A 57,176-nucleotide genomic window follows, 5' to 3' on the forward strand; every position below is an offset into this window, starting at 1 on the left:
CGAATTTCAGCTCATTTAAACCAAAAGGAGAGTTGTTCAAAAGTAGCGGGAAGAAAATATATCGATATTTGATACAGTGAAATACGGCTGACCATTAACAAAAAAGGGTAATATGACTAAAAATAATTCTTGGTTCTAAAATACTATTTTTAAACTGTAAAACAATCAAATTACTACCGATTGAATATACTTTAATACGATTGATAACTTCTATTATTTTAATATTGATTGATTTTTTTAAAATTGTACTTTAATTTGAACCCCCACCCACAGAGGAAATTCAGCAGCTCCTGCAATTTCTTATTAAATTTGCTCACCTTTCTGATCTATTAAACAGGATGAGATTACAAAATTAAAAATTATTGATTGTCAGATGCTATATTCCGTCTACTATAGTATCTACAAAACAATAAACTTATCAATGACGTAATTGTGTAATGTTGATGATTTACAGTTTTGTGAAAAGTAAATCAGATAATCATTTTCATTAAATTACTACTATTCATGTGATTTATTGGACCTATTGAAATTAATTTTTCAGATGATATCAGCTTGTACTTTGAAATTTACGACTTCTTTATTTCCTATATAAAATTGATAAGATGGGTTGCTATAGATTTTATCATAGAGCGGAAATGATTGAAAAAGCCTTTCGTTATGACCAAACAATAGCGGTAATCAGCAGAAAAATTTACATTTTACAAAGTTTTCAAGGACATCTTTTGACTCGCTGAACCAGAAACAAATCATTCTTCCTCTCTTCAAAATATAATCAAATTTTGTCTCGCCTTTACACGAAGACTAGACAAAAATTGAAAAACTAGTATTTAATGAATCCCGACTTCTGTGTAATTTTTTCGTTTCTTTCTATTTGTTCAAATAGTATTGAATACTGTCTTACACTTTTCAACTGTTCTAATTTTCCAAATAATATTTGTGTTTCATGTTTTTTGAAATTCGCGTTTCACACAGCATATTCTGACTTCTTAGAAATTCATTCGTTTCGATTCAGCTGCTTGCATGCATTTTGTCAGTTCTCGAAGGTTTTTAGTATGTGACCTGAAAAACTGAAAATAAGAAAAAAGTCTTTAGAACTTACTTCTAATAACTATTATGATTTCCTCGAAGCTAGACAGTCAAAATGTATTAGGCACAAGCCATGAGTGATTTTTACTATTGACATATACAAATAATTTCTGCAAGTGCAATTTGTATCAGTCAAGTGCAATTTGTAATATAGGCGATAAAACGTCACATCAACATTAGTTAGCTAGCAACATTTGCTCTCGTTGGTTTGATCAGTGATCTGAAATCTCAGAAAAAAATCTCAAAAATATTCCAGCATTTTAGCATCTTGTTGTATCGAAAGCAGTAAAAAACTATCAAAAATTTTTCGGTTTTTGTTTTTTTAAGCAACCAGGGTTCGTTAGGTTTTTTTTCTTACAGCTCATATTCAGCACTTTTCATTTTGCCCCTCTCTGGCTCATTGGCTAACGACACCTTTGTAAACGGTGCAAGAATTTCGTAGACCCTCATTTTGTAAATCAAATCAGAATTTTCTATGTTAAACATGCTTCATAAACCAATAAAAAAAATGTTGAATGCAGTTTAAATAATTTATGAATTAATTACATATAATCCATATAGTAAGTAATATACTTAAAAACTAGTTACCAAGTATAAATGTTCTAAGACCACAATGTAATCGCAATGTACCGTGTGTATTTCTGGTATAACATCACAAATTGTTTACGTTAAAGAGTGGCCAACGAGAGTCGAAAATTTCGTATTCACTGAAAATACACGTTTTTCATATTTTACTTTTTTTATTCAAATATTTTTGTGTACCTTTGTGGTGATGCCTGTTTTATTCTTCTCTAAATCATCCTCAGTTATAGTCTTTCCAATATTATTTCAGATTTGTAACAGAGGGGTGTCATGACTTTTAAATATTGTAAGGTCACATATTAAATCAAATTTCCAAACATAGATTTTTCAGTCACGGGCGTTAAATACTTTCATTTTGTACTAATGTTACTTTAGCAAATAATAGATGAATATAATTGTTTAAAAGAAAATTATGTTGGATTATTAAATTGTAGGGTAGGTGTAATAGTGGGACGTCACTAGGCAGGGGAAGACAGTTAATGTGAAGGATATTTTAATGTGAATGAAAAAATTTAAAATTATTTTTTCTATTACGCGCATATAACTGCAAGATAATTTAAATATATTCAACAATGAATTTGAAGAGTACCATCAAAAATGTACACTTGGTTCGAATCGCAAACCTCCAGAGTGGGTCATATAAAGTAGAATGAATTGTTTTAAGTAGATGCATGCAGTTGAAGTTGATATTGTATACACCCCAGAGACTGTTAATTGGACATTGGAATTAATGTCTGGTTTATTTATTGTTGGAAATAAAAGTTTTCTTATTTTCACATTTTCTGAATGTAATAAGTTTAATTAATTGCTATTTATCAATAATTATAATTTGACATGTACTATACCATTTGCATGTAAAGAATTGAAAATTAATCATAACAGCCACCTTTTACGCCAAAATTATCCACTGAAAATGCTGGCGTCGATTTAATTGTCCCTACCATTACTACGCACTTAACGGATAAAATTGCATATATGTAAGATACAAAAATATGTGAATGCCCCGTTTTTATGACCCTTGATCTCGAGTAAATTTTTTTCCAGGTATTAGATCGATGAGGACTTTTTAGATTTCATTTATGATGGTGTTTTTAACAGTCCTACAAGCTTTGAGCTGGATGCAAATTTTTGTACCTTAGAATGTTTAATTAAACCGGATATAATATAAAACATTGAACCAGCAGATGAACACCTTATTTAAAACACAATGGCTTTAATAATTTTATTGCCAATGCAGTAAACATATTGCCTAGTCACAAATATTAACGACATATTGAATTTTACCTTCAAAACGCTTACTAATGCATAAATACATTTTAAATTTACGCAACCTCCTAGCAATTGATTGATCATATTATAACTACTACCTATCAATATTCACGTGCATATAATAAAGTGTGTTATTTATATATTCAAGATCTTTTGAATAATTTATGTAAAATAAGAAAAAATGATATATTATAAATGAATCATATCACAGAGAATCAACTTTCTTAGCTAATTTATGGCAGCGTTAATTCATAAATCTGTCCCACAAACAGTAGACAATAAGTAATGGACATTTTTTTTAAACAGAAATAAACGGGACTATAGATACTCCATTAGGCAAAAAAATTATCGCGGACACCAAGACGCAAATTAAATATGTAAAAATAATCAAGCTATTTGATGCTGACATTTCAATGTTTTCATCACTTATTTATGTACTGCATCCAACAAACTCATCACCGAAGAGCCAGAATGAAAAAGGTACTTAAAGTAAAAGATCAAACTCCAATAGAAGCGTCAACGAGTACATTTAGCTTAGATGCTAGTTACTGAGGTCAGCTTAGTATAGCTTACCAAAAGCTAACTTAATTGCCGCGTTGTTTCCATCACTTATGTATGTGCTGCAATCAAAAAAATTATCACCGGAGAGCCAGAATTAAGAAGGTGCTTAAAGTAAAGGATGAATCGTTATAACACTCACTTATCCCCCCTTTTGTTCACAATTTTATGGATTTTAATTTTTTGGTGGGGAACTCTAACTTTTTTGAAAATGAAGTTTTGCCCATGATACTCGCTGACATTTCTATAGGTCTAATCATTAAATTAACCTGATTTTTATACTTTTTGGATCAAAATTACCCCATCCACTGAGTTTCATCCAATTCCAAAACAACATTTTTTTGCGTTTTTATCCATTTTTTCAAAGGGGTACCCCTTAAAAAAATTGCAAAAAATCGAGAAATTTTATGTATCTCCAATTTTGACAAAACTCAGTATATAAGGTAATTTTGCCCCAAAAAGTATAAAAATGGGGTACATTTTATGACTGGCCGGATAGTTTTTGAAATACGGACTAAAAGCGATCTAAATATTGTGCGTTTTTCTCGATTGAACATTCAGAAAATTCATAAATATTGTTTTTACATATGATGGCATTTAAAATTTATTATTATATTTAATTTTGACTAAAATCTGTTTTTGTTTTCAATCAATTCAAGTAAAAATTATTTTTTCAAATCTGAGAACTAAAAAAAAATAACAAGATTGATTAAATTTTTTATATAAAGGAAATAATCACTTGATAACCATTAATTAAGTGCATTTTGATTGATATTAAACTCATACCATAGATTTTATAAACACTTATAAGGAAGCATTTACACACTTGTACAATTTTGTTTACTTAATTTTTATTCCATTTCCAGTCAGACGATTTTATCACAATTATAATAAAAAAATTTTAATCATAATAGTTTATCTTTTCGTTCGTCATATTTCATAAAAATGATTCATACGAAAATTCTTTTTAAAAAACATTTTACAATCAACAAAAGTAAATATAAAAAAAAATGTTAATGAAGAAAACAAAATTATAATGGTAAACGGCAATAATAGCTTTGCTATTTTTTATGTAAATAAATTATAAAATATATTAAGAATTATCAGTTAAATTACTCACAAAGAAAATTTGAAAAGTCTTGATCAAATTACAAACAATCCAAGTAAGGATATTTTTTATGAGAATAACTTTTTACTTTTACTTTTTTTTTATTGCGTTGCTTATTGACACTGCTTGCAAAAAATTGAATATTTTTGGATTCTGATGACGTCACAAAGTTAAAAAATTCGATTTTTTTTATAACACAGTCAAATTTGATCCGATCTTATTGGAATTTTTTTTGAAACCCACTAATTTTGTGTCATATTTTTCGGCTGTGATGCCAGTTTTTCGCTAGCTATCACAAATGTGCTTAATTCCGGTACCAAGACTCCACATTCTTGAAACTTATTACAGCCAGGTTAATTTTGATCACAAATTTGAAAAATATGATCCAAATTTAGTAGGATTACATACTAGGTTTAACAAAGTTGGATAAAATTTGGATGTGATAGAGCAAAATTAATTTTTTAGGATTCTGATGACGTCACAAAGTTAACAAATTTGATTTTTTTGATAACACAGTCAAATTGAATCCGATCTTATTGGAAAATTTTTTTAAACCCACTAATTTTGGGTCATTCTTTTCATCTGTGATGACAGTTTTTCGCTAGCTATCACTAATGTGCTTAATTCCGGGACCAGGACTCCGCAAACTTAGTAGGATTATATAGGTACTTGGTTTAACAAAATTGGATAAAATTTAAATGTGATGGAGGAAAATTAAATTTTTTGAATTCCTATGGTCACAAATTCGTGTTTGGGAAAACAGTTAACCAAAGGAAAATTTATATTTTATGTGAAAATAAATTGATTAATTTAAATATTAAATTATTCTAATTGTGTATTTTTATTATTTTATAATATTTACAATTGATGGGATACCCATAACGGGGTTTCCAAAACGCTCGAACTTTGACATCATACAATGACCTTGCATTAAACTCATCACAAATACACGTGCAAAAGCTGTGGAAATTATATCAATCATCATAAATTCCGCAAAAATAACCCTTTTGTGTGTGTGTGTGTTGTGTGTGAGCATATGTGTGCAAGTGTTTGTGTCGTAGCAGAAAAAGTATTCAATGGCTCGTCATTTCTACGGTGTGTGTGTACGTTTTTTTAACAAACCAAATATCGGCTATTGTTAAATCACCTTAAGCCGGCGGAAAAGAAAAACAGACCAATTTTTTTAAAATCAGTTGCATTTATCTTGAAAAATTCTTACAAATGAATTATTCCGGGAGTCGATAATCGACGGGACGCTAAAATTAGTCTACGTTAAGTATCTTCCAGGTATCTGAATTAAATCAAAATGTGAGACCGGGCCAAGTTCACGCTTCGTATCAATCTCAATTTTCATTTATCTGTAAAGAATAGCTGTTAACTGAAAGGATCTTTTTATTGAAAAAATAATACAAGGAAAATGGCGCAACAACCGATAAAAAGATATACAATAAGTATACTGTATGCTGTATCACACTCCTTGCTAGCTATTTTATGAGACTCCCTGTAAAAGCAGGATAATAAATTTATGAAAAATAAATTTTTGATAATAATTATTTTGAGTGGTTTAAGTTTATTTGAAATTTGACAATTAATTTCATATATTTATATTTTCTGAGACTTTGTATTATTATTTATTTAAACCAATACATAACTCAATTTCTTGGACTGCCTACCTGTCCAGCATTAAAGACGGGGCTCTGCTACCTTATTTTATTAGCTTTTAAACAAAAATAAAACTATATTTTAATACTAATTTATCGAAATATTTATTTACATAATTACAAAAATATTATTAAAAAAATAGATATCTATTTTTCTTAAAATACACAGTACAAATTTAATTAACTAGTTTTAATGAAAATTTTTCATTATTATTTTTCGTATGTAACTTTATTTTAATTCCTTTCTTTGGAACTAACACCGTATTCGGCACTACAATTAAATCTTCTCGTTTGTCACGTGATTCTATATAATATTGTCGTAAAATTGTTGAAACTACTGTTTTTACTGCTAATTGTGCAAATTTTTGCCCTATACAATTTCTTGGACCAGCACTAAATGGTATGTATGAATATGGATGTCTTTTGCTAACTCTTTCCGGTAAGAAATTGTCAGGATCAAAAGCTTCTGGATTTGGGAATTGTACAGGATCTCTATGTAACACATATGGTACAATAAGTATGTCAGCACCAATGGGTAAACGATAACCATCAATATTTTCTTCATCAGTTAATTGACGTGCAATTACTGGAACACTTGGGAATAAACGCAACGCTTCTTTTATACACCGTTCAAGATACCTGTGAAAAGAATTTAAAATTAAGATATAATCAAAACATAATAACTTTTATTTCACTCACTTCATATTCTTTAAATCGTCCATTGTTGGATCTCGATCTGAGCCATCAAATATAGCGCTTAACTCTTCATGAACTTGATCTTGAATACTTGGATTCTCTCCAAGTAGATATAAACAAAAATTAATGGCTAATTGTGTTGTGTTTTGACCCTAAAAATTAGTATTATAAATTGTTATTAAATGATCATTTTAAAGTTGTGCATGTACGATGAAATGAAATCTTATGCTGGATGACTCCGTTTATCTTTCACAGCCTATTTTTCTGGATATATAAATGCTGAGATTTACAATTGGGTGGCGTATTAACGGACGTACAGCGTAAATATTCAAATTCTAATCTTGGAGGATTGATGATTTTATGTGAAAAAATTAAGTGAATTTATTTATAAGAACATACAACATTCTAAGATAAATAATTTAAAACACAACTTCTTGTTTTTGGAACGAAGTTCCTTAACACGGCTTGCTATGGTGAGCAAACTAGCAGAAATCGTCACGTAACGATGTGAGATATAAAAATCTACAATTTTCTAAACAAAATCCGCCCCTTTCGAAATTTTAAAAAACTCTTTTTTTTTTAATTCCATACAAATTTTACTCACATTCCTACGTGATAGAACGATGTGATTTTTTGCATTCAACGAGGAATACTTAAAAAGTTAGGATATATTTTTATCGAATAATAGCAGGGTTAATAATACTTACAGCAAACATAAATGTATTAACTTCTTCACGAATATCTTGATTTGTTAAAAGTTCACCATTTTCAGAACTTAATATTAACAAATCCATAAATATGGCTTTACGTTTGCCTTTATGTACTTCATCCTCATAATCAGCATTTTGTTCATCATTATTTTTTTTACTTTTTAATGCGTTACGACGCTCTTGAATAACTTCATCAGTAAATGTATGTAAAATATTTTTATATTTATTTTGTTCACGATATTTCATTGTAAAACGAAATATGAAATCAAATAACAACCATGGACGTATCATACGATATATGCCAATTTCTTCCAATCTAAAAATAAATTAAATTTCGTATTATTTTGATAGTTGGCTAATTAATCATAATAATCATAATAATCATAATAAGTGAAAACAATTGACTGAGTTAATTGTTGAAATACCATATATAGACCATATATAGGCAATCGTTTGTTTTTTACGCAATGTAAGTAAAGATATATAGTCACTCTTAGATAGTTCTTAAACAGAGTTCGTATTATATATTATATACACACACACATAGCTAATATTTCCATATAATACATACTGTATAATGTTCTAAACTAATTTGCGCTCTCACGGGTAACCAGTGATGTTTACAAAAAAAATGTTTCAAACAAAAGTTGCTCCTACCTATGTTGCTCATTTTCGAACTCAATCTCACTTTTTACGTCCTGAGCTCGCTTTAAAAATTTCGGTTTAATATCTCTTTTCGTTTTTCAGTTATCGTGTTTACGGACATACGGACAACCGGAAATGAACTAATAAGGTGATTTTATAAACTATACCAAAATTTGGTTCGTAGCATCAATATTTGTTAGCGTTACAAACTTGATACTAAATGTTATATATCCATGATATAAAAATAATTTATATTATCTATGCTACTATGAAGGAAATAAACTATCTCATACAAAATTGTGAAAATTTTACAACAATGTCATTTGCATGTTAGTTTATGCAATATACATTCACATACATGTAATGAATATTGCATAAATGCAATGTGTAATAATTTCACACTCACAAGTTTATTAGTGGTATTATTTTAAAAAGTTTAGTAAATTCATATAATTCAATTTTAAGTATGCTCAGTTATCAAATACCGATAAATTGTTTTCAAAGTTTGAAAAAATCAGACGAAACATGTCATGTTATTAAAATATTAAAATAAAATGCAAGTTTACTAAGCAAAGAAAGTTGGAAGTTTTTTCTTCAAATCCTAAATTATGGAGTTCCACAAAGTAAAGCTCTCACTACATACAATTCACTTTAGAGGCTATAAATTATTTCCTTTACCTAAATACTCTAGAAACTTTTTTTTAAATCATTTTGTATGGTCTTTATACTTTTAAATACTTACTTGTGCATAGCAGATACAATTTCAGCTTGTTTGGATCCTTCTGATTTAATTGGGGTACCCATTGCAGTTTCTACAACAACAAAAATAATACATTTATTATAGATAAAAGACTTGAGATAATTAAGAATACGATGAATAGAAATTATTAATGAAATAATTTTTTTAGTCAAAAAAATCGCCGAATTTGTTTTAAAAATTCCTTTTTTTATCAATTTTTATACCAATTTCTTTTTGGAAATTTTAGAGTAGAAAATTCTACATTTGTGGGTAGAGTAACAGCCAGCAATCCAGGCGAAATGAAATTTACTTACCGCAAATAAAATCTAACGTAAGTCTTTGAGTAAATGGACTAATGTCAACAAAATTTTCAGTTTCAGATAGTGTACGCAATTGATCCATCATACCATTTGTACGTTCAATAAAAACTTTAAGAAAACTTTCTAAGATATTGAAATGAAATGTTGGTGTGACAAGTCGTCTGTGTGTATGCCATTTTGAACCTAAACTAGTAATTAATCCTTCCCCTAAAAGTGGTTTTAGTCCTTCATAGATAAATCCTTTTTTGTTGTGCTTCATTTTGGATATAATGGCCTGAAAAAATAAAATTAAAAGAATAGTCTTAGAAATTCGTGAATTTTGATTGAATGAATTCATTATATTGTATAATGATATGAATTAGAAAAGAGTCTTAAATACCTGTACTGCTTCTGGAGACTGCATTATAATTAATGGATGAAACAATATCGAAGTCTTGTGGAAGTCTTTAAACTGTTCTCGCCATTTTGCAGAGTAATAAAAAAATTCTATAAAAATAAATATGATAAATTATAAATAATTTTTAAATATCTATTAAATTCAAGTACTTACTTTCTTTAGATAGATATTGTGCAGCATTACCGTAAAGCCAATGACCTTTAGGACCAGGAACTTGTCTCAAAATCATGAACATTTTCGACCATGCATAAATTTTAAGAATGGCTTTTCCCACTAATAATAAAACGCCTGTACAGGCTAATATTTCTATAGTTGCAATACATTGTTCAAGCTATAAAAGAATAAAATATAATAACTGACATGTTTAAAGTATTACAAAATCGTTACGGAACATTGTTTTCTGTTCTTTTTTTTTTTTAACATGGTAGTTCATTTCGGGGTGTAGAGATGTGAATACAATAATAATCTGACCAAGTTTTTTGTATTTGTGAAACAGTCCCAGAGGGTGGTGCGAATAGTGCCTTAATTGCACCAGGCGTCGCTAAAAACGTAAAGAATTTTCCAATTTTTTTTAAATTTATCTAATAGGCTTTATTATTACTCATTTTATATTGTTATACTCTTAAAATTTGTCAGGGTTGTCCCTATTTAGATCTCTATAAAATCTTAAAATTGAAAATAATTTCTTCACAACGTATTTTGCACTAGTGTTTAAATTACTCGAGACAGTGTAATAATAATACCCTATATCTATCTGTATGAATACCTTCTCAGATAAAAATAATCACAGAAACAATATGAACATTTCTGTGTTTCCGTTTCCCACTTCAGTACACTTTTATGGTTCAAATGATAATTTTAATGAAGCTTAAATAAGCCATTAGTCTTCGTATAGGGTTTTTAGTACGCCCTTAATGAATGAAATGAGAAAGTGAAGTCAATTCCTCAATTTGCAGGAGTCGGTAAATAATACAAGAGAAGCGTCACTTTTTTCGCTGTATGTACGCTAATTGAGATATTTCGTAATTTTTACAGGGAATTTTTGGATCCAAAATTACAATTGTATATTCCGTTAATTTAATCAATCTGTAGTAGTCCAATAAATGAATAGACTATTAGTCTAACGCCGACCTAATGAAGGTGGGGCCAAATACTAGTTGACAACCCTAGCTACAACATAGGTTCTCTGTTGGTGCAAAGTTTTTGCTGTAAAAAACTTATCGTCTTAACATTATTGGACCAGTTATTCTTAAATGATTTAAGAAATATAATTCATGTTTTTAACGAAATAGATATCAACGTCAAGCGTTAGAGAAACACTTATTAACATGTTGGTGTATAACTAAACACAACGTGAATTCAAACTTGAAAAAAAGTTCATGATTTAAAAAAAATAAATTTCAAAGATATATTTCAACACTTGAATAATTGAAATTAGCGATACGATAATGTAGTTGAACTTGAAATAATAAATATAATACTTTTATAATGAAAGAACCTTCTTAATATTACTGAGAATAATTTTATTCTTTAACAATATTATTTGAATACTTGTTTCACAAATATTTAAAGGTTTTCTATATCAAGGAAAAATCATTTACTTCTAAAACGGGTTACACTTATTTGGTGATACAAAAACTTTTAACTATAAAAATTTTCAATACTGATATAGATAGGTATTTGAAAAATGGTAAATGCTTTCTATTCATTAACATTCATATAATATTCCATAGCTTGAATAAAAAAGCTATGATGATGGTAAAAACATCATTATATGAATTAGAAAACTGTGGATTGCAGTTTTAAGATGGGGAAAAATAGTCATAACTCTCACTTAACTTAATCATTATTTAACTAAAACTTGTATAGCAAACGATCAAGCCGTTTCTGTGCATAATATTTTAGAGTTGCGTGTTCTGCGTTCATATGATCTGATGCTATATTTTAATTTAAGCACGATCGCTAATATGTAGAGCCATTAGATACATTACATAATTAAGAAAATCAAACCATTGTTGTAATTGAGCAGAAATAAACATTCCTATAATTAGTTCATAATGATTTCAGGCATTTCTTTGTATGCTGTAGTAAATTTAGCGTGCCTTTGTTAATTAAGGAAAGAGGCTATTACTTTCGCCACTTGAAATCGAGTATTGATGTAATAAACTGGCCATAATATACGACGTAATTTAGATGACAAAATTTATTGGAAATTATTATTTTTGACAAAAAACATATAAGTAGGAAATTGTTACAAGCAACAATAATAATACCTACTAGAGAGCATGGCAAAAATGGATTAATTGGCTTTTAGGATTTTAGAAGAAAATATTTATAGTCAAGTGGATTATACAACCAAAACTTTGATCAATCCGTAACATGACGAAGATGACGCAATAGCCCAATTTTTATAAAACAAGAAATTTGTATTAAATTTAAAAGATTTTTGAAGTCGATTATTATTAATTAAAATTACCTATAATCAACCCAAAGTATCAACCCAATTAATAAAAAAATTATAATGAAGTTATATTTAAAATGTGGTATCGACGCGAAAAGCAATAATAACCAGTTTCAATGTCAATACATCACCATCAGGTAATTCGAAATTAATCGGGGAATTTAATTCGTTTTATTTGACACCTTTGATATTCGATATTAGCGCAAGAAATGCGTTTTCAGAAGGATACACATTCCAGGCGTAACAACGTATTTAGTCAAGATGTATTTTATTCCATCTTCAAATTTCGTCTGGTATGAAATCACACCCACCACATCTTCTACACAGGGACGGCTCAAGAAAGTTCCAAGGATGGTGCTAGATTTCATTATGATCCCCTTTCTCAATATACAATGAATTAATCGAATATTAACATATATTTAAATTATTAAAAACTAAAATAATCAAAAAAGTTTTTAAATAAGTAGATATGTACTCATAAAATTCAAAAATTGGAAAATTCGTTGCCTTTTTAGCACTTATTCACCCCTCGCACCACCCTAGGGTCGCCGCTACTACTACACGATCCTATTTATTCACTCAGTTTGATACCGGTAAAAGAACTTTTTAAATGAATACTTTATAAAACTATTTTTAAGCAGATTTATTAGCCACGGTCGTTCTAATCAATATTACATTATAAAAATGAATTACAATTATAATGATTAACAATAACAATAATTGTAATCACATTCAGATTGAATAATAACTCACCATTGTTGCATCTATAATAATATAATAGCAATTTACTAAAATCCACTAAACTAGTAAAACCACTATAAAACCACTGGTTGCACAGCAAATGACTAAAACACTACCATCCACTTTTTCTACCATATATATATAGATTCTAAGTATAACATTAATGACGCTAGAAAGACTTGATTTGGTATTGCTAAATTCTATATGCGTTCCTTATTAATTGTTGCAACAGATTCATTCATTTTTATTTTATGATCATAGGCGCCAATCTTATGAAATTATTGCAGTTAGAAAAAAAAAAAACAGATTTTACTAAAAATTTCATCTACAAAATTCATCATCAAAGTTGAAAGTAAGGTACAAATAATTTCAACTACAATTTGAAACTTCCCTTGGCACTCGTACTACCTTCAATATCAGCTTATTGATATATTGATTTGAGCCTTCATGTTTGTTTCCCTCTACATCTCTGTGACTGTACCTACCAGATTTAAATTAAAATTTTTCGATATTGCAAAGAGTTCTGAAAAAAATACCCTCTTAGAAAAAAGCGTAATTTTCAATAAAATATAATTTTAAAAAGGTCAATTTTATGGGTAATTTTGATAATAAAGATACAGAAACAACAAAAAGGCGATGATTAATGCGATTAATATACAAATTTCAAGAATTTGCGACAGTGAATAATTAATATGATTTTTTTTACTTTTAAATATATAATCAATCAATCAATTGTGTGTTTAATGGAAAGGTGAAAACCATTAAAATATGTCACGACTCTGTAGTTTCCTAATGAGATTTAATTTCTTATATAAAAACATAAGCTTTGTTAGCAAATATTAAGCGCCTCGCAAAACATACTCAAATTTTAAAAATTCATTGATTCATAATTAATAGAAGAAAGAAAGAGCATGTATAGAAGAAAAAAGGTAGTTTTGCAGGTGCTTTTCCCATTTTCGAGGAGGGATTGCACCGTAGACTTTAAAATTTTTGAAAGTATTCGATACTGGATGAGAGAAGGTCTACCTATTTCTTTCTGTATATTAGACTATATACATAAGACCAGCTATCGTGATTAAAGAGCACTCTGTTAAATATCGAACAGGAAAAATACCCTATATATTTCCTTTGATATTTGATAAATTGATTTGATAAGTGTCAAATTATCATTTTTCATCAACCAAATATTGCAAAAGAAAAAAATGCATTCCTGAAGTTCTGAAAGTGTATTACTCATTCTAACAATGTCCAAATATTTCAATAAATCCTACATAATACGAAATCATATTTTATAATATTTTTATTGTGGCTTAAAATTTAAAAATCCTAAAATAGGTCGTCTAACGAACGACTTTTTTCTTAGTGCCATCATCTCCCAAACTAAAATGGTACTTTGCGCTCCACCCAATCTAATGTGCAATTAATAATTGCACAATCTACTCCGTGGGAGTTGTGGTTAGAGGTTAGAGATTAAGTATATATTGTGGTAAATTTTTTTTGAAATCAACTTTCAATGTAGCTTTCTACAAAGCGGAGATCTTGTTCTTTCGTATGATTTCATTTTATTTAGTATAATAATTTTCTTTGGGAAAACCAAAATTTGGTATACTGATCTATTTGTGTGCGTAGGTGTAATTATTATATTACATATAATTACATGATTGTCTTCGGGTTTTTTTTTGGGTGGGCTAGTTAGCCATCCTGCGATTGTCTGTTTTGCCTTATGATAGTAAGTACATTTCTAAATTACTTGTTATACATATCGTTCTTTGAGCTTAATCATAATCATTATATGTAAAAATAATGAAGTTTGTACTATTAAACGATTTGAAACAAAAAAACAATATGTTGAAAGCTATAAAACGCCATTACAGGTAAAATAAATACAGTGCAACCTCGATATAACGAATCTGAAGGGAACCAGTAAATATTCGTTATATCAAGTAATTCGTTAAACTGAGGTTTGTTATATTGAAGTTAAGTTGGTCTAAAATTCGTTATAAAGAGGAAAAAAGTGTCGGAACCTCTCGCGACATGAATTACATACTATGGAGTATACTAACTGTCATATATTGGTGGGACTTTATACGTTATATACCTAAAGGTTTTGAATTGCCGAATTTCGTTATTTAGAGGTATTTAAATTTTTTATGTAGTTGAAAATTCGTTATAAAGAGACTGTTCGCAAAAAATATTCGTAATGTAGAGGTATATTTTATATTGACTCTTATGGACAATTCAAGGGGATTGCGAAAAATTTGTTAAATCGAGGAATTCGTTATATTGAGGTTCGTTATATTAAGGTTGCACTGTAAATATATATCTTTAAATTAAGAAAATCTATCAATTTTCTAATATATCGAAGTTAAAGATAAAGTGAAATAACTGACTGGAGAATAGCAATAGTCTGAGCCAAAGATAATAATAAAATGATGAAGAAGGCATCGACATTATTTTTACCTGAAAATTAACTATGATCCGCACATGTATAGGAATAGTAGACAGGTTCAGTATAGGTAACTACTTATTTAATTAAAAAAATAATTTATCTTACGTATGTATACATATCTGTGTTTATTCATCATTCATTTTACAACCATGAATGCGATGATATTTAGAAATATTATTACAAAGTTATTATTATTATTATTATTGATTACTTCTTTCAGCATAAAAACTCCCGATTATAGAAAGCTTTTATTTAAGTTGCTATTTTTCCTGTCTGCACATGGGCAGTAGCAAGCGTTTGGGTAAGACGCGATTGAGCGACGAGATATAAACGGGCGCCACAGGTAAGAGGTATAAAAAAAGCGAAAAGGTAAATGTATATTAGAAGCGCCGCACACAACGGGACGTCAAGTTGGTTTATGAAGACTGAAAGAAAGGAAGGGGAGAGAGAAGGCAAATTTTAATATATGCATATATTTTGCATATGGGAGCCGATTAATAAATCCTAAATAGCAATCTACCAAACTCACTGGGACTCTTATCGCTTTGAGACGTGGATTCAAAAGGTAAGAGTATCCATTAATTACTTACGAACTTTGAAAGCGTACAAGAGGTGCAAAAACCCAATAAAAGCACTCCGAAGCTTGTTTATTTCACTTCAAAATACGCTTTATTTGCTTAAACTTCAGATATCTCCTTGAATAATGAGCCTACAGAAGCCTACCTGGGGTCGTTCGAAAGTTCTTTCTTCTATTTAGCCGTCAAAAAAAATTTGCGATCCGATATTCGAAATTGCATCTTTGTTTTTCGCAGTAGTGAGTGTCTCCAAAAGTTATGCATAATGGCAAGTTGCAGCCATTTTTTTCATGTCAAAGTTCAATTTAATAAAGAATAGAAAGCTTTAAAATAAAAATGAATTGCTTCTTGCTTTCTTTAAGAATTGAGCACATAATAATGTTTGGTATAAAACAATTTTTAAGTTCATTATTCGAAAATCAGACAGTACAAACTTAAAAAAGCCGTAAATCACTGAAATTCAATCATTTTTCGTAGAGATGCAGTAATATTAAAAGTTTTTTCTATTAGGTGAATGGTAATTAAATTGAACTTTTCCAACTTATTGACTATTAAGCATGACAAACCAAATAATCTACCATTTTGTATAACTTTTAGGTAATCAAAAAAATATACTGAACTATTGTTGAACACATATTGATTGATAACATGATCATTCAAAATATAAATAATAAATCATAACAGAGTATTTAAAAATTCGGGGCAAGAAGTATTACCTGGACACAAAACGTTTCGCTTTCAAGATGTTTTGAAATTATATGAATTTAATAGTAACAAGTGAATGTAACAACTAACTGAGTTAATTGTTTAAAAACTCTACATTTACTTAAGTTCACAACTTTTCTAGGAAAACAAAATATTTGCAACCTTTTATAGTTTTGGAGAAAAATATCAATCAAAGTTTTGTCTAACATTTGCTAAACCTAAGCAACGTGACCAAATTAATAGATTTGCTACAATGGATTATTGTGCATTACAGAATGAACATATGCGTATTGCCTACTTTTTTGATAGTCAGTACTTATATCAAAACATTACTTAATAAGTCTTTTAATTTTATTTACTGTTCCTGATTTCCTTGATTCTATCTACGTTAGTTTGATTTATTAATTATTTTGTAATCATTTTATTTTACTTTCAACTACAGAACAATAAGCACGTATCAATTTGCTACTAAATATTACACGAACTATTCAATTATAGTTTGGATTTTCTATTACCTTATTGTTTAATTTAATAAAAATAGCTTCCAAAAAATACTTACATTAGATAAAATATATTTTCTTAATATTTTGCTGAGTGTACACTCACTGTCAGAAAAAGTGCCACAGTTAAAACCATTCTAAGCGTACGCATCATATGTTATGTTATAATAGTAACACTTAGAATGTTTTAAAACGAGCATTTTTTGTGACATTGAGTATACATCCCGGAATTATATACTTCCACTTTCGGAATTAAATTTAAAACAACTTTTTTTACGGAATTGGAGAACATAAAATTAACATTTAATACTTCAAATCAAAGACTTAGTTAATACAATCATTTTGTACGACAAACCAATTTTCATGGTGAAAACAACATCACATTATATGGTACATTTGCCTTATGACTTTAATTTTAGAAATTGGAATAGGCTTAAGAGTTAAAGACTATTATACAATTTACAGATTCATTAAATAAAATAAAACAAAAATTCTAAAACATGTTAAGTAATCTTTATTATTATTATTACTTATTACATGGACAACATTATTTTCACACTTTTGTCATTTCTTCGTAAATGTATTAAAAAAAAGACTTCAGACGATTGTTGGTGTTTAACCTTGAATTGAAAATTAATTTTATTACCATAATTTATAAATTTTCATTCTTGAATAGAAAAAAATTTCTACAAATTCATTTTTTTGGAATTTTGATGTAAATAATATTCCGCTATTTAAATTTTTACGCTTTTTTTCGTAATTTGTTTAGTTTATTCTACCTCCAATTGAATATTATAAAATGATAAAATACTGTTATAATACACGCATTATTTTTGAACAATAACATTTGAAATTATCGTGTTATATTACGGATACAGATTAAGTTATATAGTTTTAGCTATATTGGCATGTTCTCTTGTTGCAGCCAAGCTGCAAAATATGCGAAATTGAAAATTTCGTCTTATTCAGAAAGATAAAAATGATGGCCTTGTTTTACCAATACGAGCGCACAGTATATTAACTTTGATAGGATGAAATAACACTATCAATAAGTTAACTTTGAGAAGTCGCCAATTTGCTCGGTATCGCTTAGTAGAAATTCTATTAGAACAAACACTGGTGTAAAGTAATTATTTGTTTAGTTTAATATGCTTAAGTAACATTATCGTTAAGCACATATGGGACGAGAATGAACTTATTAAAATTAGAATGAAGAATCAAATTTATTATTTGCCGAATTACTCGAAATACTATTTTTCAATAAGATTAATCCTATTCTACAATTGCAGTCGTCTGTTGTATGTCGGACACATGCACAATATAAGCCATATTTAACATTTGAGGTTATCTAGAATAAAAGTCACATACGACTTACATTATATTACCTTAATTTATAGAGTGTAGAGGTAAAGGAATCTCTTGTAGCTGTTTGGCTTAAAAAGTGACACCAAAATAAGATTAAATAAAATGACTATAATAGCGCTCGCGTAGCGGAGCGTATATGTGCATGTATATGCATGAACTGTATGTCTTCTGGAACACCAATGCCATCTTAATTAAATGCAATTTTAGAGTCACGTTTCTAACACAGAGATTGTGCTCCTGTACACTACATACTTTAATTGTAGGAAAGGCTTTAAGAAAATAGTTTCCTTTCTTTCTTTGTGTAACAAACTACTAATATATTCTACAAGTATGTGTGTATCGACCAAAAAGTTTCATAAACCTTTGTTGATCAGAAGAATAATGTACATATAGTTTAAGCCAATGCTAAAACTATATAAATATAAACATAATTGGAGGAAGAATAATTGACGATAATAAAATCATAATTATTTATATACAGCTTCAAACATAGTAAAATAAAGTATTGTTATTTAAATTGAAAATACTTATTTATTATACTATAAATTCTGAGCGGCTAAATCTTCCGCATCAATACCGAGCATAGCTAAATCATCAATTTCCATGTGATTTTTATCTGGAGGATTCCCATTATCTTTCTTTACATTACTTTCGGACATGTTAGGAGGAAGAGGTGGCATAATAGGTTGATGTTCAACATTGTATCCATCGTATCCAGTATATGCGTAATTTTCCATCATTTGATATTGAGCCATCATCATAGCTTCTTGTGGTGCATTGCCCTCGGCATCTTTGGGCATATCTCCTGGGAATATTATATTTAATGCATCTTGTAAATCGGGTGGAAGACCTCCTTTTTGTGCATGTTGTTCTTGTGGTATCATCATCATTGGCATATGCTCCTCTGGTGGCTCCATCATGTGTTGAGATAAAACTGGAGGTGGAGGTGCACACATATAGGCAGATATTTGTGGTGGTTCAGGAATTATCATAGGTGGATCTGGAATAATCTGTGGTGGAGGAGGAGGATTTTCAGGTGTGAACTTATATTCATTACCAGACAATTTTGTAACATGTACAAGTCCTGGAGCAGGTAAATTAGTTGTATTATTATAATCTGATGAAAATTTACTCCTAGATTTATCAATTTCATTACTTTTTTTATCATCATTATCTTGTTTCTTCTTAAATAACGGCATTCTTCCTATTAATGGCAATTTCTTTTGTTGTGCTGCTACTGGAAATTTGACTTTTTCTCCACTTTCGTCATTTTTTTCTGATTTTGCATCATCTCGTTTGCCATCTTTGTCTTTACTAAATTTTCCATTATCTGATTTTTTTGAATATTTATCATCTTGATATGATGATCGATCATCTCTACCATATTTTTTACGATCCGGTGAACCGTATTTTCGGGATGGTGGTGAACTTCTCTTTTTTCTATCTGGTGAATAACGATCATATTTTTTTCTAGATGGCGAAGAGCGACGATCTCGATCTCGATCTCGGTCACGATTACGATCACGATCTCGATCTCGATCACGATCACGATCACGCCTATCATCAGAATAACGAGAAGTCCTGTCGCGATCTTTTTCTCGATTATCCCGCTCTCTGGATCTGCGTGAACTATCATCTGTAGACTTTCTGATATTTTCATCAGTTGATCTTTCCTTGGTAAGAATCTTCTTATCATCATCTTCATCTTTACGATTTCCTAACAAACTTAATGAAACAGAATGCGATTGTTTAAAATTTTGCGATTGTTTTAATTTATTCCGAAAAGTGTGAAACGTTAGAATATCTTTATCTTTTGGTAAAATACTGTTTTTATCAACTTTTTCATTGTTTTTATTCTCGACAGAATGTTCAATACTCTCAACTTGTTTTTGTTGATTTTGTTTCCTTTGAGTACCATCTTCTACCAATTTAGTAAGAACATCTAATTTCTCACCAAGCTCTTCACTAAGTATCATTTGCGCTTGCATTTTCATTTTATTACGCATTGCAACACGAATACTACGTGACTTATCACTTTCAAGCTCTTCATCGGATGATGTGTCCGTTGAACTTGATGATGATGAACTACTATCACTTGAATGCCTTCGTTTTTTTTTCGATTTTTTCTTTTTCTTTTTATCACGTGAACTGCTACGACTGTCTCGTTTGTCTTTACTATGTTTTTTACGTTTTTTACTTTTTGTATCAGATGGTATACCGAATACATTTAGAGAATCTGGTAAGCCTGATATATCAGATGATTCTTGCGACTTTTTTGAATTTGGAACACGAGAAAATGCTTTTTGACGATCACTTATCCAATCAGTTTCCCAATGTGGATTTTGTTCAACAAAATTCTGGAATGAGAATAAAAAAAATTTTAGCCGTGAGTCCATAAAACAAAATTCGATTTAATTTTAAAAACCGAACAGTTTTATAATATTTAATGCAAATAAAGTGTTCTTCATGTTTTTTTTGTGCTAATAAGAAATATTTTATAAAAAAGATTAAAAAAATCGATAGTTTTTGCCTAAAAAATTAGAACAATCCTTTAAATAAATGCGAATAAAAAATGAATATGACTTACAGTAAAATTTTGTATATGTAATTTAGATTTTAAATGTGTTGAGGCACAATGCAAATCACCAATCCATTTATCACACAGCTTACAATACCATGCTTGTGCCGGTATAAAAAATTGTATTCCTTTGATTGGGGTTCGTTTCACTGGACCTTCTGGATTACTTGGTAACTCTGGTTCAGGTGGTACATTATGCCATGGCATATCAACTAATTGATGCTGTTTAGTTGTCTTAAAATGTTGCTCACTTTGTAAATGTGTTAGAAAATCTTTAGCTGAATTAGGGAATACGTCACAAATACGACACCAATGCAATTCAGGATCATAGTGGACAAAATTATATATAGGACGTGATGAATCCAAAGTTTGTGTTATACTTAACATATTTTCCATTGGACTATTACTTCGTTCCGATGTTGTCGATTGTTGTTTATAACCTTTATCATCATCCTCGCCAATAATCCCCGATAACATTTCAATGACATTATTAATTGCTTTTAATTTGGTTTGTATTTCAACCTGAAAATTATCAAACAAAACAGTGCGTTAGATTAAAAGGTTAATATTTAATTTTTGTTGTTGTTTCCATGTACAAAATACATACTGAATGGATCTCCACGACATTCAATGTTATTGCACATCTTTAGTATTTTTTATATATTTTTTTGTATGTATATAGTTTTTGGACACATCAGCATCTAAATCTAGCTATTAGCGACATGGAATGAGAGTAGGTGTTATAAAAATTAAAAATATTATTTTATATCATTAAAAATTAATATAACAAACCCGTTTTGTAATAACTCCTCACCGAGAAATAAATAAATAAGAAGTTTAGAAAAGCGACTTGTGACATTCTCATATTGCTGAAATATAAAATTTTGCAATCTACAATCATGTGTGTCCATCCACAACAATAAACATTATTAACTGTATTCTTCACCTCAAGCTCAATAGATAGGAGAAATTGAATGGATCATTTAAACATTCATGTTTACATAGCTTCATTCCAAGAAATAAATGTTTTCAAAAAAAGAAATGCATTTTTAATATTACAACTTAAAAAATTAAAAAACTATAGGCCACTTTAATACAGAGTGGCGCAAAAGTCTCTCATGTATATAAAATTCTAGCAACTTTATACAATTAACAAATTTTTTCGACACCCAAAAAATTTCACAGACTAACGATTTAAAAATCTAAAATATTACAGGTAATTAATTGTAGAAAGTTATTCAAATTTAAAATGTAAGCTTGATTTGTGGACCACTCTGTACTTATCTGGACCAATCTATGTTGAAAAAAAATTAATATTTGAATTAGAGAATCGAATAATCTTATAATGGTGCTGCACATAAAACATTAAGTTTCTGATATAAATTTCAAGACGACCATGGCGTGCATCAGTCGATAAAAATGAAAAGATTGTTCTACTAAAAGATAAAATCGGTGTAAGTGCTTTAAAAAGTCCAAAGCCATTGGAATACCAAAAAGCATAATAAACTATAATATAAAATAACTAAGCCTCCCCACCATCCTTGAGAATTTCGGACGAATATTGAGTGTTTACCCTCGTTCAAGATCACGTAAAGACTGATATAAAACTTCTTTTAGAAAAAATGATACTAACTAACTACCCAGTGAAGCGACGAGTAAAAAAAACAACTTGAACTACAGAACTTTAAAAAAAATTACTTTCTATTTTTTTTTTCAAAAGTAATCATTTACTTAAAAGGAACTAAAATTTGCCACTTTAAAATTAATATTAGAATGTACCAGGAAAGTTTGGAGAATGCTAACCTAATTCCCGGGATTCTAAATTAACAAAGCACTGTAGCCTCAAAATTATTCATCCTATATGTCAACAGGATACAAATTTAAGGAAACCAATTATACGCAATTCGTTAAGGCTCTGTAACACAGATATCAATGAACAGGACATTTCTACCCAAGTTCTTCATAAAAACAAAACATTGAAAAGGATTATTCATATTTACTTTTGCATATGGTATGGGGACATACATTGCGGATTCTACGAAAGTCTGGCAAAAGGCACCATTTTGAAGTCGGCCTGCAGCGACACGTTAATCTACAATATAATTTTTAATTCTTCGATAAATATGATCCCAATATTAGAAAATACAAAATATTACACATTCATGTTTTTAAGGGTTTTTAGAGTGCTTAAAAACCTGTAAATCTCAAGGAGCACGACCTCTATATATATAAGAGAAAAACTTTTAGATTTTTTAATTTAAAATTCGACTCTCTAATTAAACGCATATCACTTTGAGATTGAAGTGAAAAATTGGTACTAGTATATATTTATAAATAATTTTACCTGTAATTTATGATTTTCCTTGAGTATTCGTTGTGTTTCACGTGGAATACTCCCAGATCCAACTTCCGCTAATAGCTCTTCCTTTTGTGTTTGTAGTACATCCAATTCACGTTTTAAAAGCGATGCCTTTTGAAAATATTCGTCACGTTGTTTGCGTAGTGTTGCACGTTGATGTTTTACTTCTTGCGCAATCGCTGCTATTTTTCGATAATAATTGTCATTTACATATTTTTAATTATTATTACAATAATATATATCATGTATACAATGTAAATATGATACAATAATTAATACAAAACTTCAAAGTAATTAATTTGTTACATTTATATTAATACAATTCATTTATGAAAAATGAAATTTTATTATTTGTATAATTGAAACTTGAATAGGTTATTCAGATTTATCGAATCAACGTACATTTATCAAATTATTAAAATCAGTTTATAAACTTAATGCAAAGTGGGGCGGCTAAGCTTTTTTTGACAATTAGAGATAATAGTAGCGTCTAAGTGAGCTAATAACATAAACTTCTTTTATATCATTAAAATGTCTTAACAACACCATCTCTGTCCCTACAGAAAATTGTTATAGATTAGAAAAACCATACTAGCGTGTAAAAGTTAAGTAATAATTCCATAGATATAAGTAAATAGACTTGAAAACATTAATCTAAAATTATAGTCTTTTGTTACAAATATGTCTGGGCTTAGGGAACTTTAAGCTCCAGCGAGTAAATATGACATTTCGCTCATGCCGAATTTCTTTTTAATGAACTTTAAAACTTAAATTTATCAGACAAGTTCTATAAATTCATCCTGCGGCTACGATTAAGCCCTGCTGAGCGACGCTATGATCATTTTACTTTGAATAAATACGTAATTTTACATATTCAAAGTGTCAGTGCCTCCTAGTCTAAAAAATAATTTTTTATATAAAAAGTTTATAACTTTTACTAAAGACTGGTTCATTAATAGAACTCAAAGTAAATTTTGGTAATAAAACTTTCCGAACACCACTTATGAAGCCGTACCAATTTGACAGAAAGATATAGTAATTTTTCTCAAGTATCTCGAAAACTACGAGGCTTATCATCATCATTTAACATAAATAAAATGTATTTAGTATAATACACACTATGAATAGAATACAACATTAGAGACACCTTAAAAATATTCAATTACCTTCTTTCTTTAAATCATCATTATTTGATTGCTCGGGTTGATTACGTTGTTGCGATGATTCTCGTGACGATGCTTGCTGTGGTGGCTGTTGAATATTCATGCGTGGCGGTGGTGGAGGTCGTGGCACATCTCTAAATTCTGGTGATGTTTGTCCTTGGCTTTGCCAAGTTGGTGGAGGTGGAGCTTGCATGTAGTTGCCATCATTAGTATTCTGTAATATAGAAAATAAAACGTATACATCGATTTCTATTCAAATGTTAAATCACTTACCGGAATATATATATGGTTTTAATTGATAAATGAGAAGAATGGAAAAATTTAAGAAAGAAATTAAAACTTTTTTTTTTAATAAAATTCATTGTTTGCTTTCTTGGGAATTCCAATTGTGAAAATTATTCTTCTCAATTTTTCCCATGGGAAAAAAATATCAGCATATTATACAAGAACCAGATCTTAATCCAAAATAAAAAGACTTTTTTGATTTGATTCATATTAATATAAAATTAATCACTAATCAAAAACTATTATCATTTAAAAATATATTACCATTTAAAAAATTCGACCTTCTTTAGTACACGGTACATAATTTTCTAACGATATAACTGATAATTCTTGTTTTCTAGTGTTAGGGGGGACATCTATTGAAGTATATTAGAATTACAATAGCGTTGGCAGATCAATTCATTCCTTCGTTTTGGAAACCTTCTTCAGTGATTATTTTAAGTAAGAATTAAGAAAAATAAAGCTACAGAAAAACTTTCAATTCTAAAGCAATATGCCAGCTTAATAATGATAGAGATACAAATGCATGCGCATGCGTATGTGAAACTCAACCAGTGCGTTGGCACACTATATTTATTAATTTTTATTAATTTTGAATCGAAATTTTTACAACCGGAGCACCCTTAAAAATTAAATCACTATGTACTGCAACAAAATACAAAAACTAAAATATGAAATAAAAAAAATTAATAATCAAATAAGTGTATTCCTAATGCTTTTATTCCTTAAGAAAAATTGAAATGTTAAAAGGTTGAAACTTTTTCAATAAATGTACTCGCCTACGGTGATAAATAAGCTACGCGTACATTAGCTAGAATATATATTATTATTATTATTATCATGTCTTTAGTGCATATTTCTGATCGAAAAAATTTTCTTTACAAAGTTTTTGTTTTGAGTAGATTTAATTTAAAACAATTTAGCAGATTTTGATGAAACTGTTTTTTCTTTCTTTTAGAACATTCTTTATGACTTTAGAAATGTTCTATAAGTATTCTAAAATAACTCGCCATTTAGTTGTAGTATAGTATTTATAGATTTTGGTAAACATAAACCGAAAATTTTTAGCTTATCATTAATTTGATAACTTATATTACTCGGGATATTACCACAATTCAAACAGACATGACTAGAAACATTCTACCTTTCTCATTTTGAATCTTTTTTAAGAATTATAGATCATACCATATTCGGATAGTAGGCAGAAGACATTTGATATTGATTTTGCGAATAATCTTGTTGCATCCCACTTGAAGAAAGCTGCATTCGATGCTCATGTGATACATCTCCAGAGTGGTACGGATATTGGTTACTTTGTGGTTGTGATATTGATGTGGGATAAGCAGTATTATATTGTTGTTGTTGCTGCTGCTGTTGTTGTTGCTGACGTTGCTGTTGCTAAAAATAAAACACAAAATGAGGTCTCGCATAATTTTACACTAAAATAAGTGACACTTCTTCGATATCAAATTTTTGTTGCTCTGAGTCAAAGATCTCTGATAATATGAAATAACGTTCGAGAGACAGTGAAACAAGACGAACATAAACCAGCTTTGAACCTATGAAAACTTCTACCAAAAATCTACCAAATGTTTAGAAAAATTTGCCATTGACTTGAGTACAAATGCCGAAATCACATACCCATATTATTTATGGGGAATCAATTTAACTAACTTTCTAGTTACTACATTGAGTGTGTTTTTTGTTCGAATATCTACATACGTTCAGGCACATGATTTCAAAACCACCTAGATACGTGGATAATAAAATGTCTAGATACATCATTACTAAATAAAAACTTACTTCATTGTACATGGAAGGCATTATAGGCACATTTGAATCGCGTACAATACTATATTGTGTCTGTACTTGTCTATAATCAATTTGATTCGGCATCCAATTGTCTTGTGTTTGTTGTTGTAAGTTTGAATCGTCCTGTTTTGATTGTCGTGGATCACGTAAGCTTTGTGATCTATTAGATGGCTCTTCTTTATCATGACTTGGTGGTGACTTTAATCGTGGATCTCTTCTTAATTTTAAATCCCAATCGGACTTGTATTTACCACTGGAGTCGTCATAAGAACTTCGTGCCTTTTTCGAAGATGTGATATCAAAGATATCAGCCATATTCATGTAGTTTTCCCTTTTTAAGCAAATTTAACCCATTCAACGTAATGTTTTTACCATGATAAATAAATAAAGTCTAATTTATAGCAATTATATCGACAAATCGTTTAATTAAACGATTTAATTAATAATATTTAGTTTTAAAGTAATGACAATTCTAACAATAACTAGCGTCTAGCATGTTATGAATGTATGAAAATTGCCGAAAATCATAGACACTAGATAGAATAAAATTGATGGCATGTAACAGAAAAGCATATAAGAGAAACTTAGGAATAATTCATAATATTTTAGGTTTGTTCCGCAATGCGCTTGCTTGTATGTATGATTCAAAGTGAAGAACACCAGTAGCTAAGCTAAATAATATCTGTCAAATATGAAATATAACCTAACTTAATAATGTCTTGAAACCATATACGTTTTGACTATTTTCGTAGTATTTCTCTTTTTATAACTTAATAATTATATAATCGAACGGTATGCAGTAGAATTCCAGCGACGTACATTACGATTTCTATCACATTTTTTAAATAAATTACAAATACAAATTTTTGTTTGAAATGCAAAATTTGTATATGTGACTGAAATTATAACTACGGTGCTTCAATATAATTATGTTATCATTGTTGCCTCTCCCAATCTATTTTTAATTTTGAAAAATTAAAATTCATGCGGATAAAATTATTATACTGGGTGAAAAAGGTTTCATTAAATTCAATGTTTTAAAAAATATCTGCTAAGGTAAAAACATACACTTCCTTGCAACTTTCACATTTTTTTTTATTCAGAAGAGGGCACCACCAATCTGATGTTTCCTCCCATTGATAATCGCTGCTTTTACGACTTAATATTTATTTACAAAAATTGAATACAGAGATCGAAAAATCATACTGTTTTAATTTTCGAGAAATAAACAATTACAAGCTCAGTTGTTCTTGACAATGCTTATAGCTATAGTCCGTTAGGTTATATTATTTTATGACTATAGCGATTTTAAATGAAAGCCTAAAAGTAATGAAATAAGGCTGAGTTCTAATAGCGTGTATGGTTCAAGATACAGAAATGCATTCTAAAATCAATTAACTCGACCAACTACGATTAAAATGTCAACGCATTATTTAAAAAATGTGGAATAATTTGGCTTATTTCATACACATTATTCATTATTAAAAATTTACACATTTTGTACAAAAATTTTGGCAGAATGCGACTGAAAATTTTGGCTGAACAATGAGTATGCCAACAAACCTAAAATTTTTACCGGCCGGTATATTTTAGTCCTACAATTTAATACAAAAAAGTTACATGATGGGAATTATTTGACATTTCTTTTTATCCAAATTTTTTTTAACTTAAACTAAATTTCAGAAATTATGTATTTTATTTAAAAAGAAACATAAATTATATTTAACCCGAATGTTTATAAAACCGATTCCTCTGACAGCTAATTAATAAATCTGAAATTGAACAGCATAACAACTACTAGACTACTACTAGTTCATGTAAGATTTTTTGCAGGTCTAGGATTTATTTTAATATCTTCATTTTTATTATTTTCAATTAAATTTATAAAATGGAAAATGATACTAAAGCAGAAATAACACCAGAGAATATAAGCAAGGCTGAAGAATATAAAGTACAAGCAAATGAATGCTTTAAAAGTAAGTTTTTTTTAACCGCTAATTTTGCGTGCACTTTCGGTTTCAAAAAAATATGATAATTATGAATGAAGAATAATTTAAAAAAATCATATATATAGTTTTGAAATCACATTAAATTTATTGAAAATTTTACTCATTCATAGTCTCATTTCTAGATATTAATTTGCTTCGTAATGATTCTTTCTAACAGAATAAGAGTTGAAAGTTTTTTATTTTAATGTAAGATATGGTTTCAAAGATAAAAGACTTTCAAAATTTTATTTAAAAATATACTGAAAACCATATTATCTGTTTTCATGCAAACTTGTCTTTAAAAACGTTTCATTTCGAAAATAATAAAAAAACTTACCACAAATCGGAAATCATACAAGGTCATATTATGAAATACGTTAATTATTGGTAATATGACCTATGAATATTAAAATTATAAGTTTTTACAAATTGAAAAGACAATTATGGACAGTTATGTAAAGCATCATTAAGTAGTCAAATTAATTATGTTCAACAGATTTGTTGTTAAGGAACTTGAAACTTGTAGTGTATGCAAAAAATCTATTTCATCTCGTATTTAATAAATAAATTGACAAAATGATAAAAATACTTGTACACAATTGTGTTCAGCTTGAGTGCCTCAAGTTGAGTTGAGTTAATTTAGATTTGCGAATTTATTAAATACGACTAATGTCAAAGGCTCGTTTGCGATTAGTTAATTTCACAATTAACAAGTTATCTCTAGTTAATGAGAAAAAAGCAGATTTTTATAATCTGAAGAATAATATAATGTAATTGTTACGAAATTTTTATTTATGTTAGATTGAAATATAAAGTTTCAAAACGAAATGAAAAACTATGAAAAAAAATCAATCAATCTACAAATGAATGCGATAAAATTTGTAAAATCAATAAATAATGCTGTAGTTTTTATCAATTTGTTATTTTACATTTTAGGACAAGAATTCTTGAAAGCAATTGAACTGTACAGCAAAGCAATTGAACTAAATGCAAGTGTTCCCGTATATTATGGAAATCGCAGTTTCGCATATTTAAAAACTGAATGTTTCGGATATGCTTTAGATGATGCCACCAAAGCTATCGAATTAGACAAATCATATATCAAAGGATATTATCGACGTGCTGCTGCGCATATGTCATTAGGACGATTTAAAGAAGCATTGAAAAATTTTGAATATGTAAGTTTTATCCGTCACATCCGTATAAAAATTTGTATTTCCGTTTTAGAAATTTTTAAATGCCCTCACTGAATTTGTACTTTTATTAATTAATTTTAAGTAATTAAAAAGATATTAATAACTTTAATAATGGTTTAGTTGAAATGTCCAGTCATTAAAGTTATGGAAGAAAAATATTTGAACCAAATTTAAATTTCATGAATGTTCCCTATTAGTATATAGTTATTGTTTGAACATTTGATTAAGGCATCTGAATGAGGATAGAATTTTTCAATAAAGTTTTGAAGTTATTTGACCGATTACAGATATTAATAGACTTTTTTCGAAGATTGGATGTATTGGTATTGGCTTCCATACATATCCAAAGATTACCTCTCACGAACTTACTTATTTTTCTACACTTTATGCTTGCATACATACAGCTTCAAAATTGTGATGAATTTTTTAGCCTATTCGAAATTTACTTTGAGTTAAAAACTGAAAGGCTTTCAAAAACATGTAATACCTTATTTTTAAAAATTTATGTTCATTACTTGATATAGGTGACAAAAGCACGACCAAATGATCCAGATGCAAAATCAAAATATACGGAATGTAATAAAATAGTTAAAAAAATTGCTTTTGAAAAGGCAATATCGGTTGAGGAAACGAAAAGAAGTGTAGCCGAATCAATAAATTTAGATGCAATGAGTAAGAATAGCGAATGCTTATTTTAATTTTATTTATTTTCCTATCTTGATTTAATGTACCAATTTAATATTATCTTTTTTTTTTTTTAAATTGTAGCTATAGAGGATGAATATAAAGGCCCTGAGTTAGAGGATGGTAAAGTTACACTAAAATTTATGAAAGAATTAATGGAAACATACAAAAATCAAGGAAAATTACATCGTAAATACGCTTATAAGGTAATTCATTTACATTTAATTTTTTTAACATGCTGTCCCCTTAACTCTTAATTGCCCCCTAACCAGACACATTAATGATCAGATCATTTATCTTTCCTACAAGGTCGTGCTATATTGATCTTAAGTGCGCTATACTTTATCTGACCAAAAATACCCATATCAACACTATAATCAATTTAATTCGTTGGTGTAGCACACGATTCTAAGCTTCAAACTTTGGTTAAGTGAACAGAGTATTCACTGCCAAATCTATTATATAATAGAAATCAAAATTTCAAATATTTGTCTAATAAGATATTTATTCCCTAGATAAAATAGACTGTTGGGTAATTTATGGAAAAAATACGTAATCGAGTAGATAAACAAAATAAGAACGAAACAAAAAAAAATTTCGAAAGTTTTTCGCTACTAAAAATGTTCTGAATCCGCGGTTGTAATTAATTATTTTATTTTATTTAGAGAATGATTCAAATTTGACTCATGACTGATATACTCGTTATTTCCTGTCAGAATGATTTCACATCAACAAAATTTCAAAGTACAGACAATTTTTTTTTCCAGATACTCTTAGATATAAAAGAATATTTAATGGCTCTACCATCTCTAATAGAAGTACCCATTGGTGATAATGACAAATTTACTGTTTGTGGTGATATACATGGACAATTTTATGATTTAATGAATATTTTTGAATTAAATGGTTTACCTTCTGAAGATAATCCTTATGTATCCTTTTTAACTTTATTCTGTGACTACGCATAATACGAAAAATTTTCCCTTTGGATAAATGAATGGATTCAAAGTTTACAAAATAATTTACAAAAGTCAAAAACTTATAGTTTAAAATTACCAGATATCCGCAGATGAATTTGTACGCAAATTCAAAAAAAGCAGAAGGAAAGTATTTTCCTTACACCTACGCTCTGCCCTCTACTTCAGCATTCTGTATAGATGTTTAAGTAAATTACCTTTGTCCGGTTTAGTGGATAAATTTTTATATCATGTATATATATATGAAATATATCAAGGTATACTAAGTTTAGTCCCAAGTTTCTAACGCTTAAAAATATTAATGCTACGAATAAAATGTTGGTATAAGTATTCATAAAATCACCTAATTAGTCCATTTTTGGTTGTCTGTCCGTCAGTCTGTTGACACGATAACTCAAAAGCGTGCTCAGCACGTAAAAAGTGAAGTCGAGTTCGTAAATGAGCAACATAGGTCACTTGAGGCTTGGGTCCGTAAAAATAAACAACTTTTGTTTGAAACATTTTTTCGTAAACACAACTGTTTACCCTTGAGGGCGCAAATTATATAGTGTGTATTATATGGTATTATCAGTGGTGCGTTTCTATCTAAGAGTGGCTATCTTTTTTTACTTTCATGGCGAAAAAAAAAAAACGATTCCGTAATCAACACTGTTTATACATTGTATTTCAACAATTAACTCAGTCAAAGTTTATTTTCACTTGTTTAATTTAAATTTCACTGTCTATTCGGGGCTTTATTTAAATATAAAGAAAGTAAAATATTACATCATGATAAGTTCAGTCTTTTTCTATTGAGAAACGCACTTAAAAAAACCTTAATAATTTTATAATAATACAGAACATAATGATTTCCTTAATTGTTAATTCAGTTATTTAATGGAGATTTTGTAGACAGAGGAGCATTTTCAGTAGAATGTATTTTTACATTGTTTGGATTTAAATTATTATTTCCAAATCATTTTTTTATGGCTCGAGGTAATCATGAAAGTGCTACAATGAATCAAATGTATGGTTTTGATGGTGAAGTTAAAGCTAAATATACAACACAAATGGCGGAGTTATTTACTGAAGTGTATAATTGGCTTCCATTAGCACATTGTTTAAATAATAAAGTTTTAGTAAGAAAAAATTATTATGTTTGATTAGAAATTCGTCATGTGTATGCCAAAATATATTCGTATCGAGTTTTCGAGTAACTTTCATTTTTAATCATTTATGTATGACTCTCGATATTTACACTCGGTGAAATAAATATTATTTTTTGTCAATATTCTTTTAATTTATTTACAAAGCTCAAGCTTTTCCGTTAAAATTAACACCACTTGTCATGCACCTGACGAATTCTCAAAAAAAATGTGTGAATATAGTATTGATTTAGGAAAAATACACTGATATTTTATAAATGTTTTATACAAATCATTTATCGGCGCAATATGTCGCCTACTAGTTTATTCGATATGTCTTTACTAAGGACCAATTGTGGGTTTTCATTACTTAACACATATTTAACACGTTTATCACAACCTTGTTTTTAAGAAATATTTTCTATTAGGTTATGCATGGTGGTCTCTTTTCCAAAGACGATGTTACACTGGAAGATATTAAAAAAATAGATCGAAATCGTCAACCGCCTGAAGAGGGACCAATGTGTGAATTATTATGGTCAGATCCACAACCACAAAATGGTAGAGCACCTAGTAAACGAGGTGTAGGTTGTCAATTTGGACCTGATGTAACGGAAAATTTCTTAAAATTAAATAAATTAGAATACATAATTAGAAGTCATGAAGTAAAAAGTGATGGATATGAAATTGCTCATGATGGAAAATGTATTACTGTGTTCTCAGCACCCAATTATTGGTAAAGTATTGCCTTTATTTAGCACCTTCATGAAATTGTTTTGTTTTTCAAAATGTATTTAGTCAATATATGTATAAAATTTATATGAGTTAAATTTGTTCACAGTGATACTATGGGAAATAAAGGAGCTTTTATTACATTAAAAGGAAAAGATATGAAACCCGTTTTTACTACGTATGATGCTGTGGTAAGTTAAAAGTATTTTAGGAAAGGGAAATTTACGGATAGATTTACTATTAACGATAAAGATCATATTATAAAACCTCTTCCAATTCTATAACTTCCATTATTTTAGAAAAAATAAGTGTATATGAATCTTAAATATAAAATTTATGGCTTTAGCAGTTAGTCACAATCATTTTCTTCTAAATAAATAAATCGCGTAATCGTAGAAAAAAATAAACAAATAGTTAAACCTTAAAAAATTACTGAGTGAAAATTTTAATAACGCTTTTTCGTCGTGGTAACATTCCCTACAACTAATTTTTATATTATTAAATTGGGTTTCCATGAAATAAGTATCAATGTTTTGGGAAAAAAATTCAGGAAGTTATTATTCAATTATGCTGCCATGAAGTTTGATTTAATATGCATCACTCCAAGCTACCCGCAGTTTCAAAAAATCTATAAAATCTCCGGAAACTTGTAAATTAAAAAAAATATTAAGTTTTTAGTTTTTTTTTTTTTTTGAGAAGGTTAGTATTTTTATTAGTGGGAGCAATTTTTAATTTTTTGTTGGGTCTTTACATTATTTTTATCAGATTTAAGGAAGGAGAAACACTAACAATTTCCTCTAATTTGTTTAAAAACAAATAATAGTAAACAAAATAATGTTAACATTGAAATTATTATGATACTTCCATATGATGCATTTTGTATTATGTTTCTAACAGAAAAAAATAATTGCTTATTTTCAGCCGCATCCTAATGAAAAACCAATGGCGTATGCAAATCCAATTTTACGATTAATAGGTTAATTATAACAATAAATTCTGCCATAAATCAAAAATGGTCCATGTTAAAGTTATTAGGAACAAATTTTTAAATATTATCTATGTGCATAGGTTTTTTTTTGTTACTTTTTTTGTTTTTAATTCAATAATTATTTAATATGGACTTTTTATTGATGAATAAATATTTTTAGTAATAAAAACATTCAATAATTAATAACGACACAGAAAAGAAAAACGGTCGTCAATATTTAGGTAAAAAATTTGTACTTATGCAAAAAAGAGAAACAAATTTATAAATATTAAGGAGATTTGTATTCATTTTAATTTTAATTTTTACATGAGTTTAATAAGTAGATTTTTTTTTGAAATCAAAATTTATTGAAAAAAAAAAAAATGACTGTAAAAAAATTTAATATCAGATAATATTTGTATTATTTTTATAAATATTTTATATAAAACGTACATCTCACATAATTAATTTTATCAATCGAAAAATATAATAATTCTTTCTATACATTTCTTATAAATATAATAAATTTCGTACATTTTCTAAACGGGAAAATAATTGTAATACAAGTTTCTTTAAAATATCAAACAAGATCATACAAAACTTCTTAACCAAATAAATAATAAAAACAAATACTGTATAAACTTGTACAAATTAAAATATATTAATTAAACATCACTGCATTTTGTAATTATAGTTATTAAAGAATACATAATTTAAAAAAAAGAAGCAATTATTAGTCTTTTTCAACCCTTCATCTAATTCCTTCCAAACATGGGTCATTATTAAATTCTGCTAGCTAGAATTTTTTTAGCCAATGGTGTGGTAAAATTGTTGTAAATGTTCCTGAAATCGTACTGGGTTTTAAATGCCAGTGCAGTAAGCATATTAGTAAGCTGATATTCCGTCTTACTATTTTTTTGGTATAGTTGATTTTGCTGGCTTAACGTTAGGCCAGTGGCATCTACACAGTGACTCAAAAAATAGAACTCTTTCTTGATTTCAAAGATTTAATAATAATAAACAAAATATTAAAACGTTATTTCAAGGAATCGTAGCGGCGTATAATTGTATAGATCCATGATCGAATTTTTGACATTCTTGTGAACATTGGAGGAGATCCACTTTCGCAGCCTTGATAATGATTTGAATACATGCCGTATATCTTATTATCGGCAATTAATGGTATTCCAATGTCCTTATCACATTTTGCAAATGAATTAGCACATATTTGTGAATCTACTGGATAGTCATGGAGATTAGCGCCAAACCTCTTATTCTTTAAATAGCAATCCATATTACTCAAAACTATGACTTTTTGAACATGTAAACGATAGCCATTCCAACCAACAACTAAAGCTTTTGTATTAGGGTGTATATCTTCTCTCTCTGCTGGTAATTCTATTTTACCAATCTTATCAGTAAACACTAATGGTTCTGACAACTGAAAATGTCAAGTAATATTTTGGTCTAATAATCTGCTTCAAATTTTGCATAAACATTCTTTAACAGAATTGATGCAAGGCGTGTTTCGTATTTTGTTGAAACTCATCGCCTAACGAGATTAAAAAAGGGTAGAAAGTTATTTTGGAGGCGATTTGCATCGAAGTTGATATCAATACTTAGTGCTTTTGATTTAAATTACATTTTATTTTAAGGAGACCTAAATATTTTAAGATCTGGCAGTTGCTCGCCGGCTTCGTTGGACGGTTTCGAAAACTATTGAATGGATTTTAATGAAACTTTACAATAATATAGATCATGAATCAAAATAACACATAGGTTACAATTTATGCATGGGGGGAGGGGGATACGTGAGATCATCTAGTGAAGCGGACGAGTTATTGCAATATAGAAATAAAATAACTAGAAAATAAAAACTCGATTACTTAAAACTTACCACAAGAATTGCTGCGTCATAAATCCTTTTGCGTTGTTGCCCCATCCATACAAAATTTGGATTGTATATTAATCCAACTATCTTAAATACAGTATTATTGTGTACATGTAAATTGGATACAATGATTGGACCAGCTCGTATTGTATAATCGGTTGGCACGTTGGATCGAATTAAACAACTACCAACTGTAACGATTAATGCAGCATGCACAATTGTACCTGAACAAACATGATTTCCATGTAATTCTATTGCGACTAAAAATTTATATTTTCTTTCAAGTTCATCACGAGATCCTTCTGTAAACAAAATAAAATGAACGTAAAAAGAGTACAAAACTTAAAAAGCTGAAGTATGTTCCCAATGTGCATTCTTATGAGAAAACATGCATTTATGATATTGATTCTTTTTAGAGCGTGCTCAAGACGTTAAAAGTAGGGTCGAGTTCGTAACTGAGCAACCAAGGTAGATTGGGTTTTGTGCCCGTAGGCGGTAGGATCCATCTTATAAAGATAAAAATTTTCCTTATAAAAAAATAAACAACTTTTGTTCCAAACATTTTTTCGTAAACGTTACTGTTTACACACGAGGGCGCAAATTAGGAGCAAATTATATAGTATGCCTTATATGGGAACATCATGTGAAGGTCCGTAACTACGGCGTGGTAAAGAAGTCACCCGCCACCGGTGCATAAAAAATAGAGGCGTAAAACAAAAAGTTAGTAAGGAATCATGTAAAAGGTGCTCCATAATTTACATAAGGTCACAACGTTAAAAAATTCGATTTTTTTGATAACAAATTTGATCCGATCTTATTGGAATTTATTTTGAAACCCACTAATTTTGGGTCATTCTTTTCAGCTGTGATGTCAATTTTTTGCTAGCTATCAGTTATGTGCTTAATTCAGGGACCAGGATTTCACATTCTTGAAGCGTATTAGAGCTAGGTTAATGTTGATCATAAATTTGAAAAGAATGATCCAAATTTAGTAGGATTACATACTTGGTTTATCAAAATTGGATAAAATTTGGATATGATAGAGCAAAATTAAATATTTTGGATTCTGATGACGTCATAAAGTTAAAAATTTTTTTGATAACATAGGCAAATTTAATCCGATCTTAATGGAATTTTTTTTGAAACCCACTAATTTTGGGTTTCATATATGTTTCCACTCATATATGACTCTTATGTGACCGATTTCTTACGTAAATCCTGACATAACGTGACGTCATTCTTACATCAATTTGACGTAAATGTGTTCACTGGGTTACGAAATGGATTTATGGTTTAATAGAAGTTTTGAAGTATCATGAAATTATTAAATAAACTTACCAGCTATTGTTCGACTAACGACCCTTAGAAATATAAATAACATAAAAAAGGTACATTTTAACATTATTATCACAAACAAAATTGTAGCAAATAAATAGCAAGAATGAATGCCAGATTTGTATGTAAATTTTATTAATTTTATGAAATTGTTCAATAATGTTATTGTTTTACTTATTAATTACAATTTCTAATTGCAAGATATAAAATTAATAACTTAATACTAAGTAATACTAAGTGTAATAACATAGCTTAATAGAAAGGACTTTCGATAAGAATGATACTTTTTAAAATTACATTTTACATATCTTGCGGTATTTCACCATTCTTTAACGCTTAGAAATCGTAAAGCACACGGTCTAAAGTGTCCATAGTATATGCATGCAAACAATACTTGACTCGGAATGTTTTTTGGTTTGACTTTAGTCAATATATGACCCTAGCTAAAGAAGAGCCAAATATACGATTAAGGGGCCAAACATTCGCAATCTATGCCACAAAAAAAACATAAGAATCAATCGTCTTCCCGTGTTAAGCATGATTTTCTTACACGTGTATTTAAACAGACACTTTAGATTCTATCTTCATTGATTTCTAAACGTTCAAGAATCGTGACTCAAAGATAAAACTACAAACTGTACTGAATATTTTCATACCTGGAAGTATAGTATCATTCTTTTTGGAAAACTCTATGTCAATATTATCTATTTATTTCAATAATTGAGGAGTGTATTTATAAATAATAGTCTGAGATTCAATGATTTCACATTTTACAGGTTTTTGAAATGAACAGTAATGAAATATTTATCATGTATGCAAAAAACCATTATTAAAGAAGGGATGTTCTCTAATGTTCAGCAATTGTCGATTTGTCATTTACATAGTACATACAAAAATTCAGCTTTAAGCAGTTCGGCCATTGTGTAGTCAACTAGGCAATTTGTATGACGTAAATGTAATAAAATCCTCTAAAAATATCGTAAAAGCGTCAAAAACTAAAATTTGTATTTTATGTTTTTTTATTTGCAAACGACGCAAGGTAATGTTTTTTTATGCATAAACAGAATTTGTGATAAATTTTCTTCATGATGAGAATATTTCTAGTTAATAATATTATTTATTTAAAAATATAGACAACATTTATCTAAAAATCACAAAATTCTGTAAAAACTCATTTTAATGCTATAATGAAAAAAAAAAGAAAGTAGTACTTAAAATTTTTCCTCACCCGGCGCTAAATTCGGTTCTGCACGCAACGAACTATTAAACAAAATTCTTATTGCATTACATAATTATTTTTGTAAATAAGATGAGTAATTGTATGATTGATTGTATATTATTAACAATAATAATAAATAAATATTTTATTCACCTTTAAGGCGTAAGTACAAAAGTACCTACTAATAATTTAGTTTTACAGCTCTTCCATCATATTTCTATTATTTTCAGGAAAATATAGATTATATCGAAAGTGAACGGAGATTGGTAGGTGTGTGTTCTAAATTCATTTCATGACACCTATAGGAGAAAAAGGTGAACGAAATTTTTTTTTAAATTTTTGACCCCTTTCACCTTGAAAATAACGAGATGATTTTTATCTTGGTAGAATTAGACACAATAAATCAATGAGTTAAAAGTGACTGACTAATAAATTAAGTAGCATTACTTACCTGGTTTATCAAAATTGGATAAAATTTGGTTGTGGTAGAGCAAAATTAAATATCTTGGATTCTGATGACGTCATAAAGTTAAAAATTTCGATTTTTTTGATAGCATAGGCAAATTTAATCCGATCTTATTGAAATTTTTTTTGAAACCCACTAATTTTGGGTCATTCTTTTCAGCTGTTATGTCAGTTTTTCGATAGCTATTTCATATATGCTTCATTCCGGGACCGGGACTCCACATTCTTGAAACCTATTAGAGCTAGGTTAATTTTGATTACAAATTTGAAAAGAGTGATACAAATTAACTAGGATTACATACCTGGTTTATTAAAATTGGATAAAATTTGGATATGATAGAGCAAAATTAAATATTTTGGATTCTGATGACGTCATAAAGTTAAAAATTTCGATTTTTTTGATAACATAGGCAAATTTGAGCCGATCTTATTGGATTTTTTTTTGAAATCCACTAACTTTGGGTCATTCTTTTCAGGTGTGAAATCAGTTTTTCGCTTGCTATCACTTATGTGCTTTATTCCGGGACCAGGACTGCACATTCTTGAAACTTATTAGAGATAGGTCAATTTTGATTACAAATTTGAAAAGAGTGACCCAAATTAAGTAGGATTACATACCTGGTTTATCAAAATTGGATAAAATTTGGATATGATAGAGCAAAATTAAATATTTTGGATTCTGATGACGTCATAAAGTTAAAAATTTCGATTTTTTTGATAACATAGGCAAATTTAATCCGATCTTAATGGAATTTTTTTTGAAACCCACTAATTTTGGGTCATTCTTTTCAGCTGTGATGTTAGTTTTTCGATAGCTATCACTTATGTGCTTTATTCCGGGACCAGGACTCCACATTCTTGAAACTTATTAGAGCTAGGTCAATTTTGATTACAAATTTGAAAAGAGTGACCCAAATTAAGTAGGATTACATACCTGGTTTATCAAAATTGGATAAAATTTGGATATGATAGAGCAAAATTAAATATTTTGGATTCTGATGACGTCATAAAGTTAAAAATTTCGATTTTTTTGATAGCATAGGCAAATTTAATCCGATCTTAATGGAATTTTTTTTGAAACCCACTAATTTTGGGTCATTCTTTTCAGCTATGATGTCAGTTTTTCGATAACTATCTCTTATGTGCTTCATTCCGGGACCGGGACTCCACATTTTTGAAACCTATTAGAGCTAGGTTAATTTTGAATACAAATTTGAAAAGAGTGACCCAAATTACGTAGGATTACATACCTGGTTTATCAAAATTGGATAAAATTTGGATATGATAGAGCAAAATTAAATATTTTGGATTCTGATGACGTCATAAAGTTAAAAATTTCGATTTTTTTGATAACATAGGCAAATTTGAGCCGATCTTATTGGATTTTTTTTTGAAATCCACTAACTTTGGGTCATTCTTTTCAGGTGTGAAATCAGTTTTTCGCTTGCTATCACTTATGTGCTTTATTCCGGGACCAGGACTGCACATTCTTGAAACTTATTAGAGATAGGTCAATTTTGATTACAAATTTGAAAAGAGTGACCCAAATTAAGTAGGATTACATACCTGGTTTATCAAAATTGGATAAAATTTGGATATGATAGAGCAAAATTAAATATTTTGGATTCTGATGACGTCATAAAGTTAAAAATTTCGATTTTTTTGATAACATAGGCAAATTTAATCCGATCTTAATGGAATTTTTTTTGAAACCCACTAATTTTGGGTCATTCTTTTCAGCTGTGATGTTAGTTTTTCGATAGCTATCTCTTATGTGCTTCATTCCGGGACCGGGACTCCACATACTTGAAACCTATTAGAGCTAGGTTAATTTTGATAAAAAATTTGAAAAGAGTGACCCAAATTAAGTAGGATTACATACCTGGTTTATCAAAATTGAATAAAATTTGGGTGTGATATGCTTACATTAAATAACAAATAAAAATAACAAAAAAAACCCTCAACTGAGATGTCAGTTAATAATAAATAAATAACAGTTATAAAAAAATACTAAAAAAAAATACCCTCAACTGAGATGTCAAATACTAAAATACATTAATAATTATAAATAGGATAAATTAAATCCGTACATACACTAAAGTCGCAAATCATGTGCGATTAGTAACCGCATATTGTGCTCTAGGCTCAGAGAAGAACATCATTCATAGAGTATGGATATTTATTAATCAGATATTTATTTACGGCCGTCACAAAAGTCGTCTGTCCATTTCCATGAAAATTTTACAGTTTATAATCTTATTATATATTTTGATAGCTTCGTTACGAAGTCCTTGATCTACACATTTGTAACTGCAACACGGAGGGCAATAGCCACGCTTTTGTCTTGTAAAACGATTAGAAATCATTTTATTTTGCATGGCTGACGTCGATAAGTTACATGCGATATTTATAGCTAATTCATTCTGATGACGACTACTTGGTAGTCGAAATACGTATTTATACAATACAAAAAAAAGGTATCTAGAAAATTTGGGTAAAATTTATTTCGAAAAAACCTTGACTTTTCATTTATTATTTTTGATAATACTTAATGTAATTCACATAAATGTATGTTAAAACCAAATAGATATAACTTTTCGAGAAGTCGGTTAGTAATAAAATAACATACATTGAATAATGACTCCCGAATAACTAACTAAAAACGAACTTCTTGTTTTTATTTTATTTTACTTCTTCTTTACAACTGAAACGTGATGGCGCCACACGATGTTATTGTGACGTCACTACAACATTATTATTTGCTCTGAAAATTGGGACTGAAGGTATTTGTAATGGAGCGATGAGAACGTAGAAAAGAAAATCGTAGCCTATCCATAGTAGGTGTGTATATACACAAACGTATGTATGTACATTATTGTTTGTATATGTGCTTAGTGTGATTCGGTTATAGTCTAAGCAACAGCATCATTTTATAGTACACACAACAAGTAGACCCGTAGACGTGATGGATAGTAAAGCTACAGAGTACAGAGCTTTATATGCATAGATAGCGTAGTGGTGTAGCATCATCATCATATATAGCTCTCATGTAACAACAAAAACAAACAAACAAGCAACAATATATACTAAAAGTTAAAAATGTAAAAAAAAATAGCTTGCGTAGACTGATCTAGACATTTAAAGGTTTAATATATTTAAACGAATGTAAAACATTTTGTGTGTGTGTTATTTGTTACTATTTTTGTTTATGTTGTTATTTTAGTGTTTATTGTGTTGTATTCCTGACTGTATTTATCATAGAAACGAATATAAAATCTATTGTGATTCGGGTCTATTTTCTCATCAACACATTCAACAGTTTAACTCTCTTCTATTATAATATAGTTCTGGAACAGTATATTTCAAAACATAGAATTATGTTTATAATTTTTATTGTGAATAGGTTTTGTTTTTAAAAATGTAAATTATCCTTTCTGACGAATAAAATAGATTTATAGTTTTTTTAGAAATTTTATACGGGTAAGTAGTCTTTTTTTAAATTAATTATGAATCGTTTACTTAAGCTTTATTGTTTCGCAAAAACTATTTTAAGGCACATGGTCCATTTGTGTTCTGTTCGGTACCTAAAAGTCTTGTATTTAAAAATTAAAGTTCTTCTCGTTTTAATACAGAAATGAAAGTCGCAGGCAATATATAAATTCTTTCTGTACATACTTTTGAAATTAATTTTGACGAATTTTCGTCTAAAATAAAAATTTCAGAAACTAAAAAACTGTGTACAAAAATAAACAATTGACTGAGTATTGAAATACACTAAATAGACAATGTTGAATATCAGTGCTTGTATTATTTTTTTGGCCATCATTTTTTCCCCCAACAATTTGGAATTTTTTTTTTGGAATCTACATTATTTGAAACGAATTTTTAAACAGAAAAAATTCCTACAAAAATTGACCCATCTGACCTCCATAAATTATCGGATGGGTTTAATATAAAGTTAGAATGAATAAACTCACTATTTGAAGCAACCTCCATATTTTCAAGTTTCTGTCTCTAATAGTTTTGAGAAAATGGAAAACTAAAGTTTGCCCTAATTTGGACCCTCAATAAATCTTATTGTTTTACATTTTTGGATCGTGCATTTTTTTTCTCTTTTCAAATTTATAACGTTTCTTTTCGTCTTTTTTTTATTTTACCGATCTTTTAGATTCATCTCTAGGATTCAGCCAGATTTACCAAGCCGCAGGGTCATTGGACAAAGGAGGGTTTTTAAAAAAAAGTTGAAAAGGTACAGAGAAATGGTCGGGTAACGGCTCATCTGGAATAATGGACTTTTCATATATCCATACGTATAACAAACATAATTTATACAAATAATTTATGGATACTAAAGAATACAGCATCACTTCTGAATGTTTGATTTGGTTAGAAATTTAATGAATCGAGTTCTTGACTTGTTACTATTCCAGCAGCAGTTTTATTTCGACCATCACCAATAGTAGGTTTTAAAATAATAAATATAATTGAATTGTAATCCTTTTATTTGTAAATCCATTTATTTGTAGGTAGGTATATATTTATTTTGCTCAATTACATTTGGTTTTAATTTTATTAAATTAAAAATTGAAAATTTAAAGAATAAAAGTATAGTAAAAAATTTAGTCTATCTAATAAGTTACGATTTAAAGTCGAAAGACAAATTGTTTTTCTTGTGTAATGGTTTTCTTTGAGTTACCTCTTCTTCTTAAAACATTATATTTAATTTTTTTTTGTTTTGTTATTTTTCACCAGGATATTTCTGGACTAAATAAATATTTGCAAGAAAATAACACTCAAGATGTAAAAACCAACACCAACAAACAATTCGAATTTTGTTTACTAGATCTTTGAACGTTAATTTCTCTGTTAATATTACGTTATGTGGCGTCAGATCGAATAATGTCAAAGGTCTTAGAATTTGGTAAGGAATTCATTCTGTATGGAGGGTTTTTCTATAGGAAAGAATGCTGTCTTTAAAATGAAAGAAAATAACAAATATTTGAGATTTGAACAAAAGAGAAACTTTCATGACAATATTTTGTGTTGAATAATACGTCATTCAAATATCGACTGCGACGTTTGTTCATATTGGAATAATCGAATTTTCGGGCATACTTAATGTTACAAGCCAACAAATCGGTGTTAATCTCACGATTTTTACAATAAAAGCTAATTCATGTAAGACACAGCAGAGAAAATTTTTTTTCGAATAACTATATAAAGTATCTCTCTTTGTATCTCTTTCTAGCAAAACAGAATTTATCATGGAGTTCATATAGCAAACATAGTATATGACGTCCAAATACTATATCCGACCTATTTGTTTACTTGGTAGTTTAAAATGCTCATATCATTCGTATTTCTTGGCCGATTTTAAGTTTTTGTCATTTATTTTTTGGTGAAAAAAATGCTCATTACAGGAGTGCTGAAGGGTTAAAAACATCACATCTTTTTTGGGAAACATTGTACATGTTTATAAATCTTTTAACATAATTACATATTATTCAAATATTACTAACTATACTAATCTTGATGTCCTTTTAAAAATAATTTAAACATAAAGTACTAAAAACTGATTATCTACCTACTATTAATATTTGGGGTATTATTATAAAGGGTCAATATTATGAGTAAAACATTTTTGTTACAACATTTATTTAATAAATAATAATTATTCTAATCACGCACCTCTGTTTTTCCAGCAAATATACCTATATTCAAACGATGTACCATTTTAACAGCATTCAATGCATTTTGCAAAGCCATAAAATTTTTAATTTAAAAAGTTAATCGATGCTAAAAGAGTTTTTTTTTTAAAGTAGGAGAGTGTTGCTAAAGAATGCATGTCTATACTGTTTCTAAAGACAGTCAATTTTATAGCTTTTCTGTTTATCAAATTCCATGATTTACCCCTTATTTAAGAAATTTTTTTATGGATATCAATATGCGAGTACCGCTGTTAACGTCATACTGATTTGACAATTGAGGGAATAGTAGCATTAGCAAAAGTTATGGCGGACAAGCAATGCAGTATGGGCTACATACGGGTTGGCCCATATTCAATACCTTAATATATATTATACTAACATAGATACAATAGTATCTGTCTCTATACCAGGCATGGGTTAGAGAAGACACTCATACTTCTGTATCTAAAATACAAGGAAGACAGTGGCAACCTAACCAGTGACAACCAAAAATACGAGTAAGATAGATAGACCACGTCTCGCTTCCTCCATTATGAGCAATGCGGACTTAGATAAAGAGACACACAATAAAGTTTATGGCACCCAATATAGTTATAACAATAGTGACTTCGACTTAAAATAGCTCGCCCATGCCTGATACCATACCAGCATTGAAGTAAAAAGTTATACATTTCTTACCGCGTATATCATATTCGTAATAAAATTGCCTATACATACAAATATTTCTCTACTTACATAATATTTCTCTAGACAGCTTACGGCAACAGCGCGGGTCGAGCTAGTTTCATATATACAGGTTATACTAAAATAAATAAATAGCTAATTGTCATTCTCACTATAATAGCTGTAGGTTAGTGGTTTATTGGTTTAATGTTTATAAAATAATATAAAATTATAAAATAGAAATAATTTGTTGTCTATATGAAATTAAATTACTCCCAAGAGTATAATTATTCTGTTTTATGGGATTTTAGAAGCATAAGTTTATTTTATTTTATTGTTTAAAAAGATTATATTGATAGTATCTACGTACAGCATTTCTATTATGAACATAGATATAGCAAAAGTCTTAAAAATTTCAGAAATTCTGATAAATTTTATTGGTGTTGTGCATTGGTCAATTTCTAATGTGGTCTAATTAGATATAAATTGGTTGTTTGAAAACATTTCGGGCAAAAACTCGTCCAAAGTGTGATTTATACTCCTGTAGACAATTTCTTAAGCAATAATTAATAATGATGCTTGATCCGAAGAACTGTAATTTTATAAAAAAAGAAAGTTGAACTTGAAGTTGCTAAATAATATGAGCATATAGATTTCAATTGATGTATGTCGAGTTCCACGCAAGACCGAAAATTTTACCGTCATTGTAAATGAAACGAGATTGAATCCAAAATTGTTAAAAAATGAACGAAACTATCAAGATTAAGTCGTTCAAGACGAAGAGTGAGACGATTTGAAAATAATTTCTATGCAAACGAGACTATACGAGATTCCTTTTTATAACGAAAATATACGAGATACTTTTTTGCAGGATTTTCAAACCCTCTAGTTCTTTTTGAGTTGTTTAGTATAGGATCTTTTATACGTCCTGACATGCTATATATATTTTAGCTTAATATCTCATTTTGTTCTTGAGTTATCGTGTCCACAGACAGGCGGACAACCGGAAAGGGATTAATTAGGTGATTTTATGAACACCGATACCAAAATTTTTCTCGTAGCATCAATATTTTTAGGCGTTACAAATTTCTAACTAAAATTGAAAATTGTTTTTCCATGGTTAAAGTAACAACGTGAAGAACTTTATGTCCTCCGATAATAGTAATATTATTAGAAATTTTATTTCTATAGCAGAAGAAGTCCGGTCGGTATTTGTTGCACACGAATTCATTGTTGGAGTTTATAATTTCTTGTGGGTGCCATCAGTTGGTTAAATAAAAAGTAGATAATTTGATCATATTGTATGCGTGTTTATAAAGTTAATATTAATTACATTTTACAATACATTCATTTATTAATTAATAAGGACGCATCTGCTAATCGTAACTTTATATTATATTTAAGATTGATATCTTTTAAAATCATATTAATCCCAATACAGAAGTTATATAAAAATAATAAAAGTAAAACAGTTTTAAAATTGAAAAATGTAAAACAATAATTATGAGATCAAGTTATGTAACGAGAATCACCATTTAAAAAGCTCAAATAGGCAATTAGCACGGACAATAGAGATTTGAGCTCAAAAATTACGTGTATAGGATCAAAATTTGCTCATGGATAGTTAATAGGATGGAAAACAATATTTATATGATCCTGTATAATTAAAAGGAAAACTTGGAAAGTGGGAAATTAACATCGAGGAATCAGTTTTTCTCAAATAAATCAAAAAGTATGCTTTGACTAAGAAAGAGTTATATACAAAAGTTGTTGTTGACGTTATTCTTCAAATTTCAACTTTTTTCGACTTTCTGGCATCAAAATAGTCTCAGATATGCTATTTTCAGTTTATTTAGTTTTATTTTGGCTAGTAAGTACTTTTTTTCATTAAGTACTTCAGTATGAATGGAAGAATAAATTTAAATATTTTGTTCATTGTATTGTATTTTTTAATCGAATTCAAAAATAGAAGCTAGTTCTCAATTCGGTTAAAGAAAAGTGACGTGGGTGTAAGTGTTTATTATGTTGTATTCACCACATATATTTATGTTTTTTTCAACTGTTTTTATATGCTAAAATTCAGTAGCGTCAAATATTTTCCCCCAAAAATTTTGGTCAAAAATATATGTTTTTTTATGCTCTCACTTAAAAACTCTTTTTGTGAGTCCAACTTTAAAACTATAAACGAATTTGATCTTTCGATGAAATTTTTATTGGTATTATGCTTTAAATTAGTATATTGAGTTTTCTTTAAAGCTTAATGAGTTTGTACAAAATTGTATTAGAGTTTGTACAAAATTGATACACAATGGACAAACTAAACATGCGTTTATTAACAGAAAATTTTCTTCGTATGAATTTCGATTATTTTTTTAGGAGAAATTTTGAATTGCTTATTGTTGGAAAGCTTGAAGAAATTCGGACAGTTTATGATTCGTTACAGAAGGGAAATCCAATTGAGTACACGGCTAATCAATGGTTCGCTAAATAATTTATTTTTTACTCTGAAAAACTCAGATTATAAATTAGACGAATTGTAACGTTTCGAAACATGTCTAATAATTTTTTTTATCTTACTGCTTACGGCGTTAACTTTAATATATACACATATTGCTTTAAACTCACACTTAAACTGTTCAAATTTAAAAAAAAAAAAAACTGGTGAAAACGGTAGATAACCTCTATAAGCAGACTAGTTTAATATCGAAAATTTTTTCTTAAGTAAATTAGTTGGTTGATCATTTATACTCTATGTTCTCCTTTTTAACCCCTAAACTAAAAAAAAGGGGTGTTATAAGTTTGACCGCTATGTGTGTGTGTCTCTGTGTTTGTCTGTCTGTGGCATCGTAGCGTCTAAACGGATTTACCTTTTTCCTTAAAGCCTTCTCAAAACTGAACCGATTTTGAAGATCATCGCGATTTTTTCCGTTTTTACGGGTACAGAACATAGCTTAGAACTCTCCCCATTAAATGTTTAGTTCGGGGGTTAAAAACCAAAGCCAAATTAACTGAATTATTCTACTTTATTACATGTAATCACAATTCAAAAACATGGTTAAAATATGAAATTCATTAATATATCGTCCAGGAAAAACAGGTTAGAGAAATAATGTATAAGATAGTACCTATTCCAAAACGGTGAAAAGCTATCATCGATTTTCGATTTCGAAAACAATATCTCTATGTAATATGTATTATGTATATAGGAGTGAAATAATAAAAATATTCTTTTGTGTGTAGGGATGAAAGATAACTTTTAACGTTTAATCAAATTGCCAAATAAAAAAAGACGAGAGAAATAAAATTGTATAATAGTACGAATTGTATTTGTCATATGTACGAATAAGCCAAAGAATAAAAACCAAATAATAATTTTATTCACAGAGTGTCCACCCACCCACCAAAAATATTATTTTACGGTGGGGAACTCTAACTTTTTTGAAAATGCAGTTTTGCTCATGATCGCTGACATTATAACTTTCTATAGTTGCAATCATTAAATTAACCTGATTTTTATACTTTTTGGATCAAAATTACCCCATCCACCAAGTTTCATCAAATTCCAAAACAAATTTTTTTTTTTGCGTTTTCTCGATTTTTTCAAAGGGATTTTTTCAAGTGTACCCCTTTAAAAAATTGTAAAAAATCGAAAAATTTTTGTTACCTTCAATTTCGATAAAACTCAGTATATAAGGTAATTTTGACCCAAAAAGTACAAAAATCGGGTGCATTTGATGATTGGTCGAATAGTTTTTGAGATACGGGCTAAAATCTTTCCAAACATTGCGATATCTCACAAACTCTACCTACCCGCTTCACTGGGCAATTGAAATTTTAAATATACAGAAATATAACGATATAGTTATAAACTTCACTTCTATCACTAATTTCCGCTTTCGTGCTCAATTTTGTAGGATTTAATTTTTGGTGCGATATCCTAATTTTAAACAAAATACAGCCGTCTTTGTTATTCGCTGATAATGTAACTCTCACATCATACCGCTTGGGAGAAGAATGATTAAAAACCTTCGTAACATTATAACATACGTTGACTATAAATCTATATTTGACTATAAAATTATTAACATGAAGTTCCCATATACAAAATTCGCATCCCCTTAAAACCTTGATTTTTTTAAATCTAATAACTCAAAATATAAAAATTTGGATTTAAATTTTACTAGCACCACCGAAAAGATTTGCTAACAATTAATTTGGTTTTCTATAAAAAAAAGTTATATTTTTGGTGGAACATCCTATTTAACACAATTTACTTTTAACACAATACGAATACACTCGAATAAATTGAAATGTGTTGAAAATTTAGTATATTTCAAATAAGAAACAATTGAAAACAAAAAATAATATAACATGCCGTATTGAATATGCCTTTGATGACCAGAAATTTGTATATTTATAAATTTTGTTTTAACTGAATTATTGTATTTATTGATAATTTATAGTAAAATTTATTTTTTACAATATTACTTGTCATAAACATTTCCATCTTCTTTTATAACTGAGATATTTATACCATGTATATGAAATATACCAAGGTATACTAAGTTTAGTCCCAAGTTTGTAACGCTTAAAAATATTAATACTATGAACAAAATTTTGGTATAGGTGTTCATAAAATCACCTAATTAGTCCATTTCCGGTTGTCTATCTGCCTGTTTGTCCGTTTGACATCACGATTACTCAAAAACGAAAGAGATACCAAGCTGAAATGTTTATAGCGTGCTTCGGTGGTCGAGTTCTTAAATGAGCAACATAGGTCAATTGGGTCTTGGGTCCGCAGCCTATCTTGTAAACCTTTAGAGGTAGAACAAAAGTTTAAAAAATGTGCAACTTTTTTTTAAAACATTATAGTATGTATTATATGGGAATATCAGTTACATATGTGTGACATGTATGCATGTGTAATGTGACAGAGTAATCAACACTATCTATGCATGGTAATTCAACAATTAACTCAGTCAATTGTTTGTTTTTACTTGTTATATTAAAGACTCTATACTCAAAATGGTCCGCACAGTAAACTGTCAATCTTGCTTACTATCGCACAAGATTGAAATCATACAGGACTTTTTTTTTGCAACAAAACAGCAGTTGGATTATCGTAGTACCATTTCAAAAACATATGTTCTACCATTTAGTTATCTTTAAACGAGTATTTGATTGACATATGTTTGCCTAAAAAAATATTATATATTTAAATTGTATTAACTTTATGAATGCCTTCCAAATAAATTCTCTTTTTATTAAATTACAATTTCTTCAAATTTTCGTTTTGGTTCTATTTATTATTTGAAAAATAATAATTTCTTTAGGAGTTTTTTAGGTCGAAAAAAATATTAACATCCTGTAGGTATAATGTAATTGTAGTATTTTTTTTATACTTTCAATTCAGAACAGACAGAAAGGTGGGTTCAGCCCCGACACTGACTCGGAAGTACTCATATTGTGTTATTCTATATGTATTTTACTATCACTGATTATTTCAGCTCTTCAATTATTTGTGAAACTTTAAGTACTTAGATATATCTCTGCTTGAATCTGAAATAAAATCATACTAAAACAAAAAATGGCCTCGTTCGTGGAATATACTCTTAACTTTTGTGCGAAAGATTTTTAGAAATCTACAAATTTGAGCTCACGCACTTCTTAATATATTGATCTTTAGCTTCAGAGCTAGTTTCGCTTTTAAAGAAAAATTTACACTTCAAAGAATGGTCTTCGGGATAAACTAATTAATACAAGTTCTTAAAATGAAAATTGAAAGTTGGTTAGGCTCAACACATGAGAGATATAGATGCTGGGTGGGAGTCGTCAACAAGATTTTCATGGCTTCGTTTCCCAGGGACCATTTCAGGAAATCTTGAATTGTGTGTGCACAAGTTTCATAAAATTAATTTTAAAAAAAGTAATACGTTTCTCGTTTTACAGTTAAATAAGGTTTAAATATGATATGCTCAAGTATTTGAACTATAATTCAAAATTCGGTCTAAAATATTCAATCTGTTTAAGATAATTTGGTGTAAGATATTTATTTTAACCTTAATGAATAGCACGATTTTCGGAATACGACAGAATTCGTTTAAACTGGATAAATCGTGTAAATTGGATTCATATTCAGTGACCCAAAATACCTACTAGATGACGGTATTAAGCCAAAATAAGTATTAAAGAAAAATTTGGAATGTTCTTTGGCGTCCTATAAACACGTTACAAAAAGATTTCCTTAAAATCGGTGCTGTTGCCCAACTTTTCCACTATCGACACTTCTTTTCGGCTAATTCAGTATGTTATTATCAATTTTTCTTTTCTTTTCTTAAATTAGCACGAATATTTTAAAGCAATTTGTGGATATAATTGATTTTATTCTGAAACACTCTATACAATGTAAACACTGAAATTTATTAAATCAATATCAATATTCGAAGCAAATGAATATCAATATAGTAACTGAAGTAGTTTTGAATACCATTACAACCCCCTAAGGCTATAAATAAGTACTATCTAAGTGTAATGTTATTAAAATATACTTAAGCTAATAAACATATGTACCTTCATAATATAATATTTATTAAGAATATTAGTTTAAAATAATTAAATAGAGAGTTTCCATAGAATTTACTTCATTAACATACGTTTATACTGAATGGGGTGTAATAATGTTAATACCTTTTATAGAACAAATAACATTTGATATATTTTTTTCAATAATTCAACCACCTAAGAACTGTGACGCAAACGGTTTTCGAAAAAAAGTTTTAAATAAAAATGTTAATTTTTATGAAGATCAGATTTCTAATTTAAAGTGTGATTCTATCTCTTACCTTTCAGGCTCTAAATTGGCTATAAAAGTAACCTGGAGTACTAGGTCCAATCTTATGTCTGAACGTGATGCTCCGAATCGAGCTTTTGTTTGAGTTGTTTTTTGATTAGTTAACTGCAAATGAGCTATTAGTCATAATAGTTTAAAATGAACTATTCTGTAGATCAACTACATTTTGTTAAAATATAAAATTATAAAAAATTATATAAAAGGACAATGAATTGAAAGAAAGGGAATTTTTCATAGCGACTTAATTATACAATAGAAACTTGAGTTTGAATTTCATATCAGTGCACTATATAAACCTATTCTACGTTATTTGAAATCGAAAAATATTTTAGAATACTTCACGATGGTTGAACAAACTTTGAATTAGATGTTCGAGTGACACTGGTTGAGTGTTTACTGTTAATAATAATTATTTAGCTAAATATTTGCCAAGAATATTTAGATTTATAGGTTAATAAATATTTAGTATTATTATTAGATACACATATAACATAGAAGATAATAACTAGTTTCTGGATCATAAATTTCTTGGTTTCTGTCTAACAGAATACCCATTATCATGCATTATAAAGTTGTTTATCAACTTCGAGTATGTTTATGGAGAATGCTATTATTTACTAGATTGAGCCGAAATCATTTATTTAGAAAAATACCTTTAATATTGGTGTTTACTTGCCTGCGTATCGGATACAAATGTTATTAACTCTCTCTAGTCACGCTGCGTCACTTTTTCTGCAACTTCCTTTCAATATAACGTCATAATTTCTAGACCCTTCCCTCTTTTAACTTAACCAAAAATAAAAAAAAAAACGAACAAGCTACGACAAAAATTGAAATTGGCAATCAACGGGACACGTCACTTTTGTTGGAAGCTTCTTCCCGCGTATTACACTTCGTCATGCCCTCCATCCCTGTGCTTGCGTGACGTATTTTCAAAGTTTCAAGAAAACAAAAACATATTAGTGTAGTATTTTTTTAATATACAGTGTATCGTATTTAACATGAAGACCTTCATATTTTCATTATTTATAGGAGTATCGAATTGAAATTGTGCACAATCATACAGAGTGGTGGGTCCGATTCTTAATACTTTGCCTAGCGTCAGAGATGGTTGGAGATATCGAAAAAAAAACTATTAGAAAATGTAGCTTTGAATAATTTTTTAATGTTTAGGTAATGGAAAATTTGATAAAAAGAAATAACAGAATTAAGTCCAGAATACACGGGGCACGTTTTTACAACTTGGGATAGTATTTGAGATACAACAAAATTTGATAGTGGGTCAAGGCAGCAGGTTCAAAGATAGAACCTCAATACTACTAAACTCTTCTGAATTAAAACACTGCCTTTCTGTAGTGTTAACTATAACTTGCTGGATAAAAAAAGTTTCTTTTTTAAAATGAAGCTTTAAAAAGGATTTTATTATTTTGTAATCTTACTAGCACTAGCTGACTATCCTTGCTTAAAAAGCAGTCCCATGTTTAAAAGATGAGAAATTACATTGGATTTAAGTCTATTACTGACATAACAAACTCATAAATATGTGACATCCTTGTGATTAAACCAGGAGTTCCTTTATCACATCCTTTATAATGTCTTGAATAAATACCAAATCCTATGACAATTGGGTTAAAGTAGTTATTAGATTCCATTTGTTTTATTATTGGCATTCCAACATCCTTCAAATGACAAAATTTTTCAGTTATTCCACACATTTGAGATTCAAATGGATAACCGGCAACATTTGGTCCAGATTGTTTGTTTCTTTGATTACATTGATCATTATCTATGACACTTATATCAACTATTTCTAGTGGTAATGTTCGATCCATCCAATTTATAGCTATGGCCTTTTCCCCTGGGACTAAGTCTTCTTCTGTTAATTGTATTACAAGTTGTGAATGAAAGAGTTCTAATGGTTCTTCTAGCTAAGTGTAAATAAAAAATGTTCATATAATAAATAAAAATATGAAATTATAGATTATAGATTTAGATTCTTATATACCTGACCGGTTAAAATTTGGAATTGTTGAAAAAACTTACCACGAGAATAGCTGCATCGTAATTCGTATAACCAAGTGAATCATAATATTTAAACTTGGGATGTGTGGTTATTTTTTTAACGCGTACAGATTTTTCTTCGCCAAAGGGATTATATATGACTGTATAAACCTTATGATTTTTTGACGGCAAACAACTTCCAGCTGTTAAGATTATATTTGGCTTCAATATAGATCCTCCGCAAACATGCTTAGGTCCAATATTAACTGAAACTACGTAGGCCTGTAACATACTAGGATCGAAGCAAGTAGATTCTTCTATCCAATTTCCTGATTGTCCGAATATGCCACCATAGTGATGACCTGTAAATTGATGGATATTTATATTTGAATTAATTTATAATTCCGAATTGGTTGTTGATATAGAAGCGAATTTTAAAGTCGGTTTTTTCCGCATTTATTATATTACTTAAGATAATTATACACTATTGGCCTTGTTTTTTTCTTTTCAGTTTTTATATCCCCTTTAACACAGTCGAGTTTTTTTCTTTTTTTTAATTTACTTTTTTATATAATAACATTTTTTTAAAAATGTTTATGTTTTTATTTCGATAACATACCATTAACAAATATTTGGGATATGATAACCAGCAACAATGGTGAAACATGAAACATAGTTACTGACTAGGACTGTTTTATCTTTTAATCATGAAAATTTTATTATCTGCGTGTATTTTGCAATTTATTTGCATAAAAGAGTCAGTCATTTGGTACATTTTATAGTTGTTTAAATTTGTCCAATTACCTATTTATTTTTTTACTCAAGCATGGCAAATATTTTAAAACAATTTTTAACCTGTTTCGATTCATCTGTATTTTATATTATAAATCGGTATTTGGTCCGAAAAAAGAGACTTTAATACTTTTCATTGATGTTTACTTTGAAAAATAAAATGTAGGTTTTCTATATTTGTATATTGAATCTGGTTGCCGTTGATATTTATGACGGCTAAATAAGTTTTGGTGCACCGTTGCACGGATGCACTGGCATCTTTACCCGATCAATTTTACTCAAGCCAGATTAGGTATTAATAATTGATGCACATCGAGTCGGGACTCGAATCATGGACCTTTTGCTATCCAGGTGAATGCTCTACCAATTAAGCAGATGAATTCTTATAATGGATATGTCAATGTTTTCTTATTGGAAATGCATTAAATAATTATTAGATCGAACGGTAACATTTTGAAAACTTTATGTGAATGTTGTTACATAAATTAGATAGCAGATGTAATTTTCCACACATAATTGTTTGAAATTCAATAAGTATACTTTATTTCTATGTAATTTGTATATAATTTTGGTATTTACCTAGAAACTTTTCCAATCAAGTCGAATATTTTAGTAATCTTTATCATTTAATATTTCGAATAATTTTTTATTTTGATAAGATCAATAATAGAAAATTATCATTAATATATTTATGAGGCTCGATTATAAGGTATATTCATTGACAGAAGGATCAATAAACTACTTTTTATGACAAAAAAACAAACATTGTTGTGATATTTTATGGTATTCTTTTTTCATGAACTCGTGTGAGTTTTTCATTTTCATCATTTTTTTTATATCAAAAATATTATTACTTATTATCCTGTATCATAGTTTATATTTATCATCATTATATACCATTTAGCTACTGTCTATGTTATTCTAATGGTTATTAGATATTTTCCCGTAAAAAAAATGTAATAAATCACTGTGGAAGTACATAATAGAAGATGAAGTATACCCAAAAAATCTTTAGTCACTCTTTAAAAAGGTCTTCCTCCTAAGGCAAGAGTCAGGCTCCTTGGGTTGGATCTTGATCTTGATGGTAAGTTCAAAGGTATACTCAGGTCGTTAGTACTCACAAAGTTGCTTTTACTCCACGAACATCGGGTACATTGAACCTGTCATCTTGCACTAAAAACTCCCATACCATAAAAATAGTTATTTTCGGTAGATTTCCTTGATCTGCCTTTAAAAATCTCGGGTCGATTTTTGGAGGCATTTTATTCTTCACTTTCAGAAATGAAATAACATAGACAATATATCCCTTTAAAGTTGATACTAACGATATATTAATACGACTGTTGACACTGTTTTACTGTCGAATTGACGTCACAGATCACTTGTGCGGTGGAGCCAAAAAAAAACAATCATTTTAAATTATTTCAAATATTGTAACTTTTTTACAATTTTTTCCATAGTGTAGTTTATGAGTAAAAAATGTTAGAGTTAAAGGTTCTACTCGACCTATATTTTCATAAAAAATTAACAAAAAGCATTCTATTTTTCATGAAAAAGGTCTACTCTATAAAATTTTCTGCAATATTTAAGTCAAACGGAAATGATAACACTTATTATTATGCATTGAAATATTTTTATATTTTTATATGTTACAATAATTAAAAATTCATAATACATAATAGTACAACCATACAAAACATACATTCGATATCTTATAATTAGGAAAAATATACAATGGAATTTTAATTAATGCGGATAAAGGAGGTATTTAATTATCATTCAAGTCGAAACAATTTCGATTATTATAGAACATAGCTATA

The 57,176-nt window shown here is 28.8% G+C and overlaps 5 protein-coding genes across 6 annotated transcripts; 1 reads left to right on the forward strand and 4 right to left on the reverse strand.

The window, feature by feature from the left end:
- Positions 1 to 6,473: 6,473 nt before the first annotated feature.
- Positions 6,474 to 13,045, reverse strand: LOC123292008 (cytochrome P450 4C1-like; the record flags this gene model as incomplete). The annotated part of the gene is made up of 8 exons (XM_044872505.1): positions 12,986 to 13,045; positions 9,925 to 10,102; positions 9,754 to 9,860; positions 9,369 to 9,648; positions 9,058 to 9,127; positions 7,668 to 7,986; positions 6,964 to 7,112; positions 6,474 to 6,903 (listed from the first exon to the last, which is right to left on the reverse strand). Coding segments are annotated over exons 1-8 (1,536 nt in total), but the record flags the coding sequence as incomplete, so codon positions are not given.
- Positions 13,046 to 17,935: 4,890 nt separating this feature from the next.
- Positions 17,936 to 27,264, reverse strand: LOC123294015 (zinc finger matrin-type protein CG9776-like). 2 transcript variants are annotated; one of them, XM_044875070.1, is made up of 6 exons: positions 26,756 to 27,264; positions 26,138 to 26,350; positions 24,671 to 24,881; positions 23,490 to 23,683; positions 21,155 to 21,667; positions 17,936 to 20,924 (listed from the first exon to the last, which is right to left on the reverse strand). In XM_044875070.1, exons 1-6 carry the CDS (start codon positions 27,083 to 27,085, stop codon positions 19,107 to 19,109), a joined length of 3,279 nt encoding a protein of 1,092 aa, XP_044731005.1. In that variant the 5' UTR covers positions 27,086 to 27,264; the 3' UTR covers positions 17,936 to 19,106. The 2 variants fall into 2 exon arrangements, with proteins under 2 accessions (XP_044731005.1, XP_044731003.1); XM_044875068.1 differs by having other exon boundaries at positions 23,490 to 23,686.
- Positions 27,265 to 28,581: 1,317 nt separating this feature from the next.
- LOC123294016 (serine/threonine-protein phosphatase 5) lies at positions 28,582 to 34,552 on the forward strand. Its single transcript, XM_044875071.1, has 9 exons — positions 28,582 to 28,740; positions 29,689 to 29,930; positions 30,473 to 30,620; positions 30,717 to 30,838; positions 31,400 to 31,564; positions 32,479 to 32,727; positions 33,162 to 33,469; positions 33,575 to 33,656; positions 34,387 to 34,552. Exons 1-9 carry the CDS (start codon positions 28,653 to 28,655, stop codon positions 34,444 to 34,446), a joined length of 1,464 nt encoding a protein of 487 aa, XP_044731006.1. The 5' UTR covers positions 28,582 to 28,652; the 3' UTR covers positions 34,447 to 34,552.
- A 916-nt stretch (positions 34,553 to 35,468) lies between these two features.
- On the reverse strand, positions 35,469 to 37,739 carry LOC123292612 (trypsin-5-like). Its single transcript, XM_044873326.1, has 3 exons — positions 37,662 to 37,739; positions 36,330 to 36,625; positions 35,469 to 35,873 (listed from the first exon to the last, which is right to left on the reverse strand). The coding sequence occupies exons 1-3, from the start codon at positions 37,723 to 37,725 to the stop codon at positions 35,469 to 35,471; spliced, it is 765 nt and encodes a 254-aa protein (XP_044729261.1). The 5' UTR covers positions 37,726 to 37,739.
- Positions 37,740 to 53,679: 15,940 nt separating this feature from the next.
- On the reverse strand, positions 53,680 to 55,278 carry LOC123293815 (hypodermin-A-like). The gene is made up of 3 exons (XM_044874749.1): positions 55,184 to 55,278; positions 54,607 to 54,926; positions 53,680 to 54,491 (listed from the first exon to the last, which is right to left on the reverse strand). Exons 1-3 carry the CDS (start codon positions 55,236 to 55,238, stop codon positions 54,060 to 54,062), a joined length of 807 nt encoding a protein of 268 aa, XP_044730684.1. The 5' UTR covers positions 55,239 to 55,278; the 3' UTR covers positions 53,680 to 54,059.
- Between the last annotated feature and the right edge of the window lie 1,898 nt (positions 55,279 to 57,176).

The sequence above is a fragment of the Chrysoperla carnea genome, chromosome 2, assembly GCF_905475395.1.
Source record: "Chrysoperla carnea chromosome 2, inChrCarn1.1, whole genome shotgun sequence".
Lineage (NCBI taxonomy): Eukaryota > Metazoa > Arthropoda > Insecta > Neuroptera > Chrysopidae > Chrysoperla > Chrysoperla carnea.

Excerpts from the sequence above, each read along its gene's own strand:
- LOC123294016 (XM_044875071.1), top strand. The coding sequence starts at position 28,653 with ATGGAAAATGATACTAAAGCAGAAATAACACCAGAGAATATAAGCAAG. Across the intron at positions 30,839-31,399 it reads ATCGTAAATACGCTTATAAG|ATACTCTTAGATATAAAAGA; the intron begins GTAATTCATTTA and ends TTTTTTTTCCAG. Across the intron at positions 32,728-33,161 it reads GTTTAAATAATAAAGTTTTA|GTTATGCATGGTGGTCTCTT; the intron begins GTAAGAAAAAAT and ends ATTTTCTATTAG.
- LOC123294015 (XM_044875068.1), bottom strand. The coding sequence starts at position 27,085 with ATGAATATGGCTGATATCTTTGATATCACATCTTCGAAAAAGGCACGA. Across the intron at positions 24,882-26,137 it reads CTGCCTACTATCCGAATATG|AATACTAATGATGGCAACTA; the intron begins GTATGATCTATA and ends TCTATATTACAG. Across the intron at positions 20,925-21,154 it reads TACATATACAAAATTTTACT|AATTTTGTTGAACAAAATCC; the intron begins GTAAGTCATATT and ends TTCTCATTCCAG.
- LOC123293815 (XM_044874749.1), bottom strand. The coding sequence starts at position 55,238 with ATGTTTCATGTTTCACCATTGTTGCTGGTTATCATATCCCAAATATTT. Across the intron at positions 54,927-55,183 it reads ATCCCAAATATTTGTTAATG|GTCATCACTATGGTGGCATA; the intron begins GTATGTTATCGA and ends ATCAATTTACAG. Across the intron at positions 54,492-54,606 it reads ACGATGCAGCTATTCTCGTG|CTAGAAGAACCATTAGAACT; the intron begins GTAAGTTTTTTC and ends ATTTACACTTAG.
- LOC123292612 (XM_044873326.1), bottom strand. The coding sequence starts at position 37,725 with ATGTTAAAATGTACCTTTTTTATGTTATTTATATTTCTAAGGGTCGTT. Across the intron at positions 36,626-37,661 it reads CGTTAGTCGAACAATAGCTG|AAGGATCTCGTGATGAACTT; the intron begins GTAAGTTTATTT and ends TTTTGTTTACAG. Across the intron at positions 35,874-36,329 it reads ATGACGCAGCAATTCTTGTG|TTGTCAGAACCATTAGTGTT; the intron begins GTAAGTTTTAAG and ends TGACATTTTCAG.